The sequence below is a fragment of the Delphinapterus leucas genome, chromosome 3, assembly GCF_059928025.1.
Source record: "Delphinapterus leucas isolate spDelLeu-1000000601 "Yukka" chromosome 3, BTC_Dleu_Yukka2, whole genome shotgun sequence".
NCBI classification, from domain to species: domain Eukaryota; kingdom Metazoa; phylum Chordata; class Mammalia; order Artiodactyla; family Monodontidae; genus Delphinapterus; species Delphinapterus leucas.
Window position 1 is genome coordinate 81,773,217 of NC_143131.1, and position 72,089 is coordinate 81,845,305.

Below are 72,089 nucleotides of genomic sequence, written 5' to 3' on the forward strand. Positions count from 1 at the left end.
TATATCATATATATAATATATAGAGAGAGGGGTCAAGAAGGGATTGATTTTAAGGAACTGGCTTATGCAGTTATTTAACATCTGATCTACAAGCTTAACATTGGTTAGGATTCACGAACAGACTGTAGACTCAGGAAGAGTTTCAGTTCAAGTCCAAAGGCAGCTTGCTGGCAGTATTCCTTCTTGTTCAAGAGAGATCAATCTTTATGCTAGTAAGGCTGTTGACTGATTAGGTGAGGCCCACCCATGTCAGAGGATCATCTGCCTTACTCCAAGTCTGCAGATTTAAATGTTAATCTGACCCAAAAAACATCTTCACTTAAATATCCAGAATAATGTTTAAGCAAATATATGGTCACCATGTCCCAGACAAGATGACATTTAAAATTAACCATTACAAGTGCTCTGTTTGTGGATCATGGTACATTGTCTAATAATGTGGAATCTTTGACCTTAATAATGTAGTACGAGAGGTAAACATTTAAAATTAGTCATATTTAATATAAAATTCTTCAACATAGGAAAACAGTAGCCAAAATTAAGCCATATATTTGTCTGAAGTAAATCTTCATATTAATATATATACCACACCTACATATAATCTTTTAGAATATGGGAAAGAGGCTTTCTTTTTGCTGCTGCTGCAGCCATGAGTATACTCATGCTTCAGAAGAGGTTTGCCTCCAATGTCTTGTGCTCTGCTAAAAATGTTGGTTGGGTCTCAGTAAGACCAATGAAATCTCCAATGCCAGCTCCCATCAGCAGATCTGGATGCTGATTATAAGGGTATGCTGAGCATCTGCAAGCATCTCCACTCCCAGTCTTGATGCAGAAAAACACCTTGGCCACCGGGAGAGCAGGCATATGGTCATGGATGAAGAAATGGTCCTGCCAGTGCTAGGATGCCTGAGAAGATGCCCAGGATGAGGAGAAGGAGAATTCTGCTGCTCAGAAGATACCGTGAATCTAAGATTTATCACTACCTGTGTCACAGTCTGTACTTAAAGGTGAAGGGAAATGCATTCAAAAACAAGTGAATTCTCTTGAACACGTCCAGAAGCTGAAGGCAGTAAAGGTCCAAAAGAAGCTCCTGGCTGACCAGGCTGAGGCCCTCAGGTCTCAGACCAAGGAAGCACACAAGTTCTGAGAAGAATAGCTCCAGACCAAGCAGGAAGAAATCATCAAAACTTTATTCAATGAAGCGATGTCATTTGCAGCAGCATGGATGGACTTAGAGATTATCATACTAAGTAAAGTAAGCCAGACAGAAAAATATCATACGATATCACTTATGTGTGAAATTTAAAAAACTGATACAAATGAATTTATTTATAAAACAGACTCAGACATAGAAAACAGACTTATGGTTGCCAAAGAGGAAAGTGAGGGGGGCAGGGATAAATTAGGAGTTTGGGATTAATAGATACACACTACTATATATAAACTAGATAATCAACAAGGACATACTGTATAGCACGGGGAACTATACTCAATAGCTTGTAATAACCTATAATGGAAAAGAATCTGGAAAAGAATATTTATACACATATATGTGTATATATATTTATAAGTAATGTATAATTGAATCACTTTGCTGTACACCTGAAAGTAACACAACATTGTAAATCAACTATACTTCAATAAAAAAAAATCTATTCAAGGCAGAAAGGACCAAGAAATAAAGCTCCCCATCTTTCAGCAATTACATAGATCAGTCATTCAACTAAAAATAAAATCCTTGTCTACCCTTCCCATCAAAAAAAAAAAAAATTGAAAGAAAGAAAATGCAGAAAGAAGGCCATAATGCTTTAACCTTTAGAGGATGTTTATAACGGTCCATTAGTTGCCTTACAGGTACTAATTCTTTCTCTCTGTGACAGATGCTTAGGCCATCACTGTGGACTGAATCCAGTCAGAGAGCTCCAAAAAGAGCAAGGTCCAGGGCTTCTAGCCAGAAACTCGTAGATATTATTAGTACACATGCTGTCTCTGCTATCCACACCCTTTTGGCTAAGGTTTCATGTATATGCAAATCGCACACCTCTAATATGTTGACACTGATGGAGTGCAGTGGTCCTCATTAGGAGCTCGGCAGCCCCCATGTGTAGGTGCTGATAAGGTGCTGTTGCCAGAAGTGGGATTTTGAGTTCTAATTTACACGCACATGAGCAAATAGTAACTTTATGAGTTTTCTGTGTAAAAAGAGCACAGGTAAAAGGGAACCAATTTTGAGCCATCTTGGTGATGTCAAGCCATTTTGAGACTCACTCAAGAAGGCTGTCTGCCAGCAAGGGCATTCTCGTAGCAAAAGGCAGAAGTTGTGAAGGGAATTAGAAGAGATCATTTGGAAGCTATCTTCCACATGAGGAAAATATGCATTTTTCAGAACCTGGCATGCATTTCATAAGAAAACATCCTATTTCCTAAATACCACTGAAAATATTAAGAAATATGGTAGGGAATTAACTCATAATAGCCAAATCCAGGTCTAAACCCAAATTAGAGGGATTAATAAAGGACATTTTCAGAAAGAAAGAAGATTTTAGATAATATTTGGTATGATCAAGAGGATACATAATCTTAGTGTTCTGGTAAAGTCTTTACCAATAAAAATTTTTTAAAGGAGAAAAACCGCCAAGTCTTTACAAGAAAATTGTGATCAAAGTATAAAACAAAACTATAGTGTGATATTGCAAGATTATTTCAATACAAATAGTCTCTAAAAAGTCATTACTTTGACATTTTCGTTTGAAGTAAACTGTTTTGACTCAGGCTTCCATTCCTCTCTGTGTTGAATTATACTAAACAGTTATGTGGAGAAAAATAATTATGTAACCATAACTAAAATCACTGTTAAGTTTTTAAACTATCTAAGTAAAACTACTGAAAAAGTACAGAAGGTTTAATGAATGTTATGAAAATAATAAAAATAATATGGTCTTTTTCAATGACAGAGGTATTATAGTTGACAATTTTATGATGGATATAGGAGGAAAACTGGAGGGAAATATAGGGGAGTTTATTTCTTAAAATGAATTTGTAGAAAGTCAAGATATACAATTTTGATAACAGAAGAAATAGATTCAAGTGTTACATTGAATCATTATCCTTGAAAGATAAAACAGAGTAGAATCCTAGTATGCCTGAGTGACATAATACTAAGTAGCTGTCTGGTATGAGACATGTTACTCTTCTGCTTCTCCTTCCATTCTATTTTTTACCTGCTTACTCCCCATTCTGATGATAAGGAGTTAGCTTATTTCTTGATTGTCCTTTTAGTCATTCATCTGCATCACTGAATCTGAGAGATCCCATGACTTAGGTATTTATAAATAGGGATACTGAACTAATCTTAAATTACATATTCTATAGAAAAATTACCTCTTCTAATATTTAGTGTTTGTTTTCATCAGGAAAGTAATATTTCAAAGTTACTGAGGATGACTTTTTGTGTCCTGATTAGCTGAAAGAGTGAGAGAAAGGTATTGAAGATTTTATATCCTTTCGTTCTGCTACTGATGGAAAGCTAGAGGAGTAGTGTTTCCTTATTTTTGGTGAAATAGTTGAAATTTTAATATGTTGAGTCTTCAACCTTCAAATATTTATAGAGTGGAATTATTTTTTTAAAAGATATCATTTTATTTTTTATTTTTATTATTTAAACATCTTTATTGGAGTATAATTGCTTTACAATGGTGTGTTAGTTTCTGCTGTATAACAAAGTGAATCAGTTATACATATATCACCATATCTTCTCCCTCTTGCATCTCCCTCCCACCCTCCCTATCCCACCCATCTAGGTGGTCACAAAGCACCGAGCTGATCTCCCTGTCCTATGCGGTTGCTTCCCACTAGCTACCTATTTTACGTTTGGTAGTATATATATGTCCATGCCACTCTCTCACGTTGCCCCAGCTTACCCTTCCCCCTCCCCGTATGGAATCTAAAAAAAAAAAAAAAGTCATGAAGAACCTAGGGGCAAGATGGGAATAAAGACATAGACCTACTAAAGATATCCTTTTAAATGTATGATTCCTTCTCAATTTAGGTGACAAACGCCAGAGCCCTTGATTGCCTGGTCACTTGCCAAGGGATTCTAGAGTATTACCAGGTCCCAGTCTTTGGAGTAAAAGATAGCAGTATGTTCCCTGGGTCAAGGAATTTTAGGTGGGGATTTTAGGTTTTAGTTGGGGGAGATATTAGAATAATGGAAGTAGATGAATCCTTTAAGCTCCTATTTATCAGCTCATTATTTTGAAAAACGAATTGTGCAGCGGCTGCAAATATTTCCCACATGATTAGGCATTAGCATAAGGGTTTTGTTTACTTTGGGTAATACTAATCACATTTTCTTCGTGGCCAGTGAAGCTGATTTACATACAGACTATGTAAACCTTGCCACACTCTTCACAGTAAAACAAAGAAATGAAGTTAAAATGTCTTTATTTTTCAATTAAATAATTTATGATTGATAACTTGAATCAATAATGGAATCAAAGTATAAAGAGTCCCAGACCTGTCAAATAGCATTGAAAGCAAGGAAATTTATGGGTACCATTCTAAATCACTATCAGGGTGGATTGCCAGTCTCTATTATAGAAGTAAATTAACAGGGATGTTTTGGCTGAAACAGTGAAGAGGGATGTTGAATTCTGTTGCACAGAAAGTATCCCATTTAGTTGCAGTTGGATGTGTTTGGCAACTTCTCCTATGTGTGTTGGTTTAATACACTATACCACACATACCCATCTGATCTCTACCATGAGGAAAGAGAAAATTATCTACAATCTAAATAGGTTCATTCTTTGTTGTCAAGCAGAGATCTTTCTGGACTCCGATGGCTCGAAATTCCTTTGCCCTCCTTTTTACCCTGAATCTCACATCCCCTCTTACAATTCAAGCTGTGTAAATGTGTATAAGTGTGTGTGTGTGCACATGCTTTTTTGTGTGTCTGTGAGGGACACTTGGGCTGATCTTTTGTAAGAAATGGAAATTTTATTTTGAAAGTCCTAAGATTTTTCCAGTATAATATTGTCTCACAGTGTATATGCAAAATGTTTAAGTGAATTTTGCTTTTAACTGAGTGAATTTCAGACACTTTGCAATTTCCTCTTAAAATCTATCCTGTTTCAAAAAGAAACATTTCTGTAAAGCTTTTTTTTTTCGTATTATATTATTTGGTTTATTAGACTTTTATCCTCCTTTCCTTCAGAATCAGAATGTCAAGGTTGGTTACAGAATATTAGAATTTTAGATTTTACAAATGAGTAAAATCAAAGGCTTTGATTTTCTTTTGTTTTTTCAAACTTTGCCAGTTGAAGTTTTGCCTTGATGGTTTTAGGACAAATTGTGAGGGGCAACTTAAGACCCAAGCAGATACCATGGCTCTTGAATTGTTTACAGCTTTAGAAATGTAGGGCCTCAAATGGTTAACTGAATCATCTTTATACTTTATACTCCAAACTAGTAGAGTGGGTCATGTAGGTCACATTCAAAATTAAGAGTGAACTTTCCTAAGAAAAACAATTTGATAATGTAATTGTATTTGTGATCTCACAAATACACTTTTTAAAAATATTTTAATTTTATTGGGGGTATAGTTGATTTACAATGTTGTTAGTTTTAAGTATACAGCAAAATGATTCAGTTATACAAATACATATATTCATTCTTTTTTAGATTCTTTTCTCATATAGATTATCACAGAATACTGAGTGGAGTTCTCTGTGCTATATGGTAGGTCCTTGTTGGTTATCTGTCTTATATACAGTAGTGTGTGTGTGTTCATCCCAAGCTCCTGATTTATCCCTCTCTCCACATTTCCCCTTTGGTAACCATAAGTTTGTTTTTGATATCTGTAAGTCTGTTTCTGTTTGGTAAATAAGTTAATTTGTATCTCTTTTTTTGTAGAATTAGATTCCACATATGCTTGATATCATATGATCTCTGTCTTTCTCTGACTTACTTCACTTAGTATGATAATCTCTAGGTCCATCTATGTTGCTGTAAATGGCATTATTTCATTCATTTTTTTATGGCTGAGTAATATGCCATTGTATACATGTACCGCATCTTCTTTATCCATTCCTCTGTCAATGAACACTTAGGTTGCTTCCATGTCTTGACTATTGTAAGTAGTGCTGCAATGAATATTGGGGTGCATGTATCCTTTGGAATTATGGTTTTCTCCTGATGTATGCCCAGGAGTGGGATTGCTGGATCATATGGTAGTTCTATTTTTAGTTTTTTAAGGCATCTCCATACTGTTCTCCATAGTGGTTGTACCAATTTAGATTCCCACCAACAGTGTAGGAGGGTTCCCTTTTCTCCACACCCTCTCCAGCATTTATTGTTAGCAGATATTTTGATGATGGCCATTTCTGACCTGTGTGAGGTGATACCTCATTGTAGTTTTGATTTGCATTTCTCTGATAACTAGTGATGTTGAGCATCTTTTCATGTACTTTTTGGCCACCTGTATGTCTTCTTTGGAGAAATGTCTATTTAGATCTTCTGCCAATTTTTTGATTGGGTTACTTGTTTCTTTTATTAACATAGAGCTGCATGAACTGTTTGTGTATTTTGGAGATTAATCCCTTGTCGGTTGTTTCTTTTGCAACTATATTCTCCCATTCCATGGGTTGTGTTTTCATTTGTTTATGGTTTCCTTTGCTGTGCAAAAGCTTTTAAGTTTAATTAGATCCCATTTGTTTATTTTTGTTTTTATTTTCATGACCCTAAGAGGTGGATCTAAAAAGATATTGCTGTAATTTATGTCAGAGTGCTTTGCCTATGTTTTCCTCTAAGGATTTTATAGTATCTGGCCTTATATTTAGGTCTTTGATTCATTTTGAGCTTATTTTTGTGTATGGTGTTAGAGAATGTTCTAATTTCATTCTTTTATGTGTAGCTGTCCAGTTTTCCAAGCACCACTTAATGAAGAGACTGCCTTTTCTTCATTGTATATTCCTGCCTCCTTTGTCATAGATTAATTGACTATAGGTGCATGGGTTTATTTCTGGGCTTTCCATTATGTTCCACTGAGCTATATTTCTGTTTTTGTGTCAGTACATACAGTTTTTTGCTTGTTTGCTGTTTTTTTGTTTTTTTTTTGCCACACTGCACAGCATGTGGATCTTAGTTCCCAGACCAGGGATCAAACCCATGCCCCCTGTAGTGGAAGCAGAGAGTCTTAACTACTGGACTGCCAGGGAAGTCCCAGTACCACACTGTTTTGATGACTGTAGCTTTGTAGTATAGTCTGAAGTCAGGAAGCCTGATTCCTCCAGCTTTGTTTTTCTTTCTCAGGATTGCTTTGGCTGTTTGGGTCTTTTGTGTTTCCATATAAATTAATTTTTTTTTCTCATTCTGTGAAAAACACCACTGATAACTTGATAGGGATTGTATTGAATCTGTAGATTGACTTGAGTAGTATAATCATTTGATGTTGATTTTTCCAATCTGAGAACATGGTATATCCTTCCATCTGTTTATGTCATCTCTGATTTGTTTCATCAGTGTCTTAAAGTTTTCAGAGTAGAGGTCTTTTGTCTCCTTAGGTAAGTTTATTCCTAGATATTTTTATTCTTTTTGATATGATGGTAAATAGGATTGTTTCCTTAATTTCTCTTTCTGATCTTTTGTTGTTAGTATATAGGAATGAAAGAGATTTCTCTGTATTAATTTTGTGTTCTGCAACTTTACCAAATTCATTGATGAGCTCTAGTAGTTTTCTGGTAGCATTTAGGATTTTCTATGTATAGTATCATGTCATCTGCAAACAGTGTCAATTTTACTTCTTCTTTTCCAATTTGGATTCCTTCTATTTCTTTTTCTTCTCTGATTGCCAAGGCTAGTACTTCCAAAACTTTGTTTAATAAAAGTGATGAAAATGGACATCCCTGCCTTCTTCCTGATCTTAGAGGAAATGCTTTTAGCTTTTCACCATTGAAAATCATGTTAGCTGTGGGTTTGTCATATATGGCCTCTTTATGCTGAGGTAAGTTCCTTCTATTCCCACTTTCTGGAGAGCTTTTATCATAAATTGGTGTTGAATTTTGTCAAAAGCTTTTTCTGCATCTTTTGAGATAATCATATGGTTTTTATTCTTCAGTTTGTTAATGTTGTGTATCACACTGATTTGCAGATATCAAAGAATCATTGTACCCCTGGGGTAAATCCCACTTGATCATGGTGTAGGATCCTTTTAATGTATTTTTGGATTTGGTTTGCTAGTATCTTGTTGAGTATTTTTGTGTCTATGTTCAGTAAAGCTTTTAAACTTAAAAATAAGTTCCTCATAATGTATGTCTAACACAAAATGACAAAAAGTTAAATATCAAAAGCTATAGAGAAATACATTTTTTGATGGGTTAGTTTTATACATTTTTGGTTTTACATATTCAAAGTGAGTTCTTGAGTTTAATGAGAAAAACTGAGAGGACAACTCTTTCATATTTACCCACATATTTACCTTTACTGACACTCTTCATTCCTTTTGTGTGGATCCAGAGTTTTAATCATGTGTTATTTTCCTTCTACCTGAAGAACTTCCTTTAACATTTCCTATGGTGCAGGTCTGCTGATAACACCTAGTCTGAATATTTTATTATTAACCTTACTTTTTTCAATGACTTGGAAAAATGTTTAATAAAAATTCATATACAGTGTATATTTCCATTTTCTTATTAAATCTATAAAGGTACAGAAAAAAATTTTATGTCAAAATATAACTAGTTTTCTTTAGATGAGGGGATTATAACTTACCTTTTGACTACTTTTGTTTATCAAAATTGTTTGTCTTATTCTTTTTATTATTGTGGTAAAATATATATATAATGTAATATTTATCATTTTTACTTTTTGTAAGTGTACAGTTCATTGGCATTAAATACATTCACAGTGTTGTGTAACCCCCAGGACTATTTATATCCAAACCATTTTCATCATCTCCAACTAAAACTCTGTACTTAACAGACAGTAGCTCACCCTTCCTGCTTGCTGTCCTACTTTCTATATTTATGAATTTGCCTATTCTAGGAACTTCATATAAATGAAATCATATGATATTTGTCCTTCTGTGTTGGGCTTATTTCACTAAGAGTAATGTTCTCAAGTTCTATCCATATTATATCATATATCAAAATTTCATTCTTTTTTATGACTACGAAAATATTTTTATATTTTAATTTTTGAAACTTATGTTCAAAGACACTGCACTAATAAATGAAGGCTAAAATAACTAAAGATATTTTATTAGTAAAGGCTTTGCCTCTGAACACTATCAGTCATCATTCAATTTAAGGTGAATGCTTATGTATTTTTATGATTTAGTAAGCAGTGTTCTATTTATGTGACTTTGTACAAAACAGACTCTGTCCTTGTATTCTCCTCCACGTTGAATGTATGCAATCTGAGGTAGCCATATGCTGGGAAATAGCTTTTTAAAATGCTGCGGTATTCTTACTAAATTTAGTAAATATGGGATTGTTTTTGCTTTCAACAAAAGGTTATTGTATTGCTGCTATATACTAGACACTGACAGGTAAAACGTATTATAAGGTCAAGCCATACGCTCCACGTGGTCACTGTAGAGGAGAGGGGTAAATAAGCAATGTTAATACGAAGGAAAACCAGGGCTACAGAAAGTACTGTGGAAATAGACAGTAGGGTCTACTTCTTTCTGACTAAGGAAGAGAAACTATTTCCCAGAGAGGTAACCCACAAACTACATCAAGAAGGATAAATAGTATTTCTGAAGTTGAAGGAAACAGCAGAGCCATTCTAAGCAAAGAATCACACATGCAAAGCTATAATGAAGAAATAATGGTCAGAAATTTAGCATATCAGGAGACAGAAATGTGTAGAAGAAAGGAATAATAGAGATGAGGCACCAATTATCAAATTAAAAGGTTGAAGGTAAATGACAATTTATTTTTCCTCAAAAATTAAACAATGTCAAGTGATTTAAGTTTAAATAGTGATGCTTTATTTTAACCATGCTCGACTCTAGTAAAAGATCTTTTGCCTTTTTTTTTTTTAAATCCCTTTGAAGGCAGTGTGCTCCAATCGAAAGATCTTAAGCTTTGGAGTTTTTGCCTTTAATTATATAACTAATTAGCTTGATGTCTTGGGCAAGTAACTGAAAACTTAGTAAGATGACAGTAAGAGAACTCCCGGCTCGGGGTCTCTTCCCTCCACTGTCACTGAACTGCCCCGGAGCTCGAGGGGAGGGTGGCTTCACTGAGGCTGCTGGCTCTGGAGGGGCCCCCGCAGCAGAAGCTGTGACAGTCCTGGGGACCACGGGCCGGATCACTCATCCTGGGGTAAGCCAGCTGCCATATCATGAGGACACCCAAACAACCCTAAGAGAGATCCATGTGGCAAGGAACTGAGGCCTCCTACGTACAGCCACATGTCTGTGTGGATGACAGGCTCTTAGTGCTCCAGCCAGGCATCAGGGCTGTGCCTCTGAGGCGGGAGAGCCAAGTCCAGGAAACTAGTCCACAAGAGACCTCTCAGCTGCACATAATATCAAATGACAAAAATCTCCCAGAGATGTTCATCTCAATGCCAAGACCCAGCTCCACTCAACGACCAGCAAGCTACAGTGCTAAACACCCTATGCCAAACAACGAGCAAGACAGGAACACAACCCCATCCATTAGCAGATAGGCTGCCTAAAATCATAAAAAGGCCACAGACACCCCCAAAACACACCACCGGATGTGGACCTGCCCACCAGAAAGACAAGATCCAGCCTCATCCAACAGAGCACAGGCACTAATCCCCTCCACCAGGAATCCTACATACCCCACTGAAGCAACATAGCCACTGGAGACAGACACCAAAAACAACGGGAACTACAGACCTGCAGCCTGTGAAAAGGAGACCACAAACACAGTAAGTTAAGCAAAATGAGAAGATAAACAAACACACAACAGATGAAGGAACAAGACAAAAATCCACCAGACCTAAAAAATGAAGAGGAAATAGGCAGTCTACCTGAAAAAGAATTCAGAATAATGATAGTAAAGATGATCCAAAATCTTGGAAATAGAATGGAGAAAATGCAAGAAACATTTAACAAGGACCTAGAGGAACTAAAGAGGAAACAAACAGTGATGAACAGCACAATAAATGAAATTAAAAATTCTCTGGAAGGGATAAATAGCAGAATAACTAAGGTAGAAGAATGGATACATGACCTGGAAGATAAAATATTAGAAATAACTACTGCAGAGCAGAATAAAGAAAAAAGAATAAAAAGAATTGAGGACAGTCTCAGAGACCTCTGGCACAACATTAAATGCAAGAACATTTGAATTACAGGGGTCCCAGAAGAAGAAGAGAAAAAGAAAGGGACTGAGAAAATATGTGGAGAGATTACAGTTGAAAACTTCCCTAATATGGGAAAGGAAATAGTTAATCAAGTCCAGGAAGCACAGAGTCCCATACAGGATAAATCCAAGGAGAGATATGCCAGGACACATATTAATCAAACTATCAAAAATTAAATACAAAGAAAACGTTAAAAGCAGCAAGGGAAAAACAACAAATAACACATGAGGGAATCCCCATAAGATTAACAGCTGATCTTTCAGTAGAAACTCTACAAGCCAGAAGGGAGTGGCAGGACATATTTAAAATGATGGAGGAGAAAAACCTACAACCAAGATTACTCTACCCAGCAAGGTTCTCATGCAGATTTGAGGGACAAATTAAAACCGTAACAGGCAAGCAAAATCTAAGAGAGTTCCCCACCACCAGACCAGCTTTACAACAAATGCTAAAGGAACTTCTCTAGGCAGGAAACACAAGAGAAGGAAAACACCTACAATAAAAACCCCCAAACAATTAAGAAAATGGTAATAGGAACATACATATCGATAATTACCTTCAATGTAAATGGATTAAATGCTCCAACCAAAATACATAGACTGGCTGAATGGATAAAAACCAAGACCCATATACATGCTGTCTACAAGAGATCCACTTCATACCTAGGGACACATGAAGACTGAAAGTGAGGGGATGGAAAAAGATATTCCATGAAAATGGAAATCAAACGAAACCTGGAGAAGCAATTCTCATATCAGACAAAATAGACTTTCAAACAGAGACTATTACAAGAGGCAAAGAAGGACACTACATAATGATCAACGGATCAATCCAAGAAGAAGATATAACAATTGTAAATATTTATGCAGCCAACATAGGAGCACCTCAATACATAAGGCAAATACTAATAGCCATAACTTTAACACACCACTTTCACCAATGGACAGATCATCCAAAATGAAAATAAATAAGAAAACACAAGCTTTAAATGATACATTAAACAAGATCAACTTAACTGATATTTATAGGGTATTCCATCCAGAAACAACAGAATACACATTCTTCTCGAGTGCTTATGGAACACTCTCCAGGATAGATCATAACCTGGGTCACAAATCAAGCCTTGGTAAACTTAAGAAAATTGAAATCTTATCAAGTATCTTTTCTGACCACAATGCTATGAGACTGGATATAAAATACAGGAAAAACTGTAAAAAATACAAACTCATGAAGACTAAGCAATACACTACTTAATAACCAAGAGATCACTGAAGAACTCAAAGAGGAAATCAAAAAATACCTAGAAAAAAAAGACAATGAAAACACGAAGACCCAAAACCTATGGGATGCAGCAAAAACAGTTCTAAGAGGGAAGTTTATAGCAATACAATCCTACCTTAAGAAGCAAGAAACATATCAAATAAACAACCTAATCATACACCTAAAGCAATTAGAGAAAGAAGAACAAAAAAACTCCAAAGTTAGCAAAGGAAAGAAATCATAAAAATCAGATCAGAAATAAATGAAAAAGAAATGAAGAAAATTATAGCGAAGATCAATAAAACTAAAAGCTAGATCTTTGAGAAAATAAACAAAATTGATAAATCATTATCCAGACTCATCAAGAAAAAAAAGGAGAAGACTTAAATCAATAGAATTAGAAATGAAAAAGGAGAAGTAACAACTGACACTGCAGAAATACAAAAGATCATGAGAGATTACTGTAAGCACCTATATGCCAATAAAATGGACAACCTGAAAAAAAATGGACAAATTCTTAGAGAAGCACAACCTTCTGAGACTAAACCAGGAAGAAATTGAAAATATGAACAGACCAATCACAAGCACTGAAATTGAAACTGTGATTAAAATTGTCCAACAAACAAAAGCCCAGGACCAGATGGCTTTACAGGTGAATTCTATCAAACATTTAGAGAAGAGCTAACACCTATCCTTCTCAAACTCTTCCAAAATATAGCAGAGGGGATAAAACTCCCAAACTCATTCTACGAGGCCACCATCACCCTGATACCAAAAGCAGACAAAGATGTCACAAAGAAAGAAAACTACAGGCCAATATCAATGATGAACATAGATGCAAAAATCTTCAACAAAATACTAGCAAACAGAATCAACAGCACATTTAAAGGATCATACACTATGATCAAGTGGGGTTTATCGCAGGCTTGCAAAGATTCTTCAATATATGCAAATCAATCAGTGTGATACACCATCTTAACAAATTGAAGGAGAAAAACCATATGATTATCTCAATAGATGCAGAGAAAGCTTTTGACAAAATTCAACACTCATTTATGATAAAACCCCTCCAGAAAGTAGGCAGAGGGAACTATCCTCAACAGAATAAAGGCCATATATGATAAACCCACAGCCAACATAATCCTCAATGGTGAAAAACTGAAACCATTTCCACTAAGATCAGGAAGAAGAAAAGGTTGCTCACTTTCACCGCTATTATTCAACATAGTTTTGGAAGTTTTAGCCACAGCAATCAGAGAAGAAAAAGAAATAAAAGGAATCCAAATCAAAAAAGAAGTAAAGCTGTCACTGTTTGCAGATGACATGATACTATACATAGAAAATCCTAAAGATGCTACCAGAAAACTACTAGAGCTAATCAATGCATTTGGTAAAGTAGCAGGATACAAAATTAATGTACAGTAATGACTTGCATTCCTTTACACTAATGATGAAAATTCTGATAGTGAAATTAAGAAAACACTACCATTTATCATTGCAACAAAAAGAATAAATATCTAGGAATAAATCTACCTAAGGAGACAAAAGACCTGTATGCAGAAAATTATAAGGCACTGATGAAAGAAATTAAAGATGACACCAACAGATGGAGAGATATACCATGTTCTTGGATTGGAAGAATTAACATTGTGAAAATAACTATACTACCCAAAACAATCTACAGATTCAATGCAATCTTTATCAGGAGAAAAGACAGCATCTTCAATAAATGGTGCTAGGAAAACTGGACAGCTACATGTAAAAGAATGAAATTAGAACACTCCCTAACACCATACAGAAAAATAAGCTCAAAATGGATTAAAGACCTAAATGTAAGGCCAGAAAATATCAAACTCTTAGAGGAAAACATAGGCAGAACACTCTATGACATAAATCACAGCAAGATACTTTTAGACCCACCTCCTAGATTAAGGGAAATAAAAACAAAAATAAACAAAGCTTTTGCACAGCAAAGGAAACCATAAATAAGACAAAAGGCAACCTCAGAATGGGAGAAAATATTTGCAAATGAAGCAACTGACAAAAGATTAATCTCTAAAATTTACAAGCAGCTCGTGCAGCTCAATATCAAAAAAACAAACCACCCGATCCAAAAATGGGCAGAAGACCGAAAAAGACATATATGTGTGTGTGTGTGTGTGTGTGTGTATGTGTGTGTGTATATATTTAAATTCCATATATATGTGTTAGCATACGGTATTTGTTTTTCTCTTTCTGATGTACTTCACTGTGTATGACCGACTCTAGGTCCACCCACCTCACTTCAAATAACTCAATTTCCTTTCTTTTTATGGCTGAGTAAAATTCCATTGTATATATGTACCACATCTTCTTTATCCATTCATCTCTTGTTGGACGCTTAGGTTGCTTCCATGTCCTGGCTAATGTAAATAGAGGTGCAATGAACATTTTGGTACCTGACTCTTTCTGAATTATAGTTTTCTCAGGGTATATGACCAGTAGTGGGATTGCTGTGTTGTATGGTAATTCTATATTTACTTTTTTAAGGAACCTTCACACTGTTCTCCATAGTGGCTATATCAATTTACTTTCCCACCAACAGTGCAAGAAGGTTCCCTTTTATCTACACCCTCTCCAACATTGATTGTTTGTAGATTTTTGATGATGGCCATTCTGACTGGTGTGAGATGATATCTCATTGTAGTTTTGATTTGCATTTCTCTAATGATTAATTATGTTGAGCATTCTTTCATCTGTTTGTTGGCATTCTGTATATCTTTATTATACTACAATAAAGATGTTAAAAAAAAGATGACAGTAAGTGTCTCTGAAGATTAGTCACAGTCACAAAGATTTACTTGTTTTTTTCTAAGAATTTTATAGTTCAAGCTTTTATGTTTAGGTCTATGAACCACTTTTAGTTAATGTGTATATATGGTGTGAAATAGGGGTCCACCTTTATTCTTGTACATGTGAATATTTCTTTGTTCCAACACTGTTTGTTAAAGACTATTCTTTCCTTTATTTAATTGATTTGGCAACCTTGTTGACAATCAATTTACCATAAATATAAGGTCTCTGGATTCTCAATTCTATCCCATTGGTCTGTATATTTATTTATATGTGAATACAATATACTTTTTTGAAAAATTTTAATTTAATTTTATTTTTTATTGGAGTATAGTTGCTTTACAATGGTGTATTGGTTTCTGCTTTATAACAAAGTGAGTCAGTTATACATATACATATGTCCCCATACCTCTTCCCTCTTGCGTCTCCCTCCCTCCCATCCTCCCTATCCCACCCATCTAGGTGGTCACAAAGCACCGAGCTGATCTCCATGTGCTATGCGGCTGCTTCCCACTAGCTATCTATTTTACGTTTGGTAGTGTATATATGTTCATGCCACTCTCTCACTTTGTCCCAGCTTACCCTTCCTCCTTCCCATATCCTCAAGTCCTTTCTCTAGTAGGTCTTCATCTTTATTCCCGTCTTGTCCCTAGGTTCTTCATGACCACTTTGTTTTTTCTTTTAGATTCCATATATATGTGTTAGCTTACAGTATTTGTTTTTCTCTTTTTGACTTATACTGTCTTGATGACTGTAACTTTGTAGTAAGTTTTGACATCAGATAGGTTTTTCACTTTTTTTCCTTGATTATCTCCATTGATTTTCCTGGTTTTTTAAAATTTCATTTATTTCTGTTCTAATCTCAATTATTTCCTTCTTCTTACTTTGGGTTTGGTTTTCCTTTTTTGTTTAGTTTTCTAACATGGAAGATCAGGGATTTGAGATCTTCTTTTTTAATATAGGCATTTACAGCTGGACGTGTTAACATAGATTTAGCTGCATCCAGTAGGTTTTGGTGTGTCGTATTTTCATTTTAATTTCAAAATATTTTTCTAATTTCTTTTCTGATTATTTTTGATCCATTGTGTTTTCTGGGAATACATTGTTTAATTTCCATATATTCATGGAATTTCTCAAATTTCTTCTATTATTGATTTTGTTATAATTATGTTGTGGTTTGGAGAACATACTGTTTATGATTTGAACCTTTTATATTTAAGTTTGTTTTATGACCTATTCTGCAGGACAGTCCATGTGCACTCGAGGAGAAGAATGTGTATTTTTTGGGTTTTTTTTTGTTTTTTTAAGGTGGAGTGTTCTCTAGATGTGTATTAAGTCTAATTGGTTCTTAATGTTGTTCAAGTGTTCTATTTCCATGCTGATCTTCTATGTAGTTCTTTTTATTATTGTAGATAGAATTTTGAAGCCTCTATTATTAATTTTTTATTTCTCCCTTCAAATCTGTCAGATTTTGCTTATGTATTTGGTTCTATTATCAAAAGTGTGCTGCTATATTTTATAAAAATATAATAGCAGGGCTTCCCTGGTGGCACAGTGGTTGAGAGTCCGCCTGCCGATGCAGGGGACACGGGTTCGTGCCCTGGTCCGGGAAGATCCCACATGCCTTGGAGTGACTAGGCCCGTGAGCCATGGCCACTGAGCCTGCGTGTCCAGAGCTTGTGCTCCACAGTGGGACAGGACACAACAGTGAGAGGACCGTGTACTTCAAAAAAAAAAAAAAAAATATATATATATATATATATACACATATATATAAGCAAATTTTAAAAAAATATTTACGTTTGGGATGCATCAGGTCTTAGTTGCTGCATGCAGGATCTTTTGTTGTGGCGCACGGCCTTCTCTCTAGTTGTAGTGCAGGCTCCAGAGCACCTGGACTCATCAGTTGTGGTGCAGGTTGCCCTGCGGCATATGGGATCTTAGCTCCCTGATCAGGGATCAAACCGGCATCTCCCACATTGCAAGACGGATTCTCAACCACTAGACCACTAGGGAAGTCCCCAAAACACATTTTTATAATTGTTATGCTCCTGATGGGACTTCTATCATTATAAAATGTTCTTTTTATTGCAAAAAACCTCTTAGTCTTCAGGTCTATTTTGCATAATATTAGTATTCAGTTCTCTTTTGGTTACTGTTTGCAAAGAGTATCTTTTTTTATCATTTTACTTTCAACCTATTTTGTGTCTTTGAATAGGTGCTAATATTACCGAGAATCCTTTTTATGTGTGGAGTCACATTTCTCTTGATGCTTTCAAGATTCTCTTCTTTTGTCTTTGTCTTTTAATAGTTTAATTATCATGTGCCTAGGTTTGGATCTCTCTAAGGTTATCCTAATTGGAGTGCATTGAACTTCTTAAGTGTGTAGATTAATTTGAATCATATTTGGGAAGTTTTGGTCATTATTTCTTAAATAATTCTTTCTGTCCCTTTCTTCCTCCCCTCGCATTTTGGAATTCCCATTATGTCTATGTTGGTATGCTTGACGGTTTACCACTAGTCTTAGGCTCTGGTAATTTGTCTTCATTCTTTTTCTCTTTAGACTGGATAATCTCAGTTGACCCAGTTTTAAATTAATTCTTTTTTTGTGCAACTCAAGCTTTTTTACTAAACTTTGTATTATATTAATTGTACTTTTGCCATCAGAATTTCTATTTTGTTCTTTAACATACTTCCTACTCTTAATTGATACTAATTCATGATATTTTTCTCATACTTTCCTTTAATTCTTTATACATATTTTTCTTTACTTTTGAATATATTTGGAATATACTTACTTTTGAATCTATTTACGATAGCTAATTTAAAGTTTTTGCCTGTCTAGTCCACATCTGGGCTTATTCAGGGACAGTTTCTATTGACTGCAGTTTTTCCTGTGTATGAGCCACATTTTCCTGTTTGTGTGTGTCTTGTAATTTTGTTGTTTTGAAAACTGGACATTTAAAATAACAGAACTCCAGAGTTTTCTGATTGCTGCTACTTGTTATTATTGCTCTTTGTTTAGTGAATTGCCTGGACTAAGTTCCTAAAGTTTGTGTTCTTTGTCATGTGTGGACACCACAGTCTGCTAAGTTAACTTTGTGTTTCCTAACGATTGGACAGAGATCTCCTTAAATAGATTGAATCAATAAGTCGCTTCTCCTTTGCTGAAAGTCTTTGTGGGTGTGCTGGTGCATGCTTCAGTGCCACTGAGAGCTGCTTGTGGCAAGCCTTCTCAGCTGAGACAGTGGATGAGTAGGTCACCTGGTAAAAGTGGATGTGGGAGTAGGGTACCAGATTGGTCTGGAACTTCTCGAGGTCCACTTTGAGGGCACCATCAAAATGCAGGGAGGCAGTGATGAAGGACACAGTCTGGCTAATGAGCCAGCTGAATTTTGTGTAGGTAGGATGCTGTGTCTAGGTTGCAGTGGCAGATATCAAAGATGGCCTCCTTGTCTACCATGTAGCGATAATCAAATGCTCCTGGATGGTGTGGTTGGTCAAGATGGAGTTATACGATGATCTACAACTGCTGCAGACAGTTGGGGGGCTGAAGAGACGGCAAACTCCAGCTTGCCTTTCTTGCCATAGTGAACAGAAAGCTGCTCCATAAGCAGTGAGTTGAAGCCTGAGCCAGTACAATCTGTTAAATCTATGGAAGATCCAGAGACTCTGAAGCCCAGTGCGCTAGTAAGCCGTGCCTTAGCTTGCAATTTCTGCTTTCACAGACCCTCAATTTCAGTCAGTGGTCAGAGATTACAGCCTTTTCTGGTCTTTCTTATGTATGTTCACTGCCCTGCACATTTATGTGGTCTTCTATTTTTTTTGGGGGGGGGCAACCTCTTGTTTGCCCCAGTTAGTTTTGCTGCCTCATTAGCTGTGGTATGAAATGGTGTTTATTGATTGTTTTCCACAAATGCCTTGTGACTGGACTTTTCCTCACTGAGTAAGCCCTGAGTCTGGTCAAATGATGACAAGCCCTATGAGTGGAGCTTTTCCAAAATGTTTCCAGCCAGGTCAAAAAAGATAATTCTCTGTGGATGGGATTTTTAGGGCAAGAACTTTTAGCCCATTTTGTCCCCTCCATCTGCTTCTAGAATGCCATTTTTCACATCTACTGTGATTCCAAGGCTGCTGTTGCTTTTTGAGGATCTATGGGGCTGGGGAGAGAGGGAAGGGAACAGTGCAATTTACAACTCTACAGAGCATGTTCTTACTGAGATTTAGGCACTTTTCTAGAGTAAGCACTCCTGGGATTGTTGGTTAATTTCCATATTTCTGAAAAAGTCAATTATGACTTTTTTTTGCCAGTTTTATCACTGTTTTTATAGACAGCTGATTTTTGGAGGTCCTTAATTACTCCATTATCCTGGAAGTGCTCCTTTTAACGTAGTTTTTAAACATCTACTGTGTTCCAAGTTCTGCACTATGCATTGGGGATACAGTGGTAAACAAAACAATGTCCCTGTCCTTACATTCAAATTGAATCAAATTACTTTGTGCTCTGAAAACTGATATTTAACTCATTTATTCCTCTTGTTCCTGCAGGAAATAAGACACATTCTGAAGAAAATAAATACATCAGTTTGGTTGCATCTTACTTTTTCTAGATTTATTCCCTTCCAGTGGTACATGGCTTTATTCCCCCCATGGTCAAGGAAGCTGTGCAGTATTCATTTAATGTCTATTTAATGTCAGGAGTATATCTGCTTTGTTTATGATACGTCTCTGATGTCTAGCACAGTGCCTGGCACATAGAAGGAAATAAGTTCACTGAATGATGCAAAAACTGTATATTTTCGATAGAAAAAGAAGAGCTGTGGAGCTGATAATAATTCCTAGTAGAGAAGTCCAAAGATGTTGAGACAACAATGTGCTTAATTATGGTTTATCTTCACATAATAAGTCTTGAAGTGCATGCTATCCTGTCAACAAGGGTCATCCTTTTTCCTTTGAGATCCCTTGGATATGAATAGTTTAAAATGTCATGTAAACAGCATTGTAACAGTGAAACATTTTTTTAAAATAACTTTACCTGAAATTTTTTCTCCTCAACAAATCTAGCTATTTTAATTTTTTCTGAAGTTTCTTCTAATCCTTATCTATATGCTTACAATATTTTAAATAGTTTTAATTATATAACATGCATTTGTAAGGTATATGTACATTCTATAGATCACATTTAAAGTATTCTTATTTTTACTTACACCACTGGCTATTGTCTTTCAGCTTTGATTTTTATGAAGTGCCTTAATCTGTGCTTATGGGAGATCTACATTTGTAACCATGGAAAGTATTAAAAAATTGAAAAATTGAAAAGTGTTGAAAAAAAATTAAAAAATTGAAAAGTATTAAAAAATTGAAAAGTGTTGAAAAAATAAATGATAAGTCAGGTTGAATTTTTATTTTATTAAAAAATTGAAAAGTGTTGAAAAAAATAAATGATAAGTCAGGTTGAATTTTTATTTTATTAGTATTCTGGAGACCATAATACAAAAGGTTTGTAATTGTATATTTTACCTGTGAATAGATTACAGTTATCTACATGAGCGTTGATAAAATTCAAAATTATAATGATGAACCAAAATCATGGGGTTGAACAAACACAAAACAACCAACTTATAGAAATATGATTTCGTGTGTGTAAAACTGAAAAGTATATGAAAACATGAAAAACAACATCGTATTTAGATGTGTGCTTATATGTGGTGTGAGAAGAAAAGGAATAATGAATAAACAAATCAAGACAGTGGTTAGCTCTGCTGGAAAGAGAAGTGAGAAAGAGAAGGGTAGCTTCAGGATAGGGACACGTGGGCTTCTAAGATATTTTGATGTTCTGTTTCTTAAACCAAGTTGAGGATACATGGTGTTAATTTTTATTGCCATCTTACATCTGCTTTATAACTATTATTTGTTAGAAATATTTCATAATAAAAATCTAGTAAATAAAAAAAAGATCTAATGGATCATCTACTGACTGCAAAGAAAATTGCTACAGTTATGTTGTAGGACAATTTAGCAATATTTAGTAAAACTGAAGATATGTATAGTCTATAAAACAGCAATGAGACTTAAATGTGTAGAGTTTAGAGCAGTGGTTTTTTATTCAGGGATGATTTTGTCTCCCAGGGAACAGTTGGCAATGTCTGGAGACATTTTTGTTAATCATAAAATAGGGACCACCATTGGCTTCTAATGGGTGGAGGCCAGGGATGCTACTAAATATCCTACGGTGCACAGGGTAGTTCCTCACTTCTGACTGCAACGACAAAGAATTATCCTGTCCAAAATGTCAATAGCGCCAAGATTGAGAAACCCTGCCCTGGAGAATTTCACATCCATGTATACAAAAAGGCAGATGTAGGAATGTTCATCACAATATTGTTTGTAGTAATGCATATATTAAAATAATAGAAATATCTACCAATTTGAGCATGCATCAATAGATTTTGCTGTATTCAATCAATTGAACTGGACAATAATGAAAATAATCAAACTAGAGCAATTCGGACAATAGTTGTTTTGTTGAATAAAAATATAGAGAGGAATATATATATTTTCTATAAAGTATAAAAACTTTCAACAGAAATGTAATTATCAAATATGCATAGAAGTAATAAACACTGAGTTATATTAATGGTTAATTCTTGGGTGGGGGGTGGGAGAGGCATAGTAAAAGAGAAGGGAAGTGGATTAGGGAATATTATGTACTTAATTTAAATTCTCCCTGGAACATTATAAATCTAAAAAGTTGATGCGAATATTGCAAAATATTATTAAGTTGGGAAAACTCACTTTCTAGTGGAAATTTTTGTATTCTCTTCAAAAAGTATCATAATAATCTAAGCTATGTGCATTATTGAAAAGTTTCTCATGAAGGAAACTTCCACATTTTTAAGAATACCGATTTTTATTAACACCATTTTCTTTCAACTTATATCAAGATATCTGAAGTCTGCTTCTTAGAAACAATATTCAATTTCTTCAGGCAAAAACCTAATAATAGTCTTAAGAAATTGAGATTTATGGCTGTTTACTGATCTAAATGATTTTGATTCTTCTGTTAGGTGGAAAAGGATCATCTCCAATTAATACATCCATTTCTATTATTTCTTCACTATCCAAATTCACTTCCAGACTGTTTCAAGCCATTCCCTTGCTCTATTAGGCTTTGGTTGAAGAAATAATTTTTCAGGAAAAGAATGTACAGAAACCAAGTCATGCCAATTCATATCTTCTCGTTTTCACATTCCTGAATGAGAAGTCTCAAGTTTGTTAATCTTTTCATTCTCCCAATTACTTTAATGCAATCCCAGACAAAATCCCAAATGATTATTTTTCGAATGTTTTAAGTTGCATCTGTTTGTGTGATGACATAATACAAATATCTTTAGATTTTGGTGTGGAATAAGTCAATGGATTATATAATCTATGCTAAAAATTATTGGCAAGACCTTTTCTTCAAAACCATTCTGTGTGCTTTCCAAATATATTCTGGTCTGATATTCATACTAATATCAGGTGTGTTTTGAAAACAGCTACATTCTCTGTGATCCTTTTCCATAAGATCCTGGGGAGGAAGCCATGTTCTCACTGGAGTCCCTGCCCCAGGGGGGCTCTGAGCAGAGGGGCTTGCCCAGACTCCTGGTGCAGGGAGGCAGAGCCCTGAAGTATTTTTCTCTCTATTTTTTTTTTTTATTGAAGTATACTTATTTACAATGTTGTGCTAATTTCTGCTGTACTGCAAAGTGACTCAGTTATACACATATATACATTCTTTTTTATAATCTTTTCCATTATGGTTTATCCCAGGAGATTGGATATATTTCCCTCTGTGCTACAGTAGGACCTTGCTGTTTATCCATTCTAAATGTAATAGTTTGCATCCACTAACCCCAAACTCCCAGTCCATCTTTCTCCCTCCCCTCCACCCCCTGCCTTGGCTCCCACAAGTCTGTTTTCTGTGTCTGTGAGTTTGTTTCTGTTAGGTTCATTTGTGCCATATTTTAGATTCCATATATAAGTGATATCATATGGTATTTGTCTTTCTCTTTCTGACTTACTTCACTTAGTTTTGATAATCTCTAGTTGCATCCATATTGCTGCAAATGGCATTATTTTGTTCTTTTTTATTGCTGAGTAATATTCCGTTGTGTATATGTACCACATTTTCTTTATCCATTCATCTGTTGATGGACATTTAGGTTGCTTCCATGTCTTGGCTATTGTGAATAGTGCTGCTATGCACTTAGGGGTGCATGTATCTTTTTGAATTATGGTTTTCTCCAGGTATATGCCCAGGAGTGGGATTGCTGGGTCATATGGTAGCTCTGTTTTTAGTTTTTTAAGGAACCTCCATACTGTTCTCCATAGTGTTTGTACCAACTTACATTCCCACCAACAGTGTAGGAGGGCTTCCTTTACTCCACACCCTCTCCAGCATTTGTTATTTGTAGAGATTTAATGATGGCCATTCTGACTGGTGTGAGGTGGTGCCTCATTGTAGTTTTGATTTACCTTTCTCTAATAATTTAATTAGTGATGTTGAGCCTCTCTTATGTCTAGTGACCATCTGTATGTCTTCTTTGGAGAAATGTCTATTAAGGTCTTCTGCCCATTCTTCAAATGGGTTGTTTGGTTTTTTTTGCTGTTGAGTTGTATGAGCTGTTTGTATATTTTGGAGATTAAGCCCTTGTCAGTCACATCATTTGCAAATATTTTCTCCCAGTCTATAGGTTGTCCTGAAATATTGACGGAGGAAGGAAGAAGCTGCCTAACAATACTCTGCCTTTCTTCAGGCTTTAGTGGACTTTTCCCCAGTCAGGTCCACTCCCTCAGCCACCACAGCTTTGCCCTTGAGACTAGAACATTCCAAATTCCAACTTTTGACCTGTTTTCAGTAGCTTTTTTCTATCCTTGTCACCTTTTATTATTTTAGCATCTGTAAGTATAGATATGGTCAGTACAAAATTTATTGATAATCTTGTACCTCTTTTTCTATTGTGTGTATGGTGGTAATGTACTACCTCATTTAACAGGCAATTAATATTTTAGGTTAATGTTGAGCCTGAGGTCAAAGAAATTTTTAGGTCAGAAACAAATGAATTAATTTGAAGTCAAGTATTTCTCATTAGTTTTGATGTGATTTGACATGTTGAATGATAACTATATGCAGTACCACCAGATTTTAAATATGAAGGTAGCCTATCTTTAAAATATTCTTAAAGAATTTAAATTAAATTTGGATTTCTGATTAAACATGGTGGAATTGAACAATAAAGGGATAAATGGGTAAAAATTCATAAGGTTAAGAGTAACTTATAGAGTCTGCCCCTTTTTGTTGTTTATAAATGTGGAGAAAGGGTGCCTGTTAGCAATTTTAGCATAGCTAAATCACGTCCACTAAGAGTCTGTTAGAGCAGGGGTGAAGAGTCTGGATTCCAGAGCCCACTGAGTGAGATTTTAATCCTGGGTTTCCATTTACTAGCATTGTGAACTTGGGCAATTTACTTAACCTTTTCTTAGTATCAGTTTCTTCATCTGTAGAATGCCTGTCCCATAGGATTGGTTCAGGTACAGTATAATTCAGTTTTTGTAAAGTACTTATAACAATGTCTGGTTCAAAGTAAGTGCTATTCATTAAAAAATATAGAATATTAATCTGGGGAGGAGCAATATCAATAACATTTGGACACTGGAAAGAAGATAAAAATGATGACCAAATCAACAAAATTAAAACAGCTGATGATAGTTTGTATATCAGAATATACAACAGGCTCAAAAACTGGGGGCACCAAATACCAATGAAAGCAAGTGTAAAGGATGTCTTACAGATAGAGGAATTGGCAGAAGGCCTATATGAGAATACTCCACCCACAACCATCCATAGTCAAATAAGTCCTCCTCCCCAACCCAGAAGAAGATTACTCGCTGGGGAGGCTGAACGAGGGGGACTTCTGGACAGAAAGCGCAATGGAGGTCAGGGGTGCCATATGGAATACAGGAATTAACTCCACATACAAAGGAGGGAGAAGAACATTTGCCTTCTTCTACTGTTCCCAATACTATGGCAGCCAGTTTCATAGTTTCTGGGCAGTAGAGTACAGGTTTTATCTCTGAGGAAATGGACTGTTAAAGAGAAAGGGTGACTGAGAACTGTTGATGCCCTAACAGAACAGGGAACTCCTTCCCCAAGCACCCTACACTGAAACCCATTCCTCAAGTCATACCTAAGCCACAGAGGGCTCACATTCAACCTCATCCTTAACTGTTAATGGATAGCCAAGTGTCACCAAATAATCAGGGAAAGCTTCAACAGTAAAAGATACACACAAACATACACACACACATACACACACACAGAAATAGAAAAACATCCTGGAAGAACAGACAGTGTAAATGCAGAAGAAAACAGAAAAAAATTAACCTTATAATTAATGTCACCTGATAGTGATCTTGAAAAGTAAAAGATTAGATAGCGTATGAAGTCAGAATAAAGTTTGCAATATAAAGTTCTAGAAATCTCCCAGGAAATAGAATAAAAAAAAGAAAGGAAATAGTAAAAAACAAAAAAACCCCAGAGAATTTGTTCAAAAATTCCAATATCCATATAACAAGAATTTCAAAGAAAGAATAAAGAGGGGGTAAAATTAACAAAGATATAAAAATATTAACCAGAATTCAGGGCATGTTGTTTCATATTGCAGGAGCCAAGTAAGTGTCCAGCATTACGGACAAAGAAAGACTTTGACCAAGACTCATTAATAGGAAAACTCAAAACATTGGTGATGATGAAGATTCTTAGATGTTCCATATGGTTAAAAAAGAAAAAAAAGATCTCTTAGGAAAGAAAAGAGAAATTAGTATTTGTATCAACAGCAATACGGGAAGCTCAAAGATAGTGAGGCAATGCCTTCATGGTTCTGAGAAAAAGTGATTTCCAATTTAGAATGCTTTAGTAGCTTATCAGTCAAGTGCAAGGGTAGAGTAAATGTGTCTTCAGACATATATTTTAAAAACATATATATATATGTTTTTATATATGTTACTATATATATAGTATATATCCTTTCTTCAGAAAAATACTGGATGAGGTGTTCTGCCAAAATAATAAGGTAAATCAAGAAATTAAATGCAAAAGATCAAAAAAGCACAAACTTAAAGTTATAGATAACTTTAAGTGTTTTTAACTTTAATTTTATTTATAGATAAATTCTGGGGTTGGGGGATGTAATGTACAGTATGGTGACTATAATTAACAATACTCTATTGTAAGTTTGAAAGTTGCTAAGAAAGCTCTAAAAGTTCTCACCACAAGAAAAAGTTGTAACTGTGTGAGGTGATGGATGTTAACTACATTTATGATTGTAATCATATTGCAATCTATACATGTATCAAATCATTATGTTCTATACCTAAAACTAATAAAATGCTATGTCAATTATATCTCAGTAAAACTGGAAAAAAGTGAGGAAACATAGAATTCAGAAAAGAGACAAAATTCCCAAGATATTGGTAAAGTGATTTCTACAGAAAGAATTATGGTATAATGGTTACACTATTGTTTAGTATATTAGAAAGCCTCTGGTCCATCTTGAAGATTGAGAACTGTGGACTCAAAAATGGTTATCCCCAAGAGAAAATGTACCTTGCTTGATGACTTTGCATGAATTCATATGAGTTTACTACTGCCAGAAATTTTGAGGGACAATTAGTCCTAAGATTATAGAAGATTAAGCAAATGATAAGAAAGATGTAAACAAATACATTTTCAACTGCCTCAGAATATGCATGGAATGCCCTGACTTTGTTGGTCTCTTTAAGCTCAAGCAACATCTTTGCTACATTTGTTTCAATCTGCTATAATATTTACCTCTAAAAACCGTAACACAGAAATTTTTAATTTTTATGGCTTCACTAAGAATACCCAAATTCATGGCAAGAGGGTAAACTTAATTTCCATTTGTTTCGGGCCTATCATCTTTCTTCTCAGATAAGGATGCTCACTGAGTTGAACAAAGACCCATTTTCCTTAATTTTCCATCCTACCTTATTAGTGCACACATTATTGTTTTAACTCCATTTATTTTATATTTTTGCAGCTTTTACTCCATCCAGAAAGTTCCTTAGGAGGCACAGCAATCTTATATGGAATCTCCTAATCAGTCTTCCTTGCTGGTTTATCTTTTGGTGCAGACTCTAGATACTTTTCTTAGTATTCGTTCTAGATCCTTTTCTCTTCATGTTCATTGTGTTGTTTGCCATCTACATGCAAATTATCCCAGTTTATATTGGTAGCTCAAATTTATCTTCTAAGCTTCAGATTTATATATTTAAATACATCTCCTATTGGATATCTCAAAGGAACTTAAATATCGATATGATCAAAATTGAGTTCACCATGTTAACACAGAACTGTATTCTGCTTGTATGTTTTTTATTTCAGCAAATGGCACCATGTCTATCCAGCTGCACAAGACAAAAGCCTAATTGTTTCTTCTAAAACTTTTACTCATCCTTTGTTAAATCGTGTCCACATTACCTCTTGACTATTTCTTAAGCTTGTCTGTGTTTCAGATTGCCATTAAAGTTGAAGCTACAATCCCTTCTTCTGGACTAATGCAATAATTAAAAAAATAATTTTCCTACTTTGACTCTGATTCAATTTCCATCCATTCTCCTTGCTAGGGCCAGGATGGTATTAACATGGATAGGTGCTCATGCTATGTCCTAATTAAAACATTTTCATCATTTTGCAGTGCCTTTAGGATGAAAAACAAAATCTCTAGCATGGTGTAATAGGTCCTCCATGATTTGCTTTCTGCCTGTATTTTCATCCTCATGTTTCACAATTTTCTCCAGTCATCGTCATCATCTTTCACTGACACGCTTCCTATTTGGGTCTCTTCCCATAGTGCTCTCCTTCCGATTTTTAACTCACCATGTAGCTGCCAAGCATCTTTCAGAACTTGATCAGATAATACTTCCTCACAGAGATCTTTCCTGATCTTCCAGACTACATTACTATCTCTTGTGACATGCTCTCAAAGTACCTTTTAATTTTCCTTCATGGCACTAAAATATACATTATAATTATATTTTTACTCATGAGACTTTGTTATTAAACTCTTGATTATCTAAATAGTAAAGTTCAAAGGAGCTCACTGTCTTATCTGTAGAACTTAGCAGTGTTTAGCTCACATAAGTGCAAATGTTCAATATGTGAAAAAATAATCATTTAAATCAGACCATTTCAAAGCATTTCCTTCACCAAAACTACTTAGAAGTTTCATACAGGCATCAAATTTTTTTTTTTTTTTTTGCGGTACGTGGGCCTCCCACCGCCGTGGCCTCTCCTGCCGCAGAGCACAGGCCCCGGACGCACAGGCTCAGTGGCCATGGCTTACGGGCCCAGCCACTCCACGGCATGTGGGATCCTCCCGGACCGGGGCACGAACCTGCGTCCCCTGCATCGGCAGGCGGACTCTCAACCACTGTGCCACCAGGGAAGCCCCCACACATCAAATTTTAATACTAGAGTTTAACAACTCTAAATCATATTCTATTACCCAATTTAGGGAATTCTAAATTACAAAATATAGAAAAGCTTTTTTATTAGCAATGAAGACCAGAAAGTCATACAATATAATAGGTTTTGTTTTTGTAACATGTATTTCTGATTCAGTAATTCCTCTGTATTTTCTCTAAAACAGAAAGACTAAAACGGAGCCCACCAATCGGAACACCATTACATCTACTAACGTGTTTTAACATATTGAGTGGGATTTCAACTGATCTATGTGACTCCAGGTTCCACTGTCATAAGATACTGAAGTGAGTTTTCTATGAAAGGCTTTATTATTTATATAAAAAAATACCTTATGCAATGTGACTTAAGACAGTTTTTACCTCACTGGTATTTTAGGAGAAACCCAAAGAATAGGGTAGAATCGTACAACATGGCAGTAATTAAAACACATAAAAAAATTGTTGTTGTTAAAAGACATACAGGAAAGTTTGAAAGAGAAAACTGCTTTCCATTAAAATCTCCTCCTCCATCTCTCCCACTCACCCTATTACCACTTCAGGGACACATCGTGTGTATCCAGACCAGTTTAAACACGTCAATCATCTTAAAGCTCAAGAATTACCTAATGCTATGATGAACGACTCCTGTGACTTAGCTCTTAGGGTTTGCTCTTTGAAGATTTGTTATCCATGTGCATTTATTTACTAGGCTGAGGCTGTCAGTCTGATGCTAAGTTGAAAAAGGCAGTTGCCTATGTTTTGTTCGGAATATCTCCAGAGGGGCCTGCTACAGTGCTTGGCATTCCCACAGTCAGGATTACTTCTTTGAACAAAGATACTACCAACAGAAGGTCCCTGTTCTGATTTAAAGACATTTTCTTAGAGGGGTGATAAGATAAACAGCCAATCATAATAAATCAATCAATTTGAGGACTAAGGTGACTTTCAGAGAGAAAAGTTCTAAAGAATTTAAAGCCAAGGGCAGGTGCATTTTGATGGTGGGATGGATAAGAACCATCTGAAGCATGAGGTCATGGCTTCTGATTATTAACATCCCAAAAGCTAAGAGGAAATTGGAGGTCACTAAGAACCTAAGGGTTGGTGTGTACAGAAAACAGAAAGTTGGTTTTAAGTGGAGAGCAGGGGGATCTCAGGCAAAAACCTTCCCCTTAAGCCTGGTCTAATTTTAGTATGCTGAACTGCTGCAAAAATATTAAGCAACCACATTTTTTTCCAATTAAAGTGCAGGTAATACATTTTTTTTTTAAGTGAGAGGATCTGAGACTAATTAAAAACATAGTGTTGCTTTTTGAAATAATTTCACTTGCAGAAAGCTTTTAAAGGGATTTTTAGAATTAGAATAGACATTGTAATTATATGTTTTCTGCAGTCTGACTGGTTCAGCTTTCATACATAGGTGAACAAAGGATGAAGTGAACTCATTTAAATGAATGGCTTGGAATTCATACCCCAACCTCAATGGAAGCATGGAGCATCTGAACATGTCTTTTTTTATTTATTTGTTTTTGGTGAGGAAAAATTAATACATAATTTTCTTTGACGCTGTCCATCATGCTTTGTCTGGAATAGAAAAAAAAGTACACTAAAATGCTACCTAGGAAAATGGTGGCTGCTTTAATGCAGCTGAAAAGAGAGAAAGCCCATGAAAGAAGCTTGGGCTGTGCCTGTAAGTGTTGAATACGGTTATTTTGTAAACATTTGGAATCTTTCCCAGTTTGGTTAATGAGGTGGCCATTTGCTTGACTGAATGGTCTTTGAAAAACCTTCTGTTTAATGAAAGATATTTTTTGTTGCTGCCAGGTAATTCCTATCACCAAGTGTGTTTGGAAACAACAGACTCAGTCTGGATGGCTGGAAGGAGAGAGTTTCTTTAATCATCTAAATTGACTTTCTATTCTTTTCTCACCAATCTATATAAAAGATGGACACAAGGGGCTTCCCTGGTGGCACAGTGGTTGAGAGTCCGCCTGCGGATGCAGGGGACACGGGTTCGTGCCCTGGTCCGGGAAGATCCCACATGCCGCGGAGCGGCTGGGCCCATGAGCCATGGCCGCTGAGCCTGTGCTCCGCAACGGGAGAGGCCCACGTACCACATTTTTCTACTGTAAACATTTTCCAATCAGCTTTTTAGCATCACGTGGACTTTGATCAATCATTCTCGTAACCAGCATATCAGCTGCCAAGCCTCAGAGCCAGCATCTTCCACCTGGCCTGGTTTTATATCTTTTCACTCACAGGCTTCAGTCCTGCCTGACTCCAGTAATTTCTTAAAACTGCTGTTAAATCAGTTTGACCTCTGCTTTAACCTTGCCACCTGCCTCTTTTGCACTGTATAGTGACTTTCCAAACATCTTCCAAATTTGGACCAAGATTCTACTTTAAATCTCTTTATCCAAATCTGTGTTTCTTCTAATCTTTTTGTTGTTTGCTTTCAATTATCTCAGTCAAATTTCTTGCTTTCCTCCTGGACCACTGCTTGTTAAGCTTGCCAAACTCTTTGCCTTCTATTATTTAAACATCTACTATCTCAGCCTGAAGGTTTTCTCCAACCAATTAAAGGTATAATAGTCATTTCCTAAGACGTTACTTACAAATTTTTAAATGATCAATTGTACATGTATGCACACAATAAGCATTATTCTGATTATATTTGCATATATCAGGTTCAGATTTCTATGTTTATGAATTACTTAGCCAAGTATTGTACCTTTATTTTTTTCTATACCTTAATTTAATTACTATTTTACTTTTCCGTTGTCAACTAAAAAAAACACACACACAACAAAACAAACAAAAAAACATGAGCAAGAATAAAAGCCATGAGTCGAGTTTATTCAGTGTCTTAGACTATAGCCCAGGAGACAGCCTCTCAGAGAGCTCTGAGAACTGTTCTGAAGAGGTAAGGGGAGAGGTCAGTATATATGTGGTTTTGGCAAAGGGAATACATTCAATCAAGTACACGTGTCAGTAGAAGGTTACTGCTAGTCACGAGGAACAGATACCTAAGTTAATGGTTTTAGTGCTTTTCTAAGTATGGGAAGATGCGAGAATTTGGGTTTGTAAACATTTCTCCTGAAAATATCTATCTAAAGGGCTGTTCTACCTGTTTTCCCAGAATACAGAGTGCCTCATTCTGCTCTGAATTCCTCTCAGGGTGTGTTGAAGGTCAGCGACTGCAGTGACTAATGATTTAATTCTTGTAGTATTTGGTGGCAAGTGACATTCTTTAGTTGGTGCCATACTATCACTTCCCTCCAATCCCATTGAATCAAGGAGCCACCCTGAGAAGGAAGGGTAGAAGACAATCTTCTACTAATTGATTTTAAATGCAAAAGTTAGATTGCAGAGAAAGAAGGTAAATTATATTAAACTGAGAAGTGTAAAATGGTGTAGTCATTGTAGAAAAGAGTTTGACAGTTCCTTAGAATGTTAGAGTTACCTTATGATCCAGCAGTTCCCCTCCTATGTATATCTTCAGGAAAAATAAAAACTTATATCCACACATAAAAGTTACACATGAATGTTCACAGCAGCGTTACTTATATAGACAAAAATGTGGAAACAACCCAAATGTCCATCAACAGATGAATGGATAAACAAAATGTGGCATGCGTGCAATGCAATACTCTTCAGTTATAAAAGGAATAAAGTATCAATAACCTGCTAAGTGTGGATGAACCTTGAAACCTTTTGTTAAGGGAAAGAAGCCAGATACAAAAGGCCACATATTGTATGATTCCATTTATATAGAATGTCCAGAATAGACAAATTCATAGACACAGAAAGTAGATTAGTAGCTGTCTAGGGTTGAAGAATGCCTGCTAATGGGTTGGGGAAATGTTCTAAAATTAGATTGTGATGATGGTTGCAAAACTCTGTGCATATAAAAAAACCATTGTACTGTGTACTTCAGTGGCTGAATTTTATGGTATGTAAATTATATCTCAGTAAAACAAAACATGAGAGAATGAGTGGTTGAAGATGCAGAAAGTTAAGAAATAATTCTTGAGAAAGCAAGGGGGTGAAGTCAAAGCACATGCACGGGTGCTGTATGGCATTTTACTTAAGTGAACTTCACACAATATAAAATTAATCATAGTGAATACTTCAGAAGCATTTAGTACATTCACGGTGTTGTGCAACTACCACCTCTATCTAGTTTCAAAACATTTTCTTCACAAAAGGAAATATATCACATCACTCAGTTACTCCCCATTCCTTTCTCCCCGCAAAGGCCCTGACAACCATTAATCTGCTTTCTGACTCTATAGATTTACTTATTCTGGATAGTTTATATATGTAAAATATATTTTAGATGTTATAAAATATATTTGTGGAATCACACAATATGTGGCCTTTTGTGTCTGGTTTTTGGCTGTGCATTCATCTGTTGATGGACATTTGGGTTGTTTCCAGCTCTTGGCTATTGTAAATATTGTTTCTATGGGCACTTAGATATATTCATTTTTTGAGTACCTGTTTTCAGTTCTGTTGGGTATATACCTAGGAGTGGAATTGTGGGATCACATATTCTATGTTTAAGCTTTTTAAGGAACTACCACTCTTTTCACATAGTGGCTGAACCATTTTACATTCCCAACAGCAGTTTATTAGTCCAGATTTCTCCACATCTTAACCAACATGTTATTTTTCATTTTCTAAGTTATATCCATCCTAGTGAGTAAGAAGTAGTATTTCATTGTGGTTTGATTTTCATTTACCTAATTACTAGTGATGTTGAGCATATTTTTATGTTTTATTGGCCATTAGTATATGTTCTTTGGAGAAATGTCTATTGAAGTCTTTTGTTATTTTTTAATTATTTCTTTCTGTTGAATTTTAAGAGTTCTTTAAATATCCTAGATACTAGACCCTTATGTGATACATGATTCACAAATATTTTCTCTGATATTTGTCTTTTGATAGAGAAGGCATACTTTATCTGTTTTAGTGAGAACAGAGATGAAGAATGGGTTAAAGAACATTTTTATTTGAAAACCACATTATTGTTTATTTTCCAGATATAAGCATATACTGGATAAGTATAACTATATATACTTATTCAGAATATCATGTGTCCTATGGGGTTAGGGATTTGTTCCATAAACATGAAAAGGCACTAAGCGCCCCATCTTTTTTTTTCTATGATATTAAAGTATATTTATATGTTATTAGGTATCAGTGCCCCATCTTATGATGGAAATTGTGGTTCATTGGCCCTTAATTCAAACCGATGGAATTATTTACAAAACCATGTTCCATTTCAGTTGGCAATTTTCATTAGCAGTAATCAGGAACCTTTGGATTAACTTATATTTAACAATCATTAGACCATAGCTTTGACATGCATCAAAAAAAGTGAATTCTTTCTCAAGGTGTTCAGCTCTTCTCCATCACCCCTGGATCTCCATTAGTTTTCTGAATCCGAATTCCTAATCTCATTGTAGTATGATAATTCTGAGATATTGTGCGGAGAAAAGATAAAAAGTAATCAGATTGCAGTTATTGTACAAAGTACCATTTTTCCCATTTTTAAAAAGGCAGATAATCTATAATTTATGACCGCATGTCTGTTTCTCCTTGAGGAATTTACGAAAGAAAGGCAACTTTTATTTATTCTTGTTTTAGAACAAGAATTTTAGATCAGTGAAGGTTAACAATTCAACAGGATCAGGAATTGAGTGAATCCCTGAAACACCGCACTGACATTCCAAGACAGAGCTAGTAAAGGTCTTCTTTTCTTGATGTCTCTTTCAAAAGAATGTATCATCAACATGTCACCTATTTGGAATATGCCTCTTTACTCTGTATCCATCTGTAGGTCTCGTAGGGCTCCATGGAGATTCGTAACTGAATTTCCATATTTCCAGTGCTGTTTCCCTCAGAGGAGGTCAGCCAGATGCACTGTGAACTGTCAGTGACTGACTTTAATAACAGGTACCTGCTGTTCATATTTCTTTAAGTGGTATTTGCCATCACACACACACACTCACACACACACACACACACATACACACACATACACACACACACACCAAATCTAAGTTGATTTTCCAGGTTAAGCTGATCTTGGTCAAGTAGGTGGTCTAGAGGTTTTGGATTTACTTATTGCTTGCCTTGGGTCAAATAAATAGTGCTACATTTTTTTCTGTCTTTAACATGAAGATTATAAAAATCTCAAAATCCTAGAGTTTTAATGAATTGTAGCAAATATCCAGTTTGATAATTTGTCTTTTAGCTGATTCTTGAATATTTGTGAGGAAACTCATTAAGTCCTGGGAGAAATAAATGTCTTAGCCACTCCAATTACATCTTTAGCCACTCCAAATGCATTAACACACACAGAAACACACACACACACACACACACACACACACACACACACTGAAACCTCTTACTTTATGATGTGAATAATACTCTTATTATTACTGTTATTCATTGCTCTGTTTCAGAGGAAGGCACTGAGACTTAGACTAAGTAATTTGCTCAAGAAAAGGGATTCAGTCCTAGGCAGTCTAGTTTCAGAATCCACTTTCTTAACTACTTTGGTCAGCTGATTGTCCGTGATATGATTCAAGCATTTATAAACCCACTTGTACATATTTCAGTGATTTGCCTTAGTTTTTTGAGAACCATATAACTGCTAAAGTCTTAAACGAACAAACAAAACTAAGCAACCTCACCCCCCCCCAAAAAAAACAAGCTCCTCCTCCCTTATAGAGATTAAAGATATGGAAACTGTTCTTTTAAAACCATTTTTCTTTATGAAAGACTTAGAGTTTTCTCTTCACAAATGAAATGACCTTCCCTAATTATTCTGCTGCTGATGGTATTGTAGGGGAATGACTTACATACTAATTCTTAAAGCAGGATCACTATTCAAACAGCATCCTGAAGGAATAACTGTTCCATATCCAAACTCTTCCAAGTATTGCCTTAGATACTAAAAGCTATTTTCTAAATTGTGCAGGAGGACTTCAGTTATTATTACACAGCAAATTACTGAGAGCTATACTATTGCAATCTGTAAATTATCACCTCTCATTTATTTCAGTGCTCTGAATTTTCCAACTCTGAAACAGGAGATAAAGAGACAAGGATTCCAGTAATGTAAGAAGATTACTTTTTTCTGCTCAGTGCTATCTCCATTTGTTTGGATTGCTATCACTCCCTAGCTCTTCTGAGACCTCTATCAGTATCTATTTCTCCCCACCTCTTTCTTTATCTCTTTCTTCTTCGTACCTTCCTCCATAATATAAATATGTTTAGTTTGATCCCATCTTAAGAATAATACCTCCCTTAACACAGTAATTTCCTTAGCTCTTGGTTTACATCATTCCTTTATACATTCATTTAGCAAGAGTGTGGTCTAAATTTGCTATTTCACTTTCCTTTCCACCTTTTCTCAACTCATAAATAGGCTATGCTACCACTGCTTCACTGAGAGTCCTCCCACTTTGCTTCCTAATGGCTTTCTTATTACCAAATACCATCGATTCTTTTAGGTTCTATCTTGATTAACTTATTCTGACTACATACACTTTAAAAATCTTTCTTAGTTTCTTCAAAAATTCATTCTTTTAGTTCTACATTTCAGACCCACTCCTTAGTTTTCCTAAAAGGTGCCTCTTTTTCCATTTGTTCTATAGATGTGTTAATGTCTTATGGGATTTTGTCCTCAGTTCTCTTAATTCTACAAACTCTTAATCATCAAACCATGTAGAATAATGGAATTATATATATTTTTGAATTTTATTTATTTTTTTAAACAGCAGGTTCTTATTAGTCATCAGTTTTATACACATCAGTGTATACATGTCAATCCCAATCGCCCGATTCATCACACCACCACCCCCCACCCCCCGACGCTTTCCCCACTTCGTGTCCATACGTTTGTTCTCTACATCTGTGTCTCAATTTCTGCCCTGCAAACCGGTTCATCTGTACCATTTGGAATAATGGAATTATCTTTTAGACAAAGACTCTTAAGCCTATAAATCCCACAGTTTCTTAAATATTATATCTGTATTTTACCCAAGGTTTCGTGAAGTTTTCCTTTACCTCCTATTTAATATCCATTTAATATTCTTCATCTTGTCTGACTTCAGGAAGCCCATACCTCCCCAAGTTATTCTAAATATCCTCAAAAGAACCTTACATTGGTACTCATTATTTTTTATTTTGAACTTCTGCTTTGTTAACTTTGGCTACCACATCACTGCTTCTGTATTTCATAGCTGTGTCCATCCAGGTCCCTTCCCTGCACACTTGACATTTATGCTGCTTTTCCCTGGTACCATCCTCCTGGCTATTCCTTTACTCAGGTCTGGTCAGCCACCACATTGCTGGGACCCACTCATCCTTTTAAAGTTCTTGCTTCATTGATTCTTAGAAAAGACTAAAAATCTCCTGGTATCAAAATATCTATTTAGGACAGTGTCTTCTCTCCAATATATGAGAAACTCTTTTGCTTTATTATTTAAAGCATTTTATTTTTCTTTCTCTTTAACCTGTGCCTTCCAGACTAGGCCCTGAGCCTGAGACTTATTTTGCATAAATAAAATACCATTAAAGTGCTCTTATTCAAAAACGTTCTCCACCAAAGATATATTCTGCCTCTACACCTTAAAGTATGGAAAGAACTACAGATTTTTGAAGTGTGCTATTTCCTAACTTCACTGAGGGACGATGTTTAAGCTGTATGGACCCTGTGGACATACTAGTCGCTAAAATTTTGAAATACTTCCATACTAGTTAGTTAATAGTCACTGCCTGAGCCCTGCAGCCATACCCCTTCCCCACAATGTCCGGCTCCACATCTTCTACACCTGAGTATCTAAAGACCTGATACCTGACACAACAGGGTGGGTCTTGGACTCTGCACTAGCACTTCCTCCCCGGCTGGCCTTACTTGGTGCTCCTGTTAAGCTGTCAGTTAGAAATTTTGAAAACCATCCCCATTGTACGCATTTCTGACTGACTGCTGGACATCACTATACTTACCATTTCCCCTCCACTCTCATTCTCAGAATGAACAAAAATAACCAACAAAAGTAAGAACAACAACAGAAGTAATCCACTTTGGTTTTCCTTCTGTTATTCTTCAGTAAACTGAAATCAACCTCATAAGCCAAAAAGTTCTCCTGTCTTACTTGAGACCTCAAACCCAAGCTGTCCTTAAGTTCAGTCTATTTTACTTCTCTGGCTTCTTCAGATCTACTCCATTCTCTTTATCTTGTTAATCGTCTTTAGATTTGACATGGATTGGTTGATCCATGTACTGTTGCAGTAAATCATAACTCATGTCCCTGCCTCAATCTTGTCCCTTTAAAATTCATCTTCCAAAGACCTACCAAAGGGTTGTATCAAAAACCCAAATATACCTCTGGCTTGTTTAAATACTACAGTGATGCCCTATTTCCTACATGCCTCTTTGACTTGATATTCAAAGCCCTTTATAATCTGGCCAACCATATCTTTTGTCTTTCCCTTATACTTACACTGTGTTCTACCTTTGCTAAGCTACTTGTGACCAAAAACGAAACAAAACAAAACAAAAAAACAAAAACAAACCAAGAAAAAACTTTGGTCTTGAAAACCCTTTCTTTGTCTCTCCTCTCTACACTCTGCTGTTCATCCTTCAAGGATCAGCTTAAGCATCACCTTTTCTCTGTAGTCTTCCTCTATTTTTCTTTTTTTCACCCATTTCCTTATGCCTTTTTCATACCACAGTTATCAAATATAATATTCAGTTTTGTACCTCTTTATTCATTTTTCTGTCTCTTCTACTTGGCCTAGAATTCTTTGAGGGCAATGATTTTGTCTTAGTCTTGATTTCAGTGGTACCTAGCATATTGCCGGACACTTAGTAGATTACTGATGGAATGAATAAATAAAAATAAAAGTTTCTTTCATCCTGGGATTGAACATGAAGGGCAGTGTTTGTGAATTAAGTTTCTAGAGCCTGAAAGTAAATTACTTTTTCCCCCCTAATTATTCTGGATAGTCACCTCAACCTTGTTTCCCTTGTATAGTTTATAGCATTTGGGAAGGTGAAGTTGCCCAAGGCGAGATGAGTGATCATAGATAAGTACATAAGTGATTCTCTCTTGTGTTTGGAATTTTCTAAGATAATTTTCTAGTTAATTTTGCTACATAGGCATAGTCTTATACACTAATAAAATGAAAAAATATGATTTTCTTTTTGAAATGTAAGCTGATAAAACAAGGACATACATTTAGATAAGTGGAAGGATTTCCTTTTTCGTGTTGGAGTTAAAGTAAAAAGTGATAGCAAAATAATGCTTGGTCACATTCAGAATTATTTCTTCTGTTAGTATCCACCAAATAAAAACCTATTCCCCTGCTCTTAGATATCAGATTCTAAAGATTAGGGTAGAAATTATTTTTCTAGTCATGACTGTATTACTTATATAGACTCTGAACTAGTCTTTGCAGTGATTTCTTATTTTCATCAGATTTATGTATTTGAATATTTAGTCCTTGGCTCTGCCATTGTAACTTTGCAGCAAAGACAAATGTGAATTTGGGGAAAAGCAAACTAAAACATTGTGCAACAGTATATTATTCAATGAGTCAAAATATGACAATACAATAGATTTTAAGTAATAATTAGAAATATATTTGTCAGAATAAAATAATTTATAATTTTTCCTTTAATAGACATATATTGTTTCCCTACAATAATTGAGATCTTTAGTAAATATTTTCTTTTGAGACGATGTTCATTGTTAAACATACTATAGAGTAGACCCTTGAACAATAAGGCTTTGAGCTGTGTGGGTCCACTTGTGTTTTGCAATAAATAGGTACAGTACTATACACAGTCATATGATTTGTTGAATCTATGGATGCAGAAACACAGGGATAGAAGGCTGACTGTAAATTATCCGTGGATTTTTGGATTTTTGATTGTGTGTTTGGTCAGCATCCCTAACAACTGTGTTGTTCAAGGGTCAACTGTATTTTCAATACTATGTTTCTAAACTATTATTCAATATTATTAATATTGAATTTCAGATCAAACTTACTGATGGAATAATAAGAGAAAGAGGTTTATGGCATGATACCAAAGTGATCATTTTAAATTGGAATTCTAGTTGATTATATTTTGCCTAGTGATAATCTTTTCAAATTTTACAACCCGTGATACAGGTAAGCTTCATAATGCTAAAATAATACTGTTATCTTATGAAATAAAAATGAAAGTCTACTGAGAATTTGACCCCAAGTTTTGCTTTCTTCTCCACCCTTCTGGGCGTGTTTGCTTGTCACTTCGTAATGACAAGATGACTGCTGTGTCTCTAAGCAGGACACCTGCTTTTTTTTTTTTTTTTGGTACGCGGCCCTCTCACTGCTGCGGCCTCTCCCGTCGTGGAGCACAGGCTCCGGATGCGCAGGCTCAGCGGCCATAGCTCACGGGCCTAGCTGCTCCGCGGCATGTGGGATCTTCCCGGACCGGGGCACAAACCCGCGTCCCCTGCATCGGCAGGCGGACTCTCAACCACTGCGCCACCGGGGAAGCTCCAGGACACCTGCTTTTGAAAAAAGAGCAAGAGAATAGAGGGATAAAGCACTTTCTCCTTTTGAGATTATTTCTTTTTTTTGATAATGTTGCATTTTGTGGCACACTTATGATGTCTCATTAGTCGGAACTGTACCGTATGTATATGTTCAACCTTAAGCCAAGGAGAAGGAGATAACTTAGGTCACTGGCCAAGGGGAATGAGAGAACCATGACTTGGGTAGACAGTCATAGATCATCCTCTGGAGAGGCTAAACCTCCTTGATGTCAAATTCTTCACTCACCCAAACAAAACTCTAATTCAAAAAGCTACATGCACGTCTATGTTCATAGCAGCACTATTCACAGTAGCCAAGACATGGAAATTACATAAATGTCCACCAACAGATAAATGGATAAAGATGATGTGGTACATATACACAATGGAATACTACTCAACCATAAAAAAGAATGAAATAATGCCACTTGCAGCAACATGGATGGAACTAGAGATTATCATACTAAGTGAAGAAAGTCAGAAAGACAAATACAATATGGTGTCGGTTATGTGTGGAATCTAAAATATGACACAAATGAACTTATCTACTTAACAGAAACAGACTCACAGAGATAGAGAACAGACTTGTATTTGCCAAAGCAGGTGGTGGGGGGTTGGGGAGGGTAGGACTGGGAGTTTGGGATTAGCAGACGCAAACTATTATATATAGGATAGATAGACAACAAGGTCCTTACTGTATAGCACAGGGAACTATATTCAGTATCCTGTGATAAACCATATGGAAAAGAATATGAAAAAGAATATATATATATACATATATGTGTATATGTGTGTATATATATATATATATAAAACTGCGTCACTTTGCTGTACAGCAGAAATTAACACAACATTGTAAATCAACTATACTTCAATAAAATTAAAAAAATTTCAGCCACAACCTTTATAGTTTGAATTTCAGTATGACTGAGGTCGAAGATGGCAGTTGTTGCAAAGGCAAAGAACAGATTATTCTCAGAAGTGAGAATGTCATGTGTAAAGGGGGCTGAAGCTTCAAGGAAAGTTTGGGAAACTACAAAGATTTTGGTATTTCTGGTAGATAAAGTATGAGACCTTGTGACTAGAAATACTGCTGTGGAAGATCAAAAGGAGTAAAAAGATGCAGGCATTAGCATCCATCCTAAGTTAAACAGAAATGCTTGTGTTTGATAGCTATGAAAAGATTTTGAGTAGGCAAATAAGATTTGAATTTAGGAAATCATTCTGAGAGCTGCATTGTGAAGAATGGATTTAGGTGGGATGAGACTTGAGCAATAAATCCAATTAGGAAGCTCCCTAAGTAGCTAAGCTGGAAGGATGAGGGCTAGACATAAATCTGTAGCTGAGACTATGACCATTGAGGGATATATTCTAGAGATTGGTAAGGCAAAACTTAGAGCCCTTGAAGATTGATTGGATGTGGCATGTGAGAGAGAAATAAATGTTAGGTTTTGAGTTAGACAAACAGAAAAGTCTAGCAATAAAATTAATGCTAAGAGAGGGAGAATAAGTCTGGTGACAGAAAGATTGGGTCCCTTGAGATATGCTGATTTTGAAATTCTGCCATAATTGTGATGAATGCATGTGATATAAGACAAAATGGGACATAGAAGGAGAAAGGTTTTATGAACTAGACACTGTAGTAAGTTAAAACTTTTAATGCTTTTGGCAACTTTAATCCAAATCTATTTCCCAGTTATCTTTGTTTCTTTCCGTAAGGATGAAAATTAGCAACTGTAAGACAGGTCCACACAGTATATCTAAGGGCCTGATGGCATGATCTGAGAAACATGTGGATAACTGACCCTAGTTTTAGTTCCAGAGATCTCAGTCCAAGAAAATGCCTGGACCAGGATGTGCTATCCTGGGAAGGCTGTGGGTGATAGGACTAGGTTTAATATTTTTCTTGTTTATGTGTTCTGTAGTCAGATTACATATTGTGGTTATATAACTCCAAGATTGTAAAAGTAAACCCAGCTCAGCTGAGGTAGTTCCTAGTGTGTATCCAGACCAGATTGTGCAGAACTGTTCCATTCTTGTGTACGCAAAACAGGGTTGGAGGGGTATAGCTAAGCTTCCAGATGGTCTAATGTGACGTTGTCAATCAGACTAATTATCTACAATTGTGTGACTCTAAGAATGGCCATATTTAGGGAGACCTTATAAGCTTATACCTTGTTCTGATTTTAGATAAAGTTATTGATCCCTCTGCTGTATATAGTGACTATGCTTATTTATTTCTGAATCCTTTATATCAGTAAGCCTTGTTAGATCTCCCAGGTGGGATCTGTGTCTCAATCGACTATGGTATTTTTTAAACATGGTGGTCATGCTGCCATCAGCCAATTGCCAACAAGATACTGAGAGATAAATACTGTAGTTTCCTTGCTCCCTTTGTTTGACATTTCTGAGGAATACTTCTTCACTGTCTCCTAGGTTTCTCCAGTAGTACTGAATTCTGATGACCCACAGTGATAACGTAGTTTATTGATTTTCATCTTGTCCTTGTCTCATTTCCTCATTCTCTCTGGCTGCTTATTTCTGGAATTACCTTACAAAGAAACTATTTGTTCTTAAATCCTTTCCTCAGCATTTGCTTCTAGAAGATGTCAAAATATGACACCAAAACTACTTTTTTTTTCTTTTTTGAAAGATTTAATTAGGATGTATTAAAATACCTAATGGTAAATCTTGGAACACTCCATCAACTTTACATGTCTTCAAAAAATTTGTGGGAGGATGAGATTTAACAAAAAAGAAAAAATAATGAAAACACAATTATGCCTCTTACGTAAGAGGTTACAAGACGTCTTTAAAGACTTCAAGAACATTTTGGAGAGAAGTTTTCTCAAATACCTGTAAAAAGCCCCTGAGAGCAAAAGACCAAACTATCACACCTTAGGGGAGGTATGAAACCTATTTCTTCTATCTGTCATATTGTAGGAAATGTAACTATTTTTAAAAAAAAAGGATATAGTAATTGTTCAGAAAATGAATGCAAAAGTAAACATCAGCAACTCTGTTTGCTGTTCCTGGACATATTTAACTCTTGTACCTGGGTCCAGCAAGCTTTCTGATTTCCCTTCTCTGAAGATGGTTGCAAGTGTTTATCAAAATTCCTAGACTAGTAGTTGATCCTCAAGTTATTATCTGTAAGGGCTCTTAGTTTTCAAGTAACAGCTCAGAGCCTGCAGGTACTATATTCAAGTCCAGAACAAGTTCTAGAGTCTAGTTCAGTGAAGACCATGCCTCTTCATTGAAGAGACAAAAATCTTTATCAGAAGACATTGAATAAATGCTTACATTAAAAAATATATATCTCTAATTAGCTCTATTTTAACTTGCAAGTTAATATCTGTTTTATGTTTGTTTTTATTTTCTAAGCCACATTTATTTCAGAGGCCCAGAAGAGGTAGTACTTGACCTCACTGTTGTAGGACAAGTTGTCAGAGGCGCCTGCCAATATCGGTTTTAGAGATGAAATAATTTGTTCCCTTAAAAAATTGGAGTGCTATGATTGTAAAAACTGGAATATTTTATACATTAGTTCTAGCAGGATTCATGCAAATGATCTTTAAATCATATGAATTTATTAAAAATTTTCCACCTGAATTTTCTGGAAAAACTGTATGTTAAAAATACAATTTGATACATTTTTATGGCTGTTTTAAAAAATGTAATTATAGTTTATTTGATATACTTCTGTTATGTTTCCTAACATTCCTAATTGGCATTTAGGAGTTTGAATTCATATAGAATAAGGTAATAAATGCTTGTACTTATCCAAAACTCTCTTAAAAATTGAATTTTTCTTTAGGTTTGTTAATAATTAAGAGACATTCCCACTGTGTCAATCGGAACTCTTTTGGTTGCAGGTGATAGAAACTTAATTCAAACCAGCTTAGACAAAAAAAGGGAGGGGACATAGAAAGCAAACTTATGGGTACCAAAGGGGAAAGGGGGAAGGGATAAATTAGGAGTATGGAATTAACAGATACATGACATTATATATAAAATAAATAAATAACAAGGATTTACTGTATAGCACAGGGAACTATATTCATTATCTTGTAATAACCTATAATGGAAAAGAATCAGGAAAAATATATGTATAACTGAATCACTTTGCTGTACAGTTGAAATTAATACAGTATTGTAAATCAACCATACTGCAATAAAAAAAATCTAAAAAAAGAAACATTGGTAATCTATATGAAGTAAAGCCTGAATTCTGTTCATGAGTCAAAAGATTTCATGCAAATATCAAATGCCTGTACTTACTGGGAATCTAATGGGATTCCAAGATTGTGCATATATTTTGATCACCCTGCAGGAAAATTAAAGTCTACAACTATTATTGAAAGAATATTTGGATTATATGTGATAAATTTTGATTTAGCACTATATAACATGATATATTATGCTGGTAAGAAAATATTGACTATAAAACTTATACCTTAGGGAAAAAAAAGGGCAGATAAGTCAAAAAGCCTTACGATCAGGATGTCATTTGGTACAGTTATGTTACCTATGTGGTTGTACATGGATTTTAACAGTACTGAAAATTAAACAACAGGAGGTAGAGGTGGCTTATTCAAGTAATATATTAATATTCAAGTATATTAATGTTGCACCTGTAACTGTCTAGGAAGTTGTCATATATGGACCAGGTAATGGTAATGAGATCATCAAAAAAAATTTGAGCATGTGTTGATCAGTTTTAATTATGGCAAAGAAGAAAGGACTCTCTTCTCTCTTCCAGGAGACTTTTCTGCTACTAAGGAAAGACTAGTAGTTGAGAACCTCCATATTTTAAGAGCTTAGAAGAATGCCAACATTTTAAAAATTGAAAGTGAACTAAAGAAAAATGGAACCAAACTGTCCATCAAATAATACTTACATAACCACATAGAATGAGAGATTGAAAGCAGCTCCAGAACAAAGTAATTTGATCAAATATCAGTTGTGAGCTATATTCTAAGAACAAAGGAAACTGTAGAAAAATTTTGAACTTCATTAAATTATTTTGTTTGCTGTAATGTCATATAATTTTGGATTTATTTTCTTGGGTTTGCAGGTAAAGCAAATAGGTAATGACTTTTAATTGAATAGATGTAATAATTTTTCAGTGTTAGAGTTAAACAGATACAAATACAGTATAGGATTAAAAATTTTAATGGAAACTATTTCCTATAGAACTTAGTTGAAACTTTCAATATGGATGTATGACTTTGTAAGAAAAAGAACAGTCTTTTCTGATTTTGTTCACTGAAATCCTTCACCTTAGAGTCCAGATTCTCATTGTTAATTGTATTTTTCTGCTCAAGTGAACCAGACTTCCTTGAAGATAAGGATATTAGGAGGAGGAATCTGTAATTGAGACTGGAAAATCATGCAGTGCCTGAAAGCAAGGAGGCTTTTAAATATTAATGACATCATGTCAAAGGGTCACAGAAGTGAATGTTAATGGGACTCTCTCAGGCCAAGGTTGTGAAAATTTGAGCATCAAAAGGAGAAAAATAGCTGAGGTCTATTGAAACACATTTAATCTAAAACGCTGTGAATCACAGAGCATTCTAAAACAAAGTCATCTGGTCTATTTTATTGCATCAGTGAAGAAAATAGAAACTATAACTATTACTTAAATGGTATTTTCTGAATCATGAGAAATAACAGTTAAAATGCACACACAGCCTCCCTCCCCACATACATATGTGTGAAGTGGAGGTAGACAGAAATAAGCAAAATGTAGAAAACTCACTTTGATAAAGTATTAGGTATCCTTAAGAGTGATATGGTCCTAAGAATATAAAAGAATGAGAGTATATCCATTCAGAAGATCTTGTAGTTACAGTGTTGAAGATCCCAACAGTGATGTAAATAATCAGCTTAGGCTTTGATTTTGAAGTGAAATCTTACTAAATTTTTCTTAGTTTTGAAGCATCTAAGATAACTTTAAATTCCAAGTATTGATAAGTTCAGTATATTAGATTTATAAGAATTATTTTCTAATCAGGAAAGTCGTATTTGTTGAACCCTGCAATATAAATAGTTAGAAAGGTAGTATTTGAGGTCATCCAGCTAAATCCACTTCATACACAGACCATTAACCAGTATATTGGCATCTCTGTTCCATTTCCTGGCCACTAACTGCTTGATCTACAAAAGGCCATCATCACCAAGCTCCTTCCTCACTATTTACACTCTACACTCACATGTAGAAGGGATCCTTGGGTCTCCTAAATCCCGTTTTCCTTGCCTAATCCAGGAACCACCCACTTTTTCAGGTACGCAAAAGGGAGATAGTAGAACAAATGCTTAGGTGATACTCCATTTCATACTATAGTAGTTTCTCATTCTGTGTGCTGTTCTCTTTGTGATGCTTATAATGCAGAAAACATCCAAGTTCCGTACAGGACAACGTCAGGAGTTTGGGGTCTCTCATCTTCCTGCAAAATGACATTCCAAATTAATTTAGTACTGCAATATGTTAATGGGAATATACCTATTCTCTAGATGGTCCAAGATTTTCTCCTTCAGATAGCAAATGCTATCTCAATGTGTCTTTTAAGTTACACATTTTCTGATATATACATGTAGTGCTAAACAACTTCAACGATATACTTTATACTACATCTAAAAAATATTTTAGCATTAACCTATGCTCATTGGGAAGGCCTCTCTTTCCTGTCTGTCTCTGTCAAGGGTCCCTTTCAGCCACTGGGGAGGTAGGTCTATACAATAATAAGTATATAGGTATAAATGTGTGATGAAAGCTACCACTCCGTAAGCCAGAGTGATTCACGTCACACATCCTAAAAGTTGAACACTTAACTTACAAAGAGATTGTTAATGTTTTCCTACTCTGGACAAACACAGGGCCTGCTTTATAGATCTTCAGTATAACCTCTCTCATGGATACTGAATGTTTTCCTGGACAAATGGAGTGATGTCTTTAAATGTATGTGCTCAGCACCCCTTTCATCCAGCCTTTTTAATGTTTTCTAATGTATGTCTACTTTTCCCCCACAACTACCTGAGTGTCCTGAGGCTTTTTCTCCCCTGATGACCACAGTGTAGCTCTTAGAGGGATAGTTCTTAGAGGTTCTGAATAAGCAACTTAGAGAACATTTATCTAACAATGTAAAGATGTGAATTCTCCACAGCCCTGCAACTCCACTCTTAAGCATGTGTCCTAGAAGTGTTGCATGTGCACCAGGCAACGCATACAAGTGTGCTCGTGATGATGCTGTTAATATTAACTAAAGACTTGGAATAACACAAAGCCCATTGAAAGAAGACAGGATTATTATATGGCAATGAAAATCAACCTATTATAGTTTATGTCAAAATAAAATGGCTTTCAGGAACATAACGTTGAATCAAAAACTCAAGTAAAATAGAATGACTACATTTATATAACATCATGCAAAACCAAATGATATGCTCTTAAGTGATATAGTTATCTTTGTAAAATTAAACATAAAAGCAGCAAAATAATTTTAAAATATGGTTTCCTGGGGAGGATCACACAGGGGCTTCTTTATTTAAAAATGAGTGATAGGTGTACTTATGTTTCATTTTTTTATCTGAAAGTTTGTACCTTATGCTCACCTTTATCCCGTTCTCCTACCCACCTCTTATAACGTCTTGTATGAGTTTGGTTTTTTGCTTTTGTTTTTTAGATTCCACGTATAAGTGAGTTCATGCAGTATTTGTCTTTCTCTATCTGACTTACTTCATTTAACATAATGCTCTCAAGGTCCATACATATTGTTGCAAATGATAGGATTTCCTTCTTTTTGATGGCTGAGTAATATTCCATTGTGGAGTTGGATAACAACTTCTTTATCCATTCATTTGTCAGTGGACATTTAGGTTGTTTCCATGTATTAGCGATTATAGATAATGCTGCTGTGAATATGGCGATACATATATTTCTTCAGCATAGTGTTTGCATTTCCTTTGAGTATACTTCCAGAAGTAGAGTTGCTGAATCATACGGTAACTCTATTTTCAGTTTTTTGACAAACCTCCATACTGTTTCCCATAGTGGCTGTACCAATTTACATTCCTACCAACAATTTACAAGGGTTCTCTTTTCTCTGTATCCTCAGCAACACTTGGTATCTCTTGTCTTTTTTATGTTAACCATTCTAACAGGTGTGAAGTGATATCGCATTGTAGTCTTGATCTGCATTTCTTTAATGATTAGTGATGTTGAACACCGTTTCATGTACCTGTTGGTCATTTATATTCTTCTTTGGAAAAATGTCTATTCAGGTGCTTTTCCCATTTTTAATTGGATTATTTGGGACTTTTTTGGGGGGGGGTCTATTGAGTTATATGAATTCTTTATATATTTTGGAGATTAGCCCCTAATCAGGTATATAGCTTGTAAATATTTTTTTCCATTCCATAGGTTAACTTTTCATTTTGTTGATCGTTTCTTTTGCTATGTGGAAACTTTTTAGTTCTATGTAGTCCCACTTATTTTTGCTTTTGTTGCATATGCTTTTGGTGTCGTATCCAAAACATCATTGCCATGACCCATGTCAAGGAGCTTTTCTCCTATGTTTTCTTCTAGGAGTTTTATGGTTTCCCGTCTTACCTTTAAGTCATTCATTCATTTAAGGTTAATTTTTGTGAATAGTGTAATATAGGGGTCTAGTTTCATTCTTTTACATGTGAGTATACCATTTCCCCAGCACAATTTATTGAAGAGACTGTCTTTTCTCTATTGAGTATTCTTGGCTCCCCTGTTAAATATTAGTTGACAGTATATGCATGGGTTTATTTCTGGGCTCTCAATTCTGCTTATGTTTCTATTGTTATTTTTAAGCACTTTACATCTGTTGTGAGTCTTGTGTGTGCAACTTAGATATGTAATAAAAACAAAACCCCCAGAGAATAGAAAGGAAACCTTGTTTTAGATATTCAATGCATGCAAAAACAAAGCAAAAACTAAAACACTTAGAGGCTTGACAAAATATTGGCAAAAGTAATCCTCTCAAAGAAAAGGAAGAAACAATATAGAAGAATAATATAGGGAGAAAACTGTGGTTGAAAGGGAAATGGACATTTGTGAGGGAATTCTCATTTGTGAGCATAGTGTTAGGTCACAGAAAGGAAACTTGGTCTATTTCATAGTTTTTCTAAGATTTTCTTCCATTCAATTTATATATTTTTCTACTATGAAATGTAACCTGCAAAAGCAGTCCCTTCCATTCATTCAGTGGCACCATGTAATTCTTTTAAGTGAGTATATTTGGGGGATTGGATTAGATTTGTAAAAAATAATTAAAAGAAATCACCAAAATGTTATTAATAGACATAGAAGGCTAATTATGTGCTAGTGGCCAAATCAGTGATTCTCAAGTTGTAATGTGCATATATATCACTTGGGGATTTCTGTCAAAATTCAGATTTTGACTCAGTAGATCTGGGAGGTGAGGCTGTCAATTCTATGCATCTTATAGGTTCCAGATGTAATGCCTGTGCTACTGTCCATGCATCACACTATGAGTAGCAGGGATTCAGAGTCTTTCCTATAGATGATATTTAAAATTTATAATAATCTAAGCTGTGGAGTTTTTAGGGATAGATACATTTAAATAATAAGTATTTGCAGTATAATGCTAAAAGTAGAAACATAGGCAATGAGGATAATTTTCCAAGAACTGTAGATAGTGAACTTACAATTCCAGAGGGCTATGTTCCATTTCTTGACATAAAGATTGTCTACTTCTTGACTAATGTTCTGCTTATAATGCCAGAAAACAGTGATTTTCTTTTTTTTTAGGAATGAAATTTCAAGGTGATCTCAAGTGCTCCTTAGATTTTAATATTTCTTGGCTAATATTCAGTGTCTGGTGCCTTAAAAAAAAGGTGTGTTAAATTATTTTCAGAATCTAATTAAGAGCATATGGTTTGGGTTTATTAATTTCTATTTAATGAACAGGATATTTAACTTAAAAAAGTCCTGTTCTGAGTGTTATTTTTTGTTACAAGGTCTGCTTTGAAGATATGAATGATACTTCTTGTCCCATCTTGTTTGGTAGGATATAGGCAATTCTGTTTAATCTAAGCTTTTTATCTTTTGTCCTTGGGTAAGGTAGACAAATTGAGATTCACTTTTAGTTAATTTATTCTGTCACAGATTCTGAATCAGGAGTTTAAAGTCACTGTCTGACAAGAAAATGTCAACATCTGTTGAGTTGATTTATTATTTATGTATTGATATTAGATTTATGGCACTTTTCCTGTGAGGAGCTGAAAGTCTTCTACATATAATTTTTACACTTTTCAAATACCTTTCACAAGAAACACTTCCAAGCATCCCAACATGAAAAGTGACAGAAAATGAACCAAATGAAGAAAACAAGAAGAGGACCCAAGGGTAAATAATCAGAGCCTTAAATAGGAGGTGTGTCTAAAACCTAAGTACTCACTTTGTGAGGCCACTGGGGATGCCTGTGTCTCTGCCAAAGCTTTCCCCCTGCACACCTGCCATCAGTGCATCCTTCCTGGCTCCCAGATGCTTCTGTCCTCTGTGGCCACCTCATCTGTACTGTGAGCTTCCAACATTCTGCTGATTAGGGCAACCCAAGTATTGACTGTGGTAATGAGACCTCAGGCCCACCAAATGATCCTTGCTCTACTCCTGCAGATAATAGAATTTCTTGGAAGGTGCATTTATGGTGGGCAGGAAAGTAAAGGTTCTTAAAATATGTTGTATACTATTTCATCAGACTTATTATGTGTGGCCATTGTTAATTATTTAATTAAATAACAAAATAATTTTAATTGTTTTAAATAAATGAGGTAAGATTGAATAAACTTATTGAGGGATTTTATGAAGACTAGAGATATCAAAACACACTTTGAATGTTTTATATTTCATTTATGGTTAAAATTGTCCTGAAAAATTAGAAAATAATGTGTTCAAATTAGATGATCACATATATATCTGATTTTATGTAGTGCCTAAATACTTTGTTTTTCAATATTTTTTAATAAGAACAATTTCACTATTGATATCATTTTTTTAAAAATTCTTTCTTTATTGGGAAATATGTACCTTTGGTTTGATAGCTGGGGCAAAGGGAGATAACTTCTCTTTAAATTTTTTTAGAAATTCATAGTCTGAAATATTTTATGTTATAAAAAGGACTAAATATTTCCTCGGAAATAATGTGGAATCTTGCTGAGATAATAAGTATATAATTTTAATGGTAAGATTTGAAATTCTTTATTGTTGACTCATGCTAATTCTGTCTGCCTTCATTTTTGTAATAGAAAATAGAACCACAAAATAAAAGATGGTATTAGGCAAAAAGCAGGAAAATATGGCATGGTGTTACATTTTGAAAATGAAAGTTACTAAAGTAATTCAATATTCACTATTTTCTAAAATGTATCTGATGACTTAAGGGTCCTAGAACCCTAACCAACACCCCCAACTATTTAAACTGAAATTCATTGCTGGAATCAATGAGGCAAAGAATAACAAATAACTTGCCTACAAACAGAAGAGTGAGCATTTTCCTATGGAAGATGAAAGATAAAATAAGGGTTGAGCTTTGTTATTTTATTAATAAGAGTGAAAATAAAAATACATCTACTCTGACTTAAGTTCATGACCACGGAGAGAAGCAGAGGCTAGAGACCACTGGACTTAGTTTTCTATCTTTACCTCTGATGCAAGCTGTGTTCCATAAAGCCACCATATGAATTATTTCTCCCCTATATATTACACCTCTGTTGTATTCTTTGTGCTGAGGAGTATATCAAATCAGTGACTGAAACGAGCAAGTGTTAGAGATACATGTGTTTCTGAAATAGATTATCTGTCATCTCTCATGGTGTCTTTAAGCTAAACCTGTGGAGAAAGGAACTTAAAATAATACCCACTGTTTTCATTAATCCTTGATGAAACATTTGGATTTCAACACTTTCCTTGCTGAGAAGAACATATTTATCTGAAACAGATGTCTTGATGAAACATTTCCTAAGATGGGTCTGACTTCTCCGTTACAAAAAGGCCACTCATACTAGTTTAGTATTTTTCAATATATTTCTTTATTACAATATAGACCCTGGCCTTTTATGTAGCTTGCTGAAATCATCTAGTGTGTTTCAGCCTCTCCATATGTTAAAAAGGAATAACAATATCCTCTTCCTGTATCTTGATACTGTGAACAATAACCTCTTCAGTTGCTTAGACTTCTTTGGAAGAAGCATTGTTATCTATAGTGTCTAAGAAGGTTTCGTGTTGGTGGGAGCTTAGAGAAGCTGAAGTGTGAATTAGGCTGTAAGGAACAGATAGGACTTACCTGACCACAGCGGTGTAAAATGCATGGAGAATGGGAAACCAGAGTTCAGGTGGAATGAAGGAAACAAGTAGTAGAATTTGAAACCAAAAACTTGATTACAATAGGTTGGGGCAGGAGGTGGGGCTTAAACCCTGGGTGAGGAGTTGATAGGCACTTAGGAGTATTGACCGTTGGAAAGCACAGGAATGACATGGTGAAGGCAGCGCTTTCACATAATTTTGAGAACTGTGTAGGAAATGTGTCTAGTGCATACCTGAGGCCAACTTGACAAGGACCTGAAACAGAATGGCACCATTTAGAATGAAAAGGCAAGGATACAGATGGCAAATATTTCAAAGGAAGCCTCCATAAGGATTAGGTAGAGACTGATAGAGTGTAAGGAATAAAGTTGTTCCTTTAAAGTTGTCCCAAGCGTTTTGCCTAAAGCATTAGGAAAATGCTTTTTAATGTTTTAAAGGGGAACTCAAGAGAGATGATGACATTGGTTTTAAAAAAATGTTAATTTAGATTTTAGACATGTTGAATTTAAGAATAGGAAATTTCCAGAAGAAAATAGATTCTTTGAGGAGATGAAGGGACAATATAGATTTGGGAATTAATTTTTATAATATTTAAACCAAAAGCCTTGTAAGAGAAATTGACTAGACTTTGGATAAAATAAGTAGTGAGCTTTAATAAATTTAAGTTTTTGAGAAGTAGCGTTGCATCAATTAATATTGGTCTGAGTGAATATAATTTGGAGGCATTGGACCAATTACTGCACATTTTTTCCCTAATTATAAAAGTAAGGTTTGTCATTGTAGAACATTTTTTAAAGTGATGGAAAATATAAACAAGGAAGAAAAAAAGCAGCCTTCAAATCACCACCCACAGCAACAACTATTAATATTTTAACAAATTTATGTCTCATTTTTATATGTAATTTCATAATGATTATTTCTATGTTAAATTTAGTAGCTTTCTTGGCTTTACAGAAACTTTTGTCAAATCATTAGAGATCTTAAACATCACGAATTAATGACTGCCTTTAGTAAATTCCATAATGAGTGATTTAGTGGTCAGCTTGGGAGGCAGACAGCTTTGTTTTAAATTCTGGAATCACTGTGAATTTGTTACATGTTCCCAAAAACATGGGAATAAAATTAAGACTTAATCCACCAACTTACTGGGAAGATTAAAAATACAATGTATATTAAACACATAACACAGTGTCTCCTAATACAGTAGTAAGTCCAGTGTTTATAAGTTTAATAGGTCTATCTGGGATTATGTATTTTTCTTCTGCCTTTGTTTCCATATTTCTCCCATAAAGACTGGGTCTATATTCATTCACATTTCTCTACAGTTTTTTTCCTCCCTCCCTCCCTCCCTCCCCCCCCTTCTTCCTTCCTTCCTTGCCATTCTTCCTTCTTTCCATTCTTTATGGTAAGAACTACATTTTCAACTTTAGACTGGGAATAAGGAAACTGGAAAAAAATCCATAATAGACCTGACTTCACAAATGTAACAACTCTTCCTCATTGCCAGCTGTTTTAGGCAAAAAGGTTACTGGATATGTCACACATAAATGCCTCTTCACCCAGTCTAGTTACTGGCTTCGTACTCTAGCCTTAGATGGACTTCAACAGGTATTGCTTCTTACTTGTCTGGAAATGAGAACCAACAAATTTGGGGTATAGTTGGTTACACTCCAACTTTTAATTTGACTCCTGTCCTGCCCAGCTCAGATCTACTACCTGCTTCTTACTCTTGTTTTTTCCCATAGGCTGCCAAATCTCCCTAAAAATAGCCTATCCCATTTCTCTCCTAAACTAGGCAACCTGAAGCAACTGCTTTCTATGGTAGAGACATGTGAAGAGTGCAAAGAGGGAAAAACAAAGAATTCTCAAAAATTCAGATTATCTTACAAGTAGCAAACCAAAATGCCATTACTGCTACATGGCCCATTTCCCAAGTAGTTTCGGCAGTACAAATGGAATAAGCATAATTTTTTTGGCTATTATTATTTTCTGTTACCTTAAAAAAATACTTGGAAGGGTGATTCCTTTTTTTCTTGGAGGATGGAGTAGGGTGTGTGTGTGGCTTGCAGGAAATTAAAAAGATATTCATTTAAAACAAAATTTGTGACTGTCTATCAAAACGATAGATGGAAAATACAGAATATCATGCTGCCTCAGGTCATTTGAGGGAGGGACAGGAAGAATTTTTTTGGCATTTCTGCCAATACTTTATGGAATTAACTGACCAAGCACATTTTACATCTGTAATTATGATAAACCACTGTGAAAAAGTCACAAGGTGAACCACAACCTGCCTTGCTGTTGTCCCCATGCCCATAAAAAAGTTTATTTCTGACAGTTCCAATCCCTTTAAATAGGAACCAGGGTTATACTTCTCCAGAGTTGGTATAGTGAACTAACTTTAAAATGCATATTGTTTTTAAAGATGCATTCAGTACCTTTTCTCCTATAGGAGTAAAGCTTAAAAAAGGTTGTGCCTCATATACAGCTTTAGTGTGTATAATAACTCTCAGGTAAATCTCAGAGGTACAAGTATGTACTTTCTAAAATAATATCGCTTAAATGAATCAAGTAAATCTATTACTACCCATGGTGCTTATTTATTGTCTTTGTTTTGTTTTTACATGAAGTAGAGCAAAACTCTGAAGTTTAGGTAATTTTAAAGTAAACTGTGGTGTTTAAAATTTTTATTATAAAATTATACTTGGATTTGAGATTTAATGTTGACTTTTGTCATAAGTGACCACAACAAATGTGCTTAAGTTTCCATGCTTCTGTTTTTCTATTAATATAACAGGTAATGTTGACATTTTACTTAACCTGCAGAAGTATATCGTTTTATGTCAGATGCCAAAGGGTTTAGTGGACTCTTGTTAAGATGTAAAGAGAGTCAGCATTAACTGGTTACCTACTAAGTAACCACCCTGTGAAAACGATACCTCCTCTTACAGGTGCTGTTCAGGGAAGTTCTAGACTGTTAACTTGTCCAGATCACAGAGTTAATCATTTGTATCAACATTAATTTTTCTCTTATTAAATTTTCAAAAACATACAAAACTAGACATACTAGTATAATGGGCTCTGATGTGCCCATCACTCAGTTTAAACAATTATCAACTCTTGGCCAATCTTATTTATCTACACTCCTTCCCACTGTCTCTCACCCCCTGTTTTGTTTCAGAGAAAATACTCATATTACTTACATCTAAAATCAAAAATTATTAATGAAATTACCAACAATACTACCATCACATTTAAAAACTATAATTCCTTAATATTAGTAAATATACAGGGCTCTAATTCTGCTGCCTCATTTTTTTCACTTTGTTTGAATTATGATTGAAATAAGGCCAATGCTCTGAAATTGGTTCACATAATTTTTCTATTTTAACCTAAAGCTCTCTTCCTTCTCCTTTTATTTTATTTTATTTATTTATTTATTTATTTAATTATTTTTTTTGCGGTACGCGGGCCTCTCACTGTTGTGGCCTCTCCAGTTGCGGAGCACAGGCTCCAGACGCACAGCCTCAGCGGCCATGGCTCACGGGTCCAGCCGCTCTGCGGCATGTGGGATCTTCCCAGACTGGGGCATGAACCCGTGTCCCCTGCATCGGCAGGTGGACTCTCAGCCACTGTGCCACCAGGGAAGCCCTCTTCCTTCTCCTTTTAAAAATGTTATTTATTTTTGCAATTCAGTTCTTGAAATAACAGGATTGTTTGGTAGAATTTTCCACAGTCTGATTGCATCCCTCTTGTGATAAGACATTATGCTGTCTCTATATGTTCTATAAAGTGGTTGTTCAAGGCTTGAAGGCTTGATCAGGTAGAGGTCTTTATTTTTAAAGATTTCTTCATAGGTTATATTGAATATTTATATGAATAAGGACCCATTGTGTGGTTTCTCTCTTTTCCTAGATATAAATTATTATGTCATCAAGGGTTGCAAAATCATGATATTCTAATTCTACTCATCTTTCTTTACTTATTAGCTACAACACCTTTGTGAAGAGAAAATTTCCGTTACCAGCTATTTTGTTACTCTGAGGTACAGTTCATATACAAAACCCAGATTAATGCTTAATATTTTTCCTTTATCCTGTTTTTAAAAATACTGAGTTAATTTTATAATATCTACCATATGTGATCAGTGAGGTTCTTTTAAAAAGTTATTCTAAATTTATGGATTTTAAAATATTTGAGTTTTTCATTTTAAAAACATAGTAGTACTAGTGGAGATATAACAATACTAGTTTTAGATAAGTGACAGAATACTTTCTCTCATTGCTTTTTCACTTAGGAACATATACTGGGGATCACTCCATAGCTATACATACTAGTTATTATTTACTACTTTTACAGAACTCTATATTTCATTGTATGGATATGAAATACTTTTTTCAAGTTCTATTAATGGTTATTTCCAGTCTTTTGTTATTGTAAACTATAATGGTCTAACTGACAGACACTTGAGTATATCTTTTTAATTTTTTCCATGGTATCCTAGGGTGGTTTTCTAGGAGAGAGATTGCTATACTGAAGGTTAGAGCATTTATGGATTTGCTAGATATTGGCTAGTTCCCTTCCATAAGGGTTGTACCATTTTGCAGCCCCTCCAGCAATGTACGAGTGCCCCTTTGTCCTTAGCCTCATCAAGAAATTCTGCCTAATTTTGGATTTTTGCCAGTTACAGCACTGTCATACTCAAGATAGTCCAAATGAAGAGACAAATCTATATTGTCTTCTCTTACACCTAATTCATACCATTTGTAATATATTCTTCACACGTGAAAACCAGTGTGTGCTTCTGCATTTATTGCCAGACATGACTGCAGTCTATGCCAAAGTAAACACATGGTTCTACTGACTTCTTTTCATGTATTTCAAAATTGTACCTGAACATGTGAATTAAATTATTCCAAAGACCATTTTAGGATCTCTCTAATCGGCTCAGTCTATCTCTGTGGTGTGTAACTGATATATTTAAATCATGCCTATTGGGTTCCCATATAGACAAGTCTGTTCTGATCAGTATGACAGAATTTTGAATAAATTGCTTTTCTAAGGGTATTTCACTTTTCTGCTAAGTTTACAACACTGCATCAGACAAAGGAAGCTTAGATGAAAGTGTAGATGACTTTATAAATGTGTCCATAACTCTTAAAAAAAAAAAGGCAAGACTGAAACAGTGTTGAATTTCTCAGCTCTTTGAGTCACTGAAACAATTTCAGAACATGATATATACTGCTTTCATTTATTGTCCTGAATTTTACTTTTTTGCCTAAAGCTAGTTATTTTTCCTTAAAGTGAATCATTGATTTCTCTCCCTTAAGCTGAGTTTCAGATTCACAACCACCTGCAGCGATATGCTTGTTTTGACTACAGAATCAGTCAGGGAAGAAGGCTGTTTTGAACTGTACATGTAACAATGTCTTCTCTTCTCTTTTTCCAATCAGAGAAATAACACAGACACCCTTCAACAGAAAGCAAACAAAAGCAATAGTTCATGCAAATGTTTATGAAATGGGGTGTAGAAACCAAACATAGTGGCAGCCACTTAGACCTTTTAGATTTAAGTGCGTTCATTTTTAGTAGAAATAAAAATAAGCCCAGCTTTCCAAAACACTTCACATTCTGCCTGAAATTTCATGAGGTTTCTTTGCAGAGGCAGATGCCTTTATATCACCAAGGGAAATGTGAATGATTTTAATTTCTACCTATTCAGTATGAAACTGAGCATGACATATCAATTCCATTAAGTTCAGTTCAAGAAATACTTACTGTTGCTACAATGCAAGAGGAGCTCTGTGAGGTGTTATGAGGAATACAGAGATAACCAAGACATGAGTTCAGGACAGTCCCCCTTCCTCCCAAGTTAATTCAATACCTCCTTTTGATCTTTCAGAGTTCTTTTAGATCATATCATTTTGCAGTTTGGTGAGGCTTCTCCTGGGGCTTGTGTTGGAGTCAAGTACCACTTTATTTGTACATCTCTGAAGTGGGGCTATAGTATTTTTAACTATTGGAAACACATTTCTTTTAGATTCTGTGTCCAAGCTGTTTTCTGCCTGTACATGTAGTCCCGACAGAGAAATGAAGATGCTGCTGCTAGCAGAACATTAAGAGGGGAACACAGGCTGTGAAATCAATTTCTGGCTCAAATGTCATGTTAAAAGTCTTTTGCACATGCCAACACACAAAGTCAGAGCAGTATCATGAGTTAGTGCCAGATGTTGGACTGTGGTTGAACCAAAGACATAGAACCTCAGGAAGGAAGAGAGTATTTGGATGCCATTTATGACATCTTCTCTAAGGAGAACAAAGAGCACCAAGAATTTTTATAGTTTTCAGGGAATATTGTGAAGGGAATTGTATAATTGAACTATCTTGAAAAACAAAAGGGATGTAATAGGTCAAACTTTTAAAATGTCTTTATTAGGAAGCCAGTTTCTCTGCTGCCATAGGCTTTTCCTATGAAAAATGAGTTGAGAAAGGCAAAATACAATATAGATGAAATCACTGTTAAAGAAGAAGGAGAAGTAGGAAAAAAATCTGCTTCTCCTGGCCCCAGGGAATTAGGTGGACAAAAGGGAGCAGAGATAAGAGATATCTGGTTGAGATGTGTGAGTCCTAATAAAATCCTAGAACAGAAGGTACTTCAGGTGTCAGAGCAGGACACTGAAGTGGGAGCCACTTTGACTCCTCTTCCCATTTGGGACTCTTGCAAGGACAACTGGTAGCACGCTGTGGTCTGGGATAGGCCCCAGCAGTCCTGTAGAGAACTGTAGTCAATAATGACCTAGCCAGCATTCATGAGTTACCCTGGGTTCTCTTTGGTTATGAGGCACCAGCATCTCCTCCTTGTCGCACATCAGGGGGGATGCTGAAGGTAACAGAGCCCCTGTGTGTATGCTGTGGATCAGAGCCAAGATGTGCCCACAGCACAGGCTGTCTCATAGACCAAGTCTAGGACCCCATGGTGCAAAACAGAGAAGAGAATCGGAGTATGTTTACAACGCCAGCAGGAGTCCCAAGGTGAGGCCCAGTCAGTCAGATGTAAGGTCTCACCGAGGCCCAACCAGGTTGACAGAGAAAAAATCACGAGCTACTCCAGGCAGACGGTGAGTAGCAGGAGCCATCCTGTTGCCCAAGGATGGGAACTCAGGCAGTGATGCCTCAGAAACCCCAGCCAGCACAAGGCAAGGATGTTTTCTTTCTGCTGATGCTGTGAAGTCAAGCTATCTTTAGCAAACCTAGACACCTTCTCAGAGTAGAGTGAATATAGAATGTGGAGTATTATTTAGACAGACAAGAGGCTGCATATTAAGAGACTGTTAGAAACATTTTACTATGTTGGGCAAATTTATAAATTTTTTAAAAAATTGAAGTATAATTGATTTACAATGTGTTAATTTCTGCTGTACAACAAAGTGATTCAGTTACACATATATACACATTCTTTTTAAAATATCCTTTTCCATTGTGGTTTATCATAGGATATTGAATATAGTTCTCTGTGCTATACACTAGGACCTTTTTGTTTATCCATTTGATATATAAAAGCTTACATCTGCTATCCTCAACCTCCCACTTCATCCCTCCTCCACCCCCGACTCCCTTAGCAACCACCATTCTGTTCTCTATGTCCACGATTCTGTTTCTGTTTATACACAGGTTCATTTTGTGTCATATTTTAGATTCCACATATAAGTGATATCATATGGTATTTGTCTTTCTCCTTCTGACTTCACTTAGTTCGGTAAACTCTAGTTGCATCCATGTTGCTGCAAATGGCATTATATGGTTCTTTTTAATGGCTGAGTAGTATTCCATTGTATATAGGTACCACATCTTCTTTATCCATTCATCTGTTGATTGACATTTAAGTTGTTTCCATGTCTTGGCTGTTGTGAATAGTGCTGCTATGAACATAGTGGTGCATGTGTATTTTTGAATTATAGTTTTGTCTGAATATATGCCCAGGAGTGGAATTGCTGGATCATATGGTAATTCCATTTTTAGTTTTCTGAGGAACCTCCATACTGTTTTCCACAGTGGCTGCACTGACTTACATTCCCCCCACCAACAGTGTAGGAGGGTCCCCTTTTCTCTACACCCTCTCCAGAATTTATTTGTAGACTTTTTAATGATGGCCATTCTGACATGGTGTGAGGTTGTACCTTATTGTAGTTTTGAGTTGCATTTCTCTAATGATTAGCTATGATGAGCATTTTTTTATGCCTATTGGCCATCGGTATTTCTTCTTGGAGAAGTGTCTCTTCTGGTCTTCTGCCCATTTTTGGATTGGGTTGTTTGGTTTTTTGTTGTTTAGTTGTATGAGCTGTTTGTATATTTTAGAAATCAAGCCCTGTTGGTTGTATTGTTTGCAAATATTTTCTCCCATCCTGTGGGTTGTCTTTTTGTTTTGCTCGTAGTTTCCTTTGCTGTGCAAAAGCTTTTAAATTTGATTAGGTCCCATTTGTTTATTTTTGTTTTTATTTTATTGCCTTGGGACACTGACCTAAGAAAACATTGGTCCAATTTATGTCAGAGAACGTTTTGCCTATGATCTCTTCTAGGAGTTTTATGGTGTCATGTCTTATGTTTAAGTCTTTAAGCTATTTCGAGTTTTTTTTTGTACATAGTAAGAGGGTGTGTTGTTGGGCAAATTTAACATTTGTGTTTATCCTACTACTTAGAAAGTAGGATCAGTAATAGATAAAAGAAGATACATATTCTGCATGCGTTTAAGTGCAGTGTAAATTAATTTGTAACCCCGCTGGAATTATAGTATAGCTCTTTGTCATCAATTCTATATATACTAATGGGACGTAAGTGACTTGAGGACAGAAAGCTATCTTAGTCTTTGGTATCTGTTATGAAGAGCATAATGCTTAGCATACAGAAAATGCTAAAACAATGTGTGTTGGATTGAGATGAATTTTTTGTCACCAAGAGCATTTGCTCTGGAATCAAGTTTCCCTTGTGCTTGGGCTGAATAGCCGTAGGCTAGAATTCTATTATTTTCCCAGTGTTTCTGAATCTTGAAGGATTGGTTCAAAGGCAATCTAAGCAGAGGTATCAGCATAAGCAAAGACATAGAGATAAGAAATGCAAGTATGTTTGCTGAATGGTGGGTTCTCCAATTTGGCAGATTAGGAATTATTGTCAGGGTTAAATTCCATTAATAATGTTAACATTTACAATCTACTAAGCACTTATGCCATTACCAGGTTACTGTGCTTTGTGATTTCCATCTTTCATTGCAATTAACACTCCTATGGCAATGGTTTATACTGTAGTATTAATGAAGTTCCAATTCGGAGACAGAAATCACACAGTAATTTAAACAGGGAAAGTTAAATATAAAGAGTTACTGACTATAATATGGGATTGGCTAGTAAGGGGAAAAGAAAACGAAAGAATTTTAGAATAGCAAATATAGGAAGAAACCTCTACTCCTAGCTGGGGCTGACATCCAGCATCCAAGAGAGAGACAAACTTGGATGATTTCTTCCCAAGGGACTGAGATCCAAACGTTGTTGGAAAGGGCACGCCATGGCACAGTGGATGGCAAAGTTGGTTGAGGTGTCTCACTGAGAACCCTTCTTCTGGGTAATGCTGAAGCTGTGTAGGGAAGGGCTTCAGAACTCCAGGTAAAGCCAAGGGGAAAGCTGTTCACGGGGAAGTGCGGATGATCGCAATCCCTGCACAGCTGCTCAAGTGAGTGCCCAAGGAGAGATGCGGAGTTCTGCTTGCCAAAAATGCTATCAGGCTGCCACGCAAAGCAGGAACTGAGCATCCAAGCCGTGTGTGCTGCAGGAACCTGCGGGGAGAGGCACAGCCGAACCAGGAAGAGAAACCCCGCCCATCTCTAGGGTCCCTCTCGTGCCTCTATTGTTAAAGTTTAACCGTGCCCATCGGCAAAGGAGAAACAATTAGGGTCCAGTAACAGGCAATGAAAAGTAAATTTTGAGCTGAGAGACATTAAACTGGTAACTGGAAGAACCATCTTGTTTGCAATTCATATATTAGGAAATTGAGTGTCAGATTTTTGTGACTTACCTAGTCACACAAGTGATCAAAAAGCTTGAAATTCAAACACCTGTGCTTTTAGTTTTCATGGTATGTTGCTGCTCTAGATTCATCTGGCAACAGTGTTTAGGATAGATTGTAGTGGGACTGAGGCTGGGATAGGAATAACTGGTAAATGTTACAGTAAGCCAGGTAGAAGAAAATGGGGGCTTCTGAAGTATCTAACTACATGGACATTTGTTGTGTAACCTCTGAATTTTCTTATCTCAAACTGGTAAATACATATAAGCATTCACAGTTCAATTGTCACATGGTGAAAGCAGTTGACCGGAAAATGCCAGTAGACTGATTTAAAAGATGTAATATTTGTATATGTACACAAAGAATACAGCTTACTATTTTTAGATAGTTGTGAAATTCAAAAGATGGGAGAACAATCTCCCTGTTAGAGGAACAAGCTTCTCCTGGCTTCCAAAGCCCCCAAAGACTGTCCTGTATAGGTATTGCCATCTGATGGGGTGAAGATCCCAACAGGTTTTTCAACACCCATTTGCCTTTACTGGTTTTTAGACCCTTCTTACCTTTCCCAGCTGCTTGGGAGCCTCTGGCTCTGTGCCTGACTGCTTACTAGATACAGTAACTGTGGGCATCCCCGGCACTGTCCTGAGGGCCTAGTGGGCAGGTTCCCAGGAAGAGTTTCTCAGGTGTGTCAAACCCTTGTGAGTCCACGTTTCAGATCTGTCTGAGATATATCCAAGCAACTGTATATTGCCTTTGTTCATAAATTATATGGACTTACAAAGAGAAATCTTCTAGAATCCCAATTCTCACTGGGAAAAATGTGCAAGGATTTATAGAATCTGTTTTATACTGGATTTACTACCATACTACATTCTCTTTACTACACTCAGTCTTAGAACTTAACTGCAGGACTGCTCTTTCTGGTTTTTCTTCTACCTTTCCCCTTTGCTTTAGACTAGTGGACAGTATAGCCCAGTGTTTAAGGATATGTTGGTGGTCCTGAGCATGCGCTATGCAGACCTGCAGCTACAGGCCTGCAACCACGGCTGCAGATGCTGTGATCTGAAACCCAGATCTGTGCTTGCTTTGATGCACACTTCCCACTGGCTGCTTCTGGTCAATGACTGAACACAGCAGGGAGACAAAGGGAGGCCCAGTCTTAGGAGACAGGGGCTCCTCTGATGGCAACTTTGGCCTCAGGACCCTGACAGTCCTGGCAAACCTTCCTTGGACTGTCTTGTGTCTAAGTCACTTCCATGTGACCCATTTCCTCTCTTCTCTACTTCTGTAGTGAGTGACCTGTATAGTGGTCTGACATCTCTCCCATCCTTTCCTGACTTTTTCTCCATTCCTCCACAGGCATTTCCCTATATAAAATCTTTGCACTTTTAATCTTATTTTGGTGTGTGCTTCTGGGAGCTCTTGAACTAACTCAGCCATGGATTCAAATAAGCTGGGTTCGAACCTGGGCTTGGCATTTACTGGCTGTAGGGCCTGTGTCATTTACTTAACCTCTATGTTCTGTAGTTTAGGCATACATAATACAGGAATAATAATGGTTATCTACTACATGGGGTCATAAGGAATAACAAAATTATAAAAAAAATACATGCTAGCTATTATCATGCTCTCATGTCCATAACACAGGTTACTATATGGAAATCTAGGTGAGAAAAATCCTATATGAGCTGTTAAAGTTGTTTTTCAACTCATCTTTTTAGGTACCTCTTCAATTCATTCTTAATGCAAAAAAAAAAAAAAGAAAAGGAACTATAAGGAGGTTGAGGAATGAAAGTAGAAAATGGGAGCAATATTCTTGCTTTCCATATATTGTCAGCACAGTAATTAACATAGCAAAAATTTCCACATGCACAGTTTAAAAGACTCATTTTACTGTATTCTTGTTAACATGAATAACAAGAGGCAATAAATTATAGAAATCAGTGGGACATCATTGAAGGTTGGGGATATGCTGCATGTAAATGAGATGTGTGAAGGGCAAGAGGAAATGAGAGGCAGATAACTAACAAAGGGTAACCAATTTCTTGTGCATAATCACATTTCTAAGTGATAGTTACCAGATGTACTTGTAAAAATTTAATTTAAAAAATTATTTTCAGAATGGAATTTTAGTATGGATGCAATATCTTGGAACAAGCATCTTGGAATGCTATCACATGATCCAACTCTATATTATACTTCATACTTTTTAAAGCATTTTCATGCAAATAATCTTAAATAATTCTCACAACCACATGAGAGGTATAGAACAAATATTAACAATCCTGTTTTTTATTGCGGTAAATAAATAGATGAGCCTATAATGACCCTTTAGGGGTACTTTGCTCATTCCTTATTTATAGTTTAGTGGGATTCTAGATCTGGTTAGGAATTGGATAAATTCAGTCTCATTCAGAATTTCTAGATCCATTCACATCTCTTCAGTACTGCATCAATTTGATCTTACATGGAACCTCTGAGACTTTCTAAGTTGTGTAGAACAGAAACCACCTTGGGCTTTGTCAACAAATCTGGATTCTGTAAGTTGGGTGTTTTCTGGGGCATTTTTTAAAAGATACTTGATGCAGTGACAAATATGGTTTCCAAACAATTATTGAGATTTTACTCAATCAGCCTTCCGAAAATCTATAGCTGTTTGATCTGTCACATTGTTCCAACCAGGAGTCTCTCCAAGAACAAGCAGTAAGTGAACCATATGAATTTTAGCTCCCCACCTCCAAGTCAACAAAAATGTGTTTGATTACACAGCTGAGGGTTTTGAGAGAGGAAGGCTAGCACACATATAGCAGATGTGGGCCCTACTGGATCCTGCTGTACATCTACCTTGAAAATGGGCTGCCATGGGCTCTTATTTACATAAGATAGTCTGTTTCCCTGGTGTTTGTGACTCTAAAGCAAAATTTCTCTAAGGCTTTTGAAATAAACTCATGGTCCTATTTTAATCTTCCTATTCTCTGACTTTTGGTAAAATAAAGACATGAAGTAAGATAAGGAATGGGGATTACCCTGGTGGTGCGGTGGTTAAGAATCCGCCTGCCAATGCAGGAGACATGGGTTCGATCCCTGATCTGGGAAGATCCCACATGCCGTGGAGCAACTAAGCCCGTGTGCCACAACTACTGAGCCCGTGTGCCACAGCTACTGAAGCCCATGCACCTAGAGCCCGTGCTCCACAAAAAGAGAAACCACTGTAATTAGAAGCCCACACACCACAACGAAGAGTAGCCCCCGCTCGACGCAACTAGAGAAAGCCTGTGCGCAACAACGAAGACCCAACGCGGCCATAAATAAATTAATTAATTAATTAATTAATTTAAAAGAAAAAAGGAATGAATGCCTGAGAAAGAAATGCCACAAAATTACAGGCCATTAGTTTGTTTTTTAATTTTATTGTTTAATTTTCTGTTAAAGATACCCATCTTTTACTTTGGCCAGCCAGTTGTGGAAGGAAGTGAAAAAAGAGTTATTGACTCAGAACAGACTGGTATTTTCTTGAACTTGCCCTAGAGATGATCAGGATAACTGTTGGTTTACTCTTTCTCCTTCTGAAAGACTGATCTCATAAGTGATAAAAGTAAGCACTTTAGATGATTAACCTGGCCTGCCTCTTGCCTCTATTTCTCCTAGCAGAAGAAGCATTAGTGTGTATAAAAAAGACTTAAGATTCTTGGTAAAATGTAAATTCCTGGGTCCCACCTTCAGAAATTCTGATTCAGTGTATTCTGGCAGCACCCAAGAATCTGCATTTACTAAGGATCCTAGGTGATTCTGATGCTAGAAAGCTGGGTTACCCTTTGAGAAAAACTGCTTTAATAGGTGTTTTATTTTTTTTTTTTAATCACAGCTTTGCAATTGAATCATCTTTCCCAAAGGACTGCTTTGGCTATATGTTTATAGCCAGTTGAAGGTTTGATAAGAACAGCTGAAGAGTCCTGAATAGTGTTTAATTGTAGGAAAGCTAATTAACCTCTCAAAGGACAGATGATAAATTACAAATTATAAACTACTTTATAGCCACAGATCAAATGGACAGCACAATGAGGTATAAGCATTTAACTTGATTAACATACTTCAGAACCCATTGAATCTGTCATTTTTCTTTTCCATTCCATTCCTTCTTCCTTGATCTTCATTTCCTCTTTTTACATATGTTTTTAAAACCTTTTTTCAGTAGGTTTTCTCTGTATGTTTCTTCCTCATCTTTTCTCTCATTTTCTGTTGAACTCCTCCACCTTTTTTTTAATACTTCCATCAAGTTATTTTTATACCCCACTAAATCTATTGCTGTTTCTTTTTTTTTTCTTCCTCTCCCCCATCTCCAATAGGCATCTTTCTGCCCTATATCCACACTGTCTACTGAAATGACCTCTTCCTGATAATATTCCAACTGAGTAATATTACTGTTCAGAATAACATTATTGATGACCATAAGTTCTATGGAAGTGCTTTGAAAATTAGTGTGAAGATTTATTAAGCTTAAACAAAGACTTGTTTGGGGTTGAAAAATTGGCAAAAATGAGGTTTGAGAACAAATTCAAGATTACCTTCACAAAAAGACGAGTACACATGTGATAAGCCTACAGCAAAATGGGGCTCTCCGTGCTCTTCCTTGAGGAACGTCAGGGTTAGACAGTCAGTGCACTCCTGTGGAGGAAGGCAGCAGCGGACCAGAGGACCTCAGAGCTCTTATACCATTGGGAGAAGCGCAGGGAAGAACACAGTAGCACTCGGAAAAATCAGGAAAATTCTTGATCTGAAGAGAATTTCAGAAAATTCTCCCTAAAAGATTTCAAGAAAATTCTTGTTCTTACGTTTTTACATATTGTTTAGTCCTATTTATTGTAACAATATTGATATACAGAAGCCCAGATCTACCTATAGACTCCATTGATTATTAGGCTGTCCTATCTTGTACTATTTACTTACCCCCAAAATAATTCATAAAATAGAAGCAGGATAAATGCTTAGTTGTTCCCTCTATCAATTTTCAGAACGATGAGTGGGTATCCTAATTACCTTCAATGATAATCTATGTGTTTAAAAATATTATAAACTTATAAAACTTCATTTATTTAACATAGTTCTGTATATTACAGTTTTATTATTATCATTATTATTATTTTTTTTACTAAAACAGGTCCATCTTTGGATAGTGAGAGCCTGTCTGCAGGTTGGCTCCTGTGTCTTTTGACACAGTAGTCTTTGTTTTCTGTCAAAACAGGATATCTCAGACATCTCTTATGTATTATCTGATCTACCTGAAATTATTTGTCTAAGAAGCATTGGTTCTTTTCAGTAAGGAAAATATAGTTATAAATTCCATAATCTGGAAGTTTCCTGGTATCTTAATCTTTAAGAGAATTCAAAAGAACAACTGAGAAGAAAGTACAATATGATCAGAGGACTGTAGTTTGTATAAGTACTTTAAGAAGACAACAAAGCTTGAGAACTCAATAATTTAAAAGTATCTGTCAGTTAACTGTAATGTTTCATTCTAACTTTACTTTTTCCTTGTATTTGACCTTTGACCTCATTTTGCAGACATCTATCATCTATTTTTCTTGTTAGGTCTCCTAGGTATTAACTTTATTAACTGAAAGATAAAATTGCTGCCATACGTGAATTGGACAAACATTCTCAACCTGTGTTTCTTTCTTAGCTGGTTTATCATTTTGCTGAGCAACATGGAAATGTATATTTAAGCTGAAGATCTGGCTCATTTAATCATCTACTAACATCGTCTACCTTCTAAGTAGTAAAGCTCTTGTTAATGAAACTGATGGGTAGTGAAAAAACATCTAATGAGTTCTTCAATTTTGCATTAGCAAAGAGGAATATAGAGAACAAGGTGTCTTGAAGCTATAAGACCTAAAAGAAGTTCGTATTTTTTATCTTAAAGAAATAGAAATCCAAAGAGTCAGGTAATTTCCTCAGTGTCACATAGTTAGTATAAGGAAAAATTATTAAATCTGACCTTCAATGAAATTTTCCCCCTTGTATATCAAAGGTTACTTTGCTTGCGGAAAAACAGATGAGTATTCAACTTTATTTTAAAATATGCTTAAGTAAAGCATATTTTATGGAAATAAAATAAGTATGTAAGAGCTTAGCTGAAGTAAGTAATTAAAATCTACAGGGAAACAAAACATACTTTAATTATTCTCATCATGGAATTTCCTTTTAGAGGAGTGTTTAGGAAAGAGCAATATGGCTGAAAAAATGTTCATGTGATAATCAAAAATGTATCCATTTGCAAATGAGACTTCATAAGTCAGTTTCTCACTTTTTGGAAGGTTTATTTTATAGTATGTATCTTTTCTGAAGGTGATTTATAAATTTCCTTATAGTGCAATTCCATTTGGTGTACAAAATTTGAAAAGGAAAAAAATGAATCTAATTTTTTTCCCAAGGACACATAGTCCACATTTCTGTTAGCAGAAAGCAGACTGAGCATATTAGAAAGACTGGTAATTTTCATAATGAGTGCTTAATCACCTATACACGTTTCTCCAATTTTTAAAAACATGTTGCTGTCTTAAACATTTGCATAGATATGTCATTATTATCCTTTTTCTAAGATATAATACATGGTGACCTTTAAATTTTGTGGAATAAATATTAAGGTAAAGATAAATAATAAATACTGTGCCAAATAATACAGGAGACACCCTGGTAATAGTCCCTAGCCTAGAGGACTGCTAAGAATAAAAATGTCTAATAAGAGGTTGTGGTAGAAATGTGGCCTCACATTCTTTGCATCAAGGTAGAGTCTGTTTCTCTGATCTTTGAATGGAAACTGACCCTGTGACTTTCTTTGAGCAACAGAATGAGAGAGATGGAAGTGACATTGTGCAGCTTCTGCCTTTGTGCTCTTGGAATGCTGCCCTGAGACCATCATGTAAAGAAGCTGGCTTTACTGATTGTAGGATGAGGTGCCACATGGCAGAGAGCAAAGGTTCCCCCGCTGGTGGGAAGCGCGAACTGCCAGACATGAACTGAAAACAAGTTCTGCTGTAACGAAACCCTAATTGGGTTTAATATTTGGGATCAGGTGGCAGATGGAGGCAAGGAGACTGTAGGTAGAGGCTAGAAAAGTTGAGAAGTCACTGTTGGAAGCTATATCACATGTGGCTGAACAGTTTTCAAAACATTCGCTTGCTGTAATTCAAAAGATAGATATTGCTCTAAATACCCATATGGCTCTGACTAAGAAGGCCTCTAGACAGATAGTGAAAGTGCCCATTTGCTTCTCCTAACTGTGTATGATTTAGTATGGGAAACTAGAGAGACACTAAAGAAGGAACAGTCTGATTAGAAAGCAAATTTTCGAAGAAGAATAGAAGGTGGTGTGGGATTGCTAGATTGTAGAATATTGGTACTGAACTGAAACGAGTTGAACTTGCCCTTTAGGGACAGAGGCACTTAAAAAAGAAAAGCAGCCTCTGGACAGAAAGTAGGCCGTGAGAACTACTTAAACATGGGCTATAGAAAACTGTCTTTGAGGGCTTCCCTAGTGGCGCAGTGGTTGAGAGTCCACCTGCCGATGCAGGGGACGCGGGTTCGTGCCCCGGTCCGGGAAGATCCCACATGCCGCGGAGCGGCTAGGCCCGTGAGCCATGGCCGCTGAGCCTGTGCATCCGGAGCCTGTGCTCCGCAACAGGAGAGGCCACAACAGTGACAGGCCCGCGTACCGCAAAAAAAAAAAAAAAAAAAAAAAAAAAATTAAAGAAAAGTGACTTTGAGAGCAGAACCAAGAATTTAGGAGAACAATGGATTTGGGAACCATTCTTAGGGAGTACTTATGTGTTGTGATGAAGGAACATCCTGTGCCTCCAGTGTTAGGGTAACTGGTCATAAGTGATGGGCTGCATTTCAGAATTACTCTGAGCCAGTAAATTCTATGTGTTCCCCGTTCTTTCTAGCAAGTTTATATGTTCACATTATTTCTATTGAGATTTTTCTGTCCCCATGTTACCAATGTATGTTAGCTGAATGGATGGGTATGGGTATGAGTGTGTGTGTGTGTATGTGTGTGTGTGTGGTGGTGGTAGTGGTGGTACATCACTATTTTTAGCTTACAAATCTCTGGACAAGATACAGATAATCAGATGTTGGATTTTGAACCCAGTGCTATTTATGGGTAAGACTGGTAGGGTCCTTGAGAAAAGGTAAATGTATTTCATACGGGAGGATTGTAAATAATTATGACCAGATGATGGATTGTGGTAGATTTAATATGGCCATAAATTCTTTGTAGCTTCTCCCATCAAGAAGTAGAGTCTCCTTTACCATTCCTTGAATCACACTTGGCTTTGTGACTCGCTGAGCCTAAGAAAATGTAGATGAAGTGATGTGTGATCTCTGAAGTCTAGGACTCAAGAGATCTTGCAGCTTTCTTCTTTGCCCTCTTTTGCTCTGAGTCCGTGACATCACTAAGTCAGTCTTGCTAGAGCAGGATAAAAGGACTGTTGGAGAAAACAAAGACACACCAGCTGGCAGCAGCACACACTGCCAGACACGAGTGGGACCATTTGGGACCTTCCCGCTGAGTGCAGACACTTTGAGAACAGGCAAAGTCAGCATAGTACCTCCCAGTCGGTACTCAGAAAGCTGAGAAATAATAAATTGTGGTGGTTGTTATCCACTAAGGTTTGAGGGGAGTTTGTCACAAGCTGGTCTTTACTGGGAACGAGATGCAATTTTCCATAAAAGAGAAGAAAACATATTTTATGTAAGGAAGGACCACAGTCAGATAAGGAGAAATAAATGTTCATGAATGTGTTATCTGAGATTTGTACTAAAAGATGTGTCTGAATGATGAATTGAAGACGCGTTGTAGAAGACCTTTAGAGCCAGGATGTGGTATTTAGACTCTGAACTCAGTGGGGAGCTGGTCGTGTTTGCTTATGGGAGTAGCACAAACTTACTACATTGCTAGTAACCAGGAGATGAACTACAACACTGAAGGCCCCTCTTAAGTGACCACTGAATATATGACTAGAATTACTGTTTTTTTTTTTTTTTTTCTAAACTATCAGTTGTTACAATCCAGTGCAATCCAATTTAGTGTCAGTTTATTCTACTGTGGGAAAGTGTCA

At 35.9% G+C, this 72,089-nt stretch overlaps 1 pseudogene; it reads left to right on the forward strand.

The window, feature by feature from the left end:
* Window positions 1-405: 405 nt before the first annotated feature.
* LOC111187980 (large ribosomal subunit protein eL19 pseudogene) lies at window positions 406-2,033 on the forward strand (annotated as a pseudogene).
* The last annotated feature ends 70,056 nt before the right edge of the window (window positions 2,034-72,089 follow it).